Consider the following 72,089-nt stretch of genomic DNA (forward strand, 5'->3'; position numbering starts at 1 on the left):
CTCTTGACCCATTTCCGATTGTTCTCTGTAGAGTTCCTTCAGCCCAGTCAATCACTCTCACCACCCAGGCTCGAGTCGGGCAACACAACCTAGCAGCACCATGTTGTCGGGGGCTGGATGAGGAGAGTGCAGTCGGCAAACCACACGGATGGCAAACAAGGGAACAATCAATGAATGGAGAATGAAGCAGGGGAGTCTTTTGGAAGGAAGGAGGAGACACCCCGGCATGTACACTTTGATCAAAGTCATACCCAGGCAATTCGGGCACTACGTATGATGCGCATTGATGTGGGTCACACCAGACCATTCTGGTTACGCAACGAAAATGTGTAAATTCCGCACCTACCTGAAAAGAAGGCACAAAGTCCGGTGCGCCTTGATATGAGTCGCATCAAACAATTTTGGTGAGACACAATGAAAAGCTGCAAATTCTTTTCCTCTCTAAAAATGAGGCACAACGGGTGTGTGTTGAAATTGTTTGCACCAGACAACTCCGTTCATACACACAGGTGCACGTTTAGCAATGCCTCATGAGGTAGAATGAGGCACCACTACAGTTACACCCCACCTCCTGAGTTCGCAACTTGTGATTCGGACACTACACACAATGAGCATGCAGTCGGCGTGTCGCACAAGACAGATGCAGCATGATGAACAAAGCCGGCCATCCTGGGTCCCACAACTGATGAATCTTCTCACCACTAACAAGACGCTTGTGCCTGCCAAGGTTCCCACGTTGTGGAAGCCACACGCCTTAGATGAAGGCAAGACTTCTGAAGTTCCATAGGAGGCAATCCAGTCTCTAAGCACAATTCTTAGTTCTACATGCACACCACGCTAGTAGATGGAACCCAGCAGATGATATGGGCACTAAAGAGTGTACCGCTCTCCGGGTGTCACAAGTAGATGGTGTGGGTACCTCATAGGAGAACTTTGATGTCCCAGAGGCCTCCAAAAGAAGAGGGTGCAGGCCAACAAGCAAATGCAGAGCACACCTCAGGGTGCCTCACAGCAGCAGGTAGTCAGCCCATGCCATCCACTTTTCAGGAAGGGCACACGGTCCCTTTTAAAATGGCAGTAATCCTCCTTGTGTACAACAACTTCCTCTGGCAGTGTGCACCATGCAGGCCCAGGTTCTCTGACTCACGTAGCCAAAAGTGTATCTCTGCTCTGCTGAAGCATAGCACCAGTAGTTATACTGTGGTGTGCCTTTGAAGTTGGGGGTGGAACTTTCCTCTAAGTTTCAGTCCTGTCTGCCATGGGGCCATGGAATGCAGATCTTATTCTTTAGTGGGGCCATGATCTGGCTCCAGAGATCAAGTGACAAAAACTCTTGTATCCAGCCATGCCCGCAAATGGCAGAGGTCTGTCGTTCTATTTGCATTGCCAATTCTTTTATAGCTGTCACTGGGGAATGGTCAGATGTGCTCCCCCAAACACCAATGTAGACTGGAGCCAAGCATAAAGGCACACAAAGAGTTTTAGAGCATAGAAAGGCCCACATTCTAGAAGTGGCATTTCCAGGCAAGTTATGTAAAACAACCTTTACCACTGGAAAGGGTTTGTCACTGCAAATCCAATTATAGGAAACATTATGTAGCTGTTCAACTCAAATCCACTATTGCACCTGGAAGTAACTTCAACCCTTTCCCCATGTTAGCCTATGGGAAGAGCAAACCTCATAGGTAATGACAACATACATGGGTTGGGTGCACATGTGTACCTACCGGGCCTTTCACCTATCACTCGCTTCACCTCTTGCGGCGTACCCTCAGGGTACTCTACTGGTAGTGAAGTGTCCTCTCAAGATGGCAAGGGATTTAGAAAGGCCAGCCTGAGTAGAAGTGCAATTATGCACACACAGACCTACAATGACAGGCTGGACTTATGTTTAGAAACACCATAGGTGCAAGTGCACACACCAACCTTCAGTGGCAGGAAGGACACATGTTTAGAAACACCATAGATGCAAATATGCACACTAGTCTGCAGTGGCAGGTTGGACACATGTTTAATCACATCACTGGTGCAAGTGCGCAGACTGGCCTGCAATTGCAGGCAGGTTTTAAACATCATAGGTGCTAGGGTGCACGCCGACCTTCAATGGCAGGCTAAACACCAGGTTACAACCACCATAGGTATGAGTGTGCAAACCCAGCCCTGCAATGGCAGCCCTGACCTATATTTAGAAACCTCAGGTAAGCAAAGCTTCCTAACGTGTGTAGGTAGGGTGCACACACTTTCACACTGCATGTATAGTAGCAAAATGCCCCAGGCCCTAAGGCCACAGCAAGAGAATCAGCCAATCCCAGGAGGTGTCCGATGGGAAGAGCCGACCCCTTAGTTAAGGAAACCCACATGGGGGTTCGTTCCTACCCGGGCAGCGAACATGCAGGTGTATATACCCAGCCACTCACCTACCCAAGCTCCACGTCTCAGGACTTACCCTTGGGCCGCTCTGGCGGTACTGAAAGGCCCCCTCAGGATTGACAAATGAGTAAGGGAGGCCAACTTTAGCATGATACATGTTTGACAAGCTATTCTGATGGGTGGCATAATCAGTGCTTTGTCCCACTACTAGTCAGTGCAGTACCCGCCCTGAGTATGTGGTTTACCTACTTCCAGGGCACACACTGGTATGACACCTAAACTGATCTAGTAAGCACCCTATCCTGGCATGTGTAGGAAGGGAGTGTGCACTTTCCCACTGCAGTACAGTGGGTAAATGACCAGAGTCCTAAGCTCAGGAAAAAAAAGAATTTGGAAAGAGGGGAAAAAGCAAAATTTTTAGGGAAATCCCTCTCAGAAGGGCCATGTCCAACACCTTCCACGCAGTGCCTTCTAGAGACCACGTGGCAAGAACCTACAAACCCATACCTGGGATTTCACAGTGAGCTAAGTCAAATAAATCATCGAGAAACAACCATTTGACCTTCCTTACACAGAGCATAAACGTCCTCCCAGCCAAGATCCAACATCAAGACTAACAACAAACTGTGCACGGAGTTCAATTTAAGCTTGTTTTTAATTGCGCTGATCATTGTAGCCTACATACCAGCCCACATCTAGTTATGATAAATTATCCTGCCCAGACCATCCTGTTATCACACTCACATTAGAAGGAACGAATAACCTGGAAAAACATTTAACAATATTCATCCAAATTTCTGTTTGTGCCTTAAGAAAACTTTCAATTTTGTTTTTCAACCTAGCCAGAAAGTACTGCACTAGATACCAGCCTTGCTTACAGTGTCTTTCAAAACCTGGTCACCTATAGCTTACTATGGAAAATAAAGGTTCCAAATACATTAATATGTTTTTTACCACAGCACTCTAACTGGAAATCTGCATATTTTCCATTATCTATATTATTACACCCTCTACTGATCTGAAGCATCCAAAAGACTGGTGGCCCTGGCATTTTTGGTGTGCTTTTCCCCCAACGTTTTGCCTTCCATCCTCCTGTTTTTTAGGACTACATTTTTGCTGCTTTTAGGACTCTGTGCACTGTACCACTGCTAACCAGTGCTAAAGTGCTTGTGCTCTCTCCTTTTCACATGGTGACATTGGCTTATGCCAAATTGTCTCATTTAATTTACTTGTAAGTCCCTAGTAAAGTGGTACTACATGTACCCAAGGCCTGTAAATTAAATGCTACTAATGTTCCTGCAGCACTGATTGTGCCACCCACTTAATTAGCCCTTTAAACATATCTCAGGCCTGCCAGTGCAATCTGTGTGTGCAATTATAAACTGCATTTTGGCCTGACAAAATAAACCCTTCCTAAGGCCAGGATGCACCCCACTGATTACAAAGATAAAAAGTTTAAAATGATTAAAAAAAAGATGTCAACTACGTAAGGACATTTTGTCAAAGAACACAGCATTATAGCAGTGGGAGCACGGCATATCAAGAATGATTAAAGGATTGGTGAAATTCACATTTACTCATTATGTACAATAGTTTATCAGTGGATTATTTTTTTGTCATTCAGATTTACTAACTGTAGGAAGCTTGCACTGTATATATTATACCAAAATGAGGTATAGTGTTCACAGAGCTCAGTGGAACCCCAAACGTAGGCAGAGGTAAAAGTAGATAGCCCCTTACTCTCTATTTGTGGTAGTGTGGGCGAGCAATAAGGCTTTATCAGCGGTTACGTTTAAGCATTTGTTGTACATACTAGGCAGCAGATGATATCACACACTTAAAGACTGAACTCAGACCAATTCGTTTGTATCAAAAATATTATTAGGTTATTTTATTTCTTAGAACTAATCAAGCCTGGCGCAGGTAGGTGAAATAAATGCTTTGCAAAATCGTATGCAAAGTTTTACTATTGAATGCAGGTTCAAATGCAGTCGATTGAATTACAGGTAAGTCAATGTTTTGAAATTACTTTTCAGTTACTTTTCAGATTACCAGCAAGTTACTTTTTTGCTTACTTTTCAGATTACTTTTGCTAATCAGTGTGATATGCCTAGGTATCACACTGAGGCATCTCCTAGACAAAAAGTAAGTCATGCACTTTCAGTAAATAGGCAGTTTTTTAATGTTCCCTACAAACCAACTCCACACTTAGAACAATTTTCAAGGAAAAACATGGAAAAAAATGAAGTTAACGGTTTGCAGGTAAGTACTGTTTTTTGGGAGTCGGTATTCTTGGGTAAGAACCAGGGTTCCCCCAGGGTCAAGGATGCACTCTTGAAACACCCTCAGTGGCGCTAGGGTGGCCAGGTGCAGAGTGCTGAGGCCCAATGTTATCCAATGGGGGCTAGGGGGGCCTCCAGTTGGTAGCTGCCCACAAGCAGGACAAAGGTTGTGGGAGCAAAGCTCCTGGTGTTTGGCTCAGGGCAAAGGGGGATCTAAGTTAGCACCCAAAGTACACCCACAGCAGAGCAGGGGCGGCTGGGTGCACGGTGCTGTTTCAGCGTTAGGTGCCCTGTTGATTTCAATGTGGATTCTCTGGTTGCAACAAAGAATGCATGCTTGGGGACGGAGATCTTCTGGAGGTGACCACCACTTGAAGAGGTAAGTTGGGATGCCTGGGGATGCTAGGACACTGTCGGTTGGGCCACCCAAGGCCGTGGGACGTCGGGTGCAGGGGAGGCTTTAAACATTGGGTTTTCTTACCAGCTCTAGTCACGGTCGGGGGTTTCCGCCAGAAAGAGGCTGCAGGGAACATCGCTGGAAAACCAGCGATGTTCCCTGCAAAACGGCGATTTCCCCGCTATCGCAGGAATTTTATCGCCTTGGAGATACGCGTTGCTAATAACACGATATCTCCGCGATAAAAACCTGCGATAGCTGGTGTTCAAAAAATTTGTGCTAAGCGCGCTTTGCGATAGTTATCGCAAAGCGTTGCTAATATGCCCCTTGGTTACCCATCTTTTCCTGAACAACTCTTACCTAGAGGAGAAACTTCAACCATTTCTCCTAGAAACAATAAAAAACAAGCATTTGCAATGCAATAGGTCTCGCATTTATGAGAGTTTAAGCTATTGGCATTGTAAATGACAATGTATTTTATTTTTCTGTTTTGATAATTAACACATAAATAAAAGGCATTGTCATTTACAATGCCAATAGCTCAAGCTCTTGTAAATGCAAGACCTATTTCATTTCAAAGAAGCGGCCGCCATTGTCCTAGGCTGCTTGGAAAGTGAAAGTGCGCATGGCACCCTGAATGTTGCAGTAAAGCATGTTGTGCCTGCAGAAGGAGAAACTCATTAAAGAAAATAGTGCTTACCGACAAAAGAATACATACTGAGTAACAACAGAAGTAAAAGGGCCAGTCCTCATGGGAGGTTACAAATGAGAACAAGGCAGTACTTAGCAGGGACCTACAAGCCCATTAACAAATCAGAAGCCAGCATTTACGAAGGACAATGACAAAAGTTAATGACAAGTATGGGCGGAGAGTGGGCGGGGCCTCAAGTTCATACTCAAATACAGCATGCTTCGCAGTGCCTCGCATGCGCTGCCCAGGCTCAAACTAAAAATAGTGGAATGGTATTTCATTAATCGAAAAAGTATGGGCACATCAAGCCCCTCCAATCCCACCCACTTCGTTCACTGAGTAAATACAAGCGTTTTTTAATGCAATGAGCGAAGTGACAGTTTGCTTTTCCCTCCATTAGCATTACGCCCATCAAGGCTTAGTTAGGACTACATTTCTCTAGGTCCTCCAGCCTAAGTTACGAAAAGACAATGTTTCAGCCAGAGTGGAAACAGAGACAGACAGCTATTATAAATATGCATGCATCTGAAAGTGTGCCCTCCAAAGTGCAGGGCCTCCACTTCATGGGGTGAGATAAGGCCTATATGCCAGCATGTCTTCAGATTGTATATTTCTGCTACATTAGAAAACAGACTCTTTTTTTGACAGAAAGCTCAAAACCAGAATGTGAAGGTACTCGAAAACAGTAGTGCTTCAAGACCATACTAATGGAATACAGCACTAAACAAATCTGTTAACATAGCTATAAAAACGAAAGAACCAAATGTAATTTTAGTAGCTGTACTTTGGAGAAGTGGTCTCTTAGTCATAAGATAGTGGCAAGAGGCTGAAGGGTAATAGTGCCATGTATAAATTATATGTAATAGTTGAGATGGGCGGGAATGGATAGAGCATGTGGTGGATGAGAAGAGCTGGAATGAAATGGCGAAATTAACAGAAAAGAAGACAGGAAGGATGAAGCGGAAAGGAAGATGGAGAGACAAAAAGCAGAGCAAGAGAGAGCACGTGGAATTGAAAAGGATGAAGGAATAGAGTGGAGGCTGCAATATAGATGGGAGAGTGTTTCTGGGCATAATATGGTTACATTAGTATTGCGGCATGATTGACTTGCCACATCACTAAAGCTCTTTATATTGTGCCACAATATTAAGCAATTTATTAGTGGAGCATCCTGGTGGGCTATGCTGGTATGCTTAGTAGAGGCTACTTAACTGACAGCCAGGTAAACGACCGCACTCAGCATAAGGACATTTATATGACCTCAGCAGTCTGAGTGCTGGTTGCCCCCCCGTCCCCACCCTAAAGGGGAGAAAATCTTAGTATTTCAGGAAGTGCATGTGGTGGGGATTATGTACTATTTGGACAAGAGCAAGATGACTAGACCCTTCACGATTAGTAACTCATTTTTAGACAGCTGTTCATACCACCACATTACTGTAAATAGAACATGTGGGTTACAATCACATAATTTAAAGGCACCTCAGATTTAGCGACCTTAGAAACGTGAAAGGATATGTCGACCTTGCGTAGGGAATCTAACTTTTATCTGCAGATTACACAATATAGCTGGTCGGTGAGGTGACGTCCCAGGAAACAAATACCAGACAGGTTGTGAGAGAGGGGTTGGAAACATAAGAGATGCCGGTGCGAGAAAGAAATGTGGGAAGGAGTGGCACGAGAAGTGAGGACAAGACAGGCCCTGCGGAGCGTGGCGCGCGCGCTTGGCGGGGGCGGGGGAGCGCATTCCAGGTGGGGGAGCGGACCCTTTGAAGTGCGATGCCAAACGGATTGCATGGCGGCACGATGCGCGTGATTGTGCGCGTGCTCGCCCTGCAATCCGCTTTTCGGAGCACTTTTAAATGCCCCTTACTACAGTCTCGCTTTGCGATCGCTTACGCGATAGCAAGGCGAGACCTAAAAAGGGCATGAAACTGTAAGCGATAGCAAGGCGAGACCTAAAAAGGGCATGAAACTATTAGGCTTACCAGTGACAGAACTTAACTCAACATGAGTCCGCAAAGGCGTGGGCAGAGCGTGCAGACTCTACAACTAATAACACAAATCATGGCTGCACCTCCTCTTCTGCTGTCCCAAGCTAGCCTTATTTAGGAGGAGACTGCTAGAGCCGATCTTTTTAGCTCAAGGGATTTGCACCGGCCAAGAGGCATCAGCACTCTCCTGTAGTGTAGTTCCTATTTCCCTAATAGGCTCTGCACATTGGAATAATATACCCTATAGATTTGGCATAGGACTGAGGTTAGTATGCCCCTATCGAGTACATTAAACTTAATTACTTTGTGCCAGTGAACTCAGAGGCCACTAGAAACTCCTTGTAAACAAGAAGGGAATAGTTTCTGGCAACCGCATAAATATGACAACTTTATTTCCCTTTAGAATCGGAACACTCTCAGAATCGTGGAAACAACAAATAACAGTTTCACTCAGCTAATCGTGCATGCTTAGTTTCTTCAGAGTTACACAGAAAGAAGAGATGGGTGTTTCAATAAAAGTATTTATTGAACAGTCTTGTTTCTTGTGTAAGAGTTATGAGCTGTTATAATCGTAAGACAGTATGCAAGATATATTAAGTACAGCGTTAGCAGTAGAAAGAAATAATACTGCGCTAGCATTATCTTTTAGTTATGACACATATATTCATATACATAAATAACATAAGCTAAAAATGCGAGTACCCATAAGATGCTTCTCTACCTAGTTCTACCCCAGTGTGCCTAACCTAAGTGTAGTACAAGGTGAGAAGTAGGTGATGTATTCTATAGTATGGTAGGCTTTAGTATGGTATGCTATAGTCTGGTATGCCAAGAGTTCCTCTAGGTTCTAGTCAACTCCATACCTTGAGAATGAGAGAGGTGGGAATTTCTTTCCGGGTCTCGAACTCTAACACCCCATGAAGGGAGTCAGATCACTGGAAGCTGGATTCTCTGCGAGCAGGGGTGACAGCGTCTCTTAACAGTGCGTCAGGCCGGGACACGGGCTCCTCTAAAGTAGAGGTCTCCTCCTACTTGCTTGGGCAAGGGAAGGTATATTTATACCTGGTAGGTGCCTTGGAATGTTAGCATTGACGTAAAGTCGGGCAGAGGAAGACGTCAGGAATGAACCCTTAAGGAATAGCGGTTCATGCATAATAAATGAGTTCTTGGAGAAATCAATAATCCTGTGCTAGGGGAACTCCCAAGAGCTTAAGAGTCTGGTTTCTAAGAACTCGTTGTGACGTTGGGGTGGACGGATGTAGGTGTCCATGCCTGTATTTGGATAGCATGGCTAATGCCTAAATAAGGACTGGGTTCTTATGCCTATATAAGGGCAATGCAAATTGTGCCTATATAAGGACATGTTTCAGGAAAACCTATATACGGACACCTAAAGCGGAATACAACACTGCTTTTATCAAGCTAGTCCATGTTATAGCTAGGTGTAAGAAGCTTGTATACAAACTTGGAGCCTTGCTGCTCCCACAAGTTACAAATACTCAAGATCCCAAGACAGTCCAAAAACTGATAACCAACTATTTTACCCATCAGGTCTGAACTGTCCCATTAGGACAGTCAAAGGGGAGTTAGCATGGAAAGGTCTATGGTTAGTTATGATTACAACCATTCACCGGTGTGGCTGACTGTGGGGATATGACAAGCAAGATACTCAGCTCTGCTATCCAACTATGTCAATAATGGCCATCAACGGCAACCCACAACCACCCTACATTTAATCCCTGCATGCATGCAAAAATGTATATTGGTAAACATATCCAAAGTGTCTGAAATGTTAGGTCAAGATTTATTTTAGTGATATTTGCACAAAGCACTTCACCCTACAGCGCATTACCGCCTCCTACATTTTCTCCTAATTAAATACTTAGTGTGGCCGTTGCGCCTCACAGACACACCCAGTTTCCAAAGTTAAAAGCTCCCCAACCTCCTGTTTTAGTTGTGTCTTCAACGACACCCAGGAGGTTGTGACTCAGTTGTAGCTGCAGAGTTATATTTTATGGTATTTTCCTGACCTGGTTTGGTGCTGGTTATTGCTCCTTTACACCAGCCCTATTCCTCCTGCTGCACAATGAGTCAGCTTGAGCCATGCTGCTCCATTCGGAAGAAGGTGGGGGTGACGCTCCTGGGCTACAGAGCACCTGAGAGGAGGTGCTGGAGTTTGTACAAAAGGACACTGAAGGGGTTTTAGGGTGCTTCTGAGTTCTTTCTTGGCCCTGAGGGATTTTCAATGCACAGGGCATCTTTAGAAGCAGCACAGCACATGCTGCTTGAATTTGGCCTTTTAAAAGTTTAAGCGAGCTTTATTGAATCTAAGAAGAACAAAGGTACAACTTACAAAAAAGTTAGAAATAAACAATGAAACATAATGCATAATGTAAGCAAACAAAAAAAATAGTATGCAATGATACAATAGTATTGTTAGGTAGCAAGTAAAAAGTAACAATTTTAAAAAAGTCCCCAATTAAACAGCATTTTTGTTTTATATACTGAAAGAAAAAGAAAGAAGGGAGAAAGGAAAGAACATAAGAAAGAAAGAAAGTTCAGCATTATAACAATAATAATCAATTTTGAATTACGATAGTATCACACTAAAAGTACAGACAACGCAATGATAACAATGAAATAAGCTAATATGTACAAATTAAGGGAAATAAAACTCATGGTGGTTGAAAAACAGAAGTACTGTCCTTAAACTGTATTGCATGGGAGGATAAATAATTGGTAAGTGGAGACCAAAAGACCTCTTTTCTGAGAAGTTTGTGAGATAAGGTGACAAATGCTCTGTCAAACCTATGATGATAACAGAGAAGGTTCCACCAACCCTAGTGGCATCTTTCCCGTTAGAGGTAATAACTTGAAAGGCAATGGCCAGTAACAAATCCACAAACAATCCCTATTTATGAGCACCAAACCAAACTGGAGAAACACTTCCTAAAAATATGGACTTGATTTCAAATAGAAAACCAATAGAACATATAGAGGAAATAGTTTTACAAATTTTGATCCAGAAAGAGGTCATATTTGGACATAGAAAAAGGGAATGTAGGTATGTGCCAAGAGCAGTTGAGCAGGTCCAACAAGCAAGCGGTGAACCATGCCTGTATTTAGAAACAGATGCTGGAGTTAAATACAACCTATTATGAAAGTAATATAGAATCTGAGTGGTACTGGCATTACAGGACGTATGATGTAATTGGGACCAAATACAGATTTCCAAGTGTATGGAGAAAGTTTGTTGCAAAACTGTCTCCCATAAAAGTTCAACATTACTCTTAGGGCGATTAGGGAGGGAATAGTGAATATATTTATAAATGTGGGAGGCCCAAAGAGAGGAAGAGCTAGGCAGCGGCTCTATTAAGGAATCCAATAGAGGAGAAGAAGAACTAAAAACAAGGGAAACCTGATGAGTGAGTGTTAGATTTGGGGGTATCTAGCTGGCAGAGGTAGGTACCTTTGACCAAATGGGGCCCTTGCTTCTAGCCAGGGTAAGGGGGTACACTCCTAAAATAACCCCTGCTCACCCCCTTGGTAGCTTGGCATGAGCAGACAGGCTTATCTCAGAGACAGATGGACACCACAGGAGGTGGAGCCAGCATTGTGGATGGCAGGCATAGCCCTATTCAGTCCCATTGCAATTCCTCCCTCCACTCTACATGCAGATTGGTCTATTCAGCCCTGCGCTGACTCACCCTGTCTCCTGAAATCCCCCAGCCCCTGTCACTCACAAACCAGACATGGAATACACAACCTAGCAGAGGCAAGCTTGGACAGTTAGGCAAGAATATACCTACTTTCTAAAAGTGGTATTTTCAAACACAGAATGTTAAACCCAACTTCACTAAAAGATGTATTTTATCATTCTTAGTTCAGGCATACTAAACTCGAATTTCTACCATGTTCCGGGGTCAATTTGGATTTTAGGATGTTATAATGAAACTGCCCATTCTAGCCTATGGGAAACAGGTAGCTTTGCAAAAGTGAAAAACGAAAATGGCTGAAATTCACTATTAGGACATGGCATACACACCAGGGCATGTCCTACCTTATACTTACAATGCACCCTGCCCTTGGGCCTACCTTAGGGGTGTCTGATATGAAGAAAAGGTTTAGGGACTGGCAAGCGGGTGCACCTGCCCAGTCAACATGGCAGTCACAGACTGCACATAGGCTCTGCAATGGCAGGCCTGAAACACACTTTACAAGCTGCTTCTGTTGGTGGCACAACCAGTGCTGAAAGCCCACCAGCAGAATTTGATTTACAAGCCCTGGGCACAAGCAGTGCACTGTACTATGGTCTGACAAGTAAACCAACTAAGCCAATCATGGAGTCACTAATCCATACATCAACTTACCATAGGGAGCACTTGCACTGTGGCACTGGATAGCAATGGCACAGTGCCCAAAGCATCTAAAACCAGCAAAAACATCAGAGACAACAGCAAAAAAAGGAAGGGAGACCCACGCCAATGGTGCCAGGTCTAACGGTGAGGATCAATTTCGAAGAGTCATATTTAAGGAGGGAAGCGAAGGACAATCCGTATTTAGTCTAGAGCTTACTAGAGGAGCGAGGGTGCATTCCATGAAATAAATGTTTCACTTGGACTCTCCTCTTGTTGACCCATTCTTTTAAAAAAATGGTATGATTAGAGAGTTTAATGGAGTTATTATGCCAAATAGAAGAATCAAGAAGCATCTTCAAAGGTGAGAGAGATTTGGTGAGGGCCGGATAAACCAATATAGATTGTGAAATCATGGGAGATTTAAAGGAACGAGAAGGGTGTGGGATATTACTTAGCCAATTCACAGGATGCATCGACAAATAAAAGTTGATAACAGAAAGCATCATCATCTTAATAGTGTCCAGCCTACCCCACCAAGATAAGTATGGAGTGACCATTTCTCTGACATATGAAGCACTTTTGATTGGACATCAACTAAATTGAGTTGAACTGTTTTAGCAATTGAGGAAGAGTATTTAACTCCCAGGCAGGTGATGTGACTGGAATTCCATTTAAAACGCTTGTCTGCAAACATTTCTTTTAAACAATATTTGTTTAGAGGAAGAACTTTTGACTTTGTGAAGTTTAACTTATAACCTGAAAGGGTAGAGTATGAGAGTAAGAGATCATTAAAAGAAGGTAGTGAAACTTGGGGATCAGAAACATATAACAAAATGACATCAGCATTAACCCTTTGGCATAGTTGGTGTACCGGGACTATGCGGAGTTCCACGGAGTTGGGAACCTCCACTCCCCTATTAACAATGAATTCTATATTAATCAAAAGTTAAATAAAAAACACTTACCTGTACTGCAGCGTCCCCAAACTGCCCTCCTCCTCTTCCTCGCCGTCTGGGTATTCCTTGCAAAAACTGCACATGCGCTTGCGCCCACGCATTTGTTGTGGCAAATGCACAGGTACGCGCGCATGCGCAGTTTTCTCAAGGATCATCCACAGACAGCGAGGAAGAGGAGGGGGCAGCCCGGGGACGCCGCAGTACAGGTAAGTGTTTTTTAATTTACTTTTAATTAATGTAGATTTAATTGTTGATAGGGGGGTGGAGGCGGGGTGTTGCCAACTCCGCTCCGCTGCAGAGTGTGCAGAGATTTTCCTACTCCGCGGTCTCCACGGAACGCGGAGTAGGTAAATCTCCACACATTCCATGGGCGGAATGGAGTTCTCCGCCCGCGATTAATCAGCATAAGCTGTGAACTTAATTTCAGAGGTTTTGTGAGGAAACCCCCAGAATAAGGGAGACTGTCATAGGGTATGAAGAAAAGGTTCAAGAGATAGAATAAACAATAAAGGAGAAAGAGATCAGCCATGGCTAGTGCCCCTTTGAAGGATAAGGGAAGATGATTGAGAAGTAGTTGGGGAGGGATAAAGCATATTTATAAAATACATAATGACAGGGCCGAAACCATGCCATTTAAGGGTTCGCATCATGAAAAACCAATTAAGGCGATCAAAGGCTTTTTCAGCATCAAGAGTGATAGCAGCAAGTGGAGGAGAGCTCTTAGAAGCAAGATGTAAAACGTTAAAAAAAGTTCTAGAAATGTCTGCCGGTGATCTACCCTTAACAAACCTGTATTGCTCAAAGCCTATCAGATCAGGAATCACTTGATTGAGGCGGAGAGCCAACACTTTAGCAAAAACCTTGCCGTTCAGGTTTATCAAAGATATAGGACGATGATTTGCACAAGAGATGGGGTCTTTATCCTTATTTGGAATCAGAAAAATCATTGCCTTCAAAAAAGTGCCACGAGCTTCCTTGTGAAGAATGAAATACTGGAAAAGAGAAAGGAGATGAGGAAGAAGAATTTGTGAGAAGCAAGAGTAAAATTCGGCTATAAAGCCATCATGGCCGGGAACTTTGTCTTTAGGTAATTGAGCTAAAGCAACCTTAATCTCAGAAATATATACATCTTCAAAGAATGAACAGTCAGGAAAGGGGGAAGAGCTGGGAGGAAGAGAGTCAAAAAACAAATCTAGAGCAGAGTCCAAAGGGGAAGATTCGGTGTATATAAATTTTTATAAAAGTCAGTAAAACAGTGTAATATTTCTTTGTCCTTAAGATGATTAATGCCCATGTCATCTATGGTCTTAGTTATTCTGGATTTTTGTGATTTAACTTTCAAATAGTTCACCTGCAATTTACCTGCTCTGTTGTGTCCACCATTGAATTTAGAATTAATCTTTAGTAATACCCCGTAAGCCTCCTCTGTCGTTTTCTTGTTCAAATTACATTTAGCATGAATGAGTTGTTTGAGGGTATCATTATTAGTAGTGTAATAAGCATGTTCAAGTTGTCTAATAGATGATAATAAAGAAGAAGACTCCTTAAGAAATGTTTTCCTTTTAACACCTCTGGCCTCTGGCCGTCGCCCTAAAGGCGTCCCAAACAACCTGAAGTAGCATGTCTAAAGTAGTATTGGTATGAAAGAACTCCAGTAAAAAGGTTTTAAAGCGTTCCACAAAGGTGGGGTCCGAGTAAAACATTATTAAAATGCCACCTATATGATTTAGAGGGTTTGGATGGGAGATCTAGATCAATAATGACCAGAGCATGATCAAACACAAGTATAGATCCAATTTCAGTGTGAATTAAGTTAATAAGTATTTGAGGAGTCACAAACATTTAATCAATTCTGGATCTGCAATTATGTGTAGGGGTGTAAAAGGTGAATTCCAAACTATCAGGATTACAGATCCTCCAAGTATCCACCAAACCCCTAGACCGGATAGTGTTTAAAAAAGTTGTTTTCATTTTGTTAGGGATATACCTAGAGAGAGATTTTCTATCTGTGGAAGGGTCCATGATCTGATTAAAGTCACCACCAACCAGGAGATTTGAGTTAGAACAGGAGTGTAGGACATGTGACATGGAATGCCAAAACTGAACATCTAGACCAGTAGGGCCGTAAATATTAAGAAGTGACATGGGGGAGCCATTAATAACAAGATGAAGGAGAAGCCATCTACCTTCAGCATCTTTCTCCTCCTTTTCAATCATTAGAGATAAAGATTTACTAAATAATATCACCACCCAGTTCTTTCTCTCTTAGGCAGGAGAGTAAAAAACTTGACCCACCCAGTGTTTTTTAAAAGAATTAATATCACTGACAGTAAGATGAGTTTCCTGTAACATTGCAATCTTACACTGTAATCAAGATAAATGTGTAAGCACTCTGTTTCTTAATAGGGTTACGTAGACCCTTCACGTTCCAGAACACAATACGAATATTAACAGTCATTAGGTAACAGAAAAAGCATTAGGAACAACCATGAGCAATCTGAAGTTGATAAAAATGTGAATTCCCTATGGAGGCAAAACTGAACCATCATAGAAAAAGTTTTGCAATAAAACTAGGTACAGGATATCCATCTAGGAGGAGGTGAGATTGAAAAATATATCTAGGGTAGGAGGAACAGAAAAAGGAAAGAAAAAAGACAGAAACTGCAGAACAGAAAAGTTAATATAAAAATCTCAAAGATAATATATAAAAAATGAAGAAGGAAAGAAACAATGGTGAGCTTAGTATAGGAAGAGAAGTTGACAAAGTCCATCTCTTCTCCTTTGTGACGAGCAATAAATTGCCTTAGATCATCTGGGCAGTCCTTTCTTTGTAAGTGACCTTGAAAAAACATGGATGCACAAGACCATATCTGGCGCTCATGGAATGTAGAGCAGAGCAAGAAGAAGGAAACTCTTTACGCCAGGCAGCAGTCGCACGAGCCACAATATGAGAGAAAAATACACTCAGACCACAACATTTGTTTTCGTTACTTAGCCACTGACAGAACCATTAAAAGGTCAGTATATTAAAACAAAGGACAATTATCCCTCTAGGATAACTGGTTGATGATGAGAACGATGGTCCCTCAGACTTAGGATCTAAGCGGTGTGCACGCTCTCGATTAAAATTAGTATTTTCCTTCAGGCGGACTATTTTAGGAATATGTGCTTTAAGAAAAGACTGCATGTTGGAACCTTCTGCCCCTTCAAGAATGCCATACATTCTGAGGTTATTTCGCCTGTTTCAGTTTTCCAAGTCCTCAGTCTGTTGTTTAAGGAGAATAATTTCTTTAGACATGGCGTCGATCTTGGAAGCTGCATCTTGGACATCACCGATCCTTTGTTCCACCGTCGACACTCTGGATTCCAAATTGGACCATTTCTTCTCCAGTCGTTATGGAGTGGCATTGGTATCAATAACAAATGGTTTCATGAGCTTTATTTCTTCCATAAGATCCTCTAGTGTTAGGGGTAATGGAAACTTTGTAGGAGAGATAGGCTCTTCTGTCGTTTTTTTGGCATTAGCGGATAGAAGACATGTTGGTGGTTATGTTCTTTTGACAAGGCACGAAGGCAAGCTCCATATACAAGTGTGTAAATCGTCAAAAGAACCAAATAAGCTTGTGAGCCAAAAGCTATTGAGTAGCAGAGTGTCAACAGTGGGGGAGGTGTAGTGAGGACCTCCAGATAAAATCACAGCTGATGACCACCAACACCTTGTTTATTGTAACCCCGGGTGTCGTTCTCCGCTCTGCCAGTGGATTTTTACCAACTCCACACTCCACTGGGAACTCGAAGTTGCCTCAAAACTCCATCTCCGTGGCAGAGTATGAGGACAACCCCCTTACAAACAATTTTTTAAAACCCACTTACCTTCTGTTCTGCCTGCCCTCCTCCTCGCCGCGGTGTCTCCCCTCTTCCATCGTCCTCCTCCTCGCATCCCTGTACGTACGCAGGCAGAACAGAAAGTAAGTGTTTTTTAATTTTTTTTCTAAAACTCTCTTAATTGCCCGGGGCAAAACAGAGCGCCGCGTAGTTCCACAGAGTTTATTTTTACTCTGTGGAACTGCACAGAGCACCACTACTCATACTCCGCCAAGGGTTAGTTTATTGTGAATGAAAAATGGACTTAGGCGCAATATGCTCTGAAATTTCACATACGTAGGACCAGAAGTAAAAACCATGAGGGAGGAAAACAAGCCAGGTGAGTCCAGTGAAAACAAGCAGTCCACAATATTATTAGGCAAAAAAAAAACAGTATTAGGACTAGCCAGGAAACAGGTGTTGCCTAAAAAAAGGATTTTGTTTACCTTAAAAAGTTCTCTCAATAGGACCGATGCATTCTGTAAGGCGTACGCCGGCTCACCGCTGCAAACAAAATGGCGGTCACGTCTCCGGTTCTTGAGGAGAACGCGAAGCGGGAGCAAAATGCATCAAAAAGCGGCTTGACGAAGATCAAAATAAAGGATACATGTGCCCCCGGAGTTCACACATTAAATAATCCACTTCATGATACAAAGAGAAGCAAACTGCTGCCTCAGAAGTGTTCCTGTCTCCGTTGGACTGCAGATCTTTCAGAGAGTTGCGGCCATCTCACGAGCAGCTAAGCTACGCCCCTCATTTGGCCTTTTTGACAGCTGGGAAGGAAGTGGCTGCGCATTTGGACTCACTGGTAGATTCTTGAGCCCAAGTTAAGAGCAGGAGTCTTCTAGCTGTGGTAGCGTTGGAGAAGCTTGCCAATGTAATGTATGCTATGAAGGCTCGCAGGAAGGCTTGTACTTTGTGATTTATGCCCTTTGCAACACCTGGGGCTCATTAAGCCTAATTATGGCGGGGAAGCAGTAGGGCCCTGTTAATGGCACATAGCTGGCTGTGCTGATTTTGGCTGTGTTGATGCTGCATTGTGTGAAATGTTAGTAAATATGCCTCCAAAAGCATCACCCTTTTGTAGTCAAATACCACAGACAGAAGTGGTACATTACAAGGTATTAGTTTTACCTCCCAGGCTGAGCTCATCCACATGCGTGGTGCATGGGCATTCCTGTGCACCCGCCCATGTATTTTGATGTAAACCCTTATCTAGAAAGACTTGTAAACATGGGTTTGTGCCAAAATGGTGCACCTACCTGAGGCTGACGTAACAAGAAGAAATATGTGTATTTCTCCACGTTACTTCTACTATACATGTGTCCTGAATTTTACAGCACACATGCAAAGCAAAAATAGCCTCAAAGGAAGGTTTCTTTGCAGGAAGGAGACCCTTCCTACAGAAAAACTATCCCAACCACAATGCAGGCATCCTTACGCCATGACACAAAAGTGCCTGCATTGGCGCTAGGCAGCCACAAGAGCGCCAGTGCTAGGAGTGAGCAGAGCTGCAGCATATCTCTGAAAATATGGCGCTATTCTCCTCTATTCCATTTAACACAACACAGAGCAGAAACTTCACCTGCAGCACTGCTCTGTGTTGTGTGAAATGTTAGTAAATATGCTCCCAAATGCTGAACCCTTTTGTAGTCAAATACCGCAGACAGAAGTGAAATATTGCAAAAATAAAACTTTTACCTATCTGGCTGAGCTCATCCACAGACTGATTCAAAATGTGTTTTGTGATTTATACTGTGAATTTCTCTTTATTGATCTGGCATTTTTTTATCATGCAGAAGCAGTTATTTTTACTGCTGGTGACAGTAATAATACGCAGATAATTTGAGAAGAAACTCTTTGATCATATAAATGGCCCAAGTCTGAGAATTGCGCTTGTCTAGGAGCTGCTGTTTCATAGTATAAGCCAGCAGAGGGAGTGCGAGGTCCATTTATCTGCACATATGTGTAAATACAACGCAGAAAAGACCAAGAGAACAGGGAAAAGTTGCGATTAAACCTTTCAAAGCCACGTTTCATTTTGTATTTTGAGAGTAAAGCTGCAAGTGCCACCTTTCCCCTGCTTCAGAGCATATGTGAAGGGTTTATTACGCTGTTTAACAGCCTTTTCCGAATTCAGTAAGGGAGCCAATTACTTTGAAACTTGTCGATTTTGCAGAGGCCCGCCGTTCCTCCCCGGAGGGGGGGAGAGGCTAAGGGGCCGGCGCCATAACCCGCGCCGCGCCGAGAGGGGGACAGGAAGAAACCGGTTTTGGGCGCCCGAGGCGACCAAAGACGGCGGGTGGTAGCACCTCCTGCCCACGCGCTGGCCTCGCGGCTAACACCCCCCCCGCAGCCAATAGGGGGGCAGGACACGAGGCAAACCCCCCAATGGGGGGGTAGGCCTGTTCGGCGGGAAGAAAGAGTCGGGGGGATATAAGGGGCCGCTCGCCCAAGGGGCTCCTAACTTCGGGAGCAGGGAGAGCGGCGCCCCAACGTTGTCGCTGCAAATACGGTTTGCGATCTACGAAGACGGACGAAGTGCTGCCTGGACGGGATACAGCGCAAAAGGAAGACCGGCGGAGGAAGGACGGCGGCGACCAGGGCAGCAAGCGGCTGAGGAACGAGACTGTCAAGGGCTGAACCCGCTCTCCCGGAGAGGAGAACGTCCGAGAACAACCCCTGCACCACCGCCGGGCGAAGAGCCTACCGGAACCCCAGGAGCGAGACCGGACAGCACAGCCCCGAAGTTGGACTAATTGTGGGCACCGCTCTCGAAAGAGCTTCCGAGTCACCTGGCTGGCGAGAGACACCTGGCTGGTTACCTGGCGACGCACCGGGGCTGCACAGCATTTTCATTGCAAGTCGGTCCCGTTGCGGGTATCGGCTCCGCCTCTGCAGCGCAGGCGCGTGGTGCGCCGGTGCGTCCAGCGGGACGCGAGAACGCAGCCAACCGGGACAAAGGCCCCCCAGAGCAACCCGGAAAAGAGGGGAGGAGCTCCACGGAGAGGAGGTGCTGATAGCGAACAGGTGCCTCGGAGGAGTTTATCAGCGGACGAGTCACGAAGAGGGAATTTTTGTGCATCTGCAGCAACTCGCCTGGCATAACTAACACGCCGGGTCTCGGGTGCATCCAACGGCAGAGCGAGCACGCCAGAAAGGGGTCATAGGCCACGGCAAGAGGCCTGTTTTGCATCGTGAGCACCAAGCGCCCTCACCCCCACGCCCCACTTCTTTCTGAGCGGGAACAGCACGGGAGGAGCGATACCCTCCTAAGTAGGCTGGGTGGAAGGGAGCCCGTGACATCACATCAATTTGGTGCATAAGTGAGCGGCTGCACCCCGCTAGCAGGAATGGCAGAAGGGCAGCCGGAGGAGCTTGCCGACCTCCTCAAGCGCATCAAGGAAGCGTCGGAGGTGCACGGCAGGGAGTGGCTGAAGCCTCATCTGGGCCAAGAAGGGGAGGAGTCTACGGAGTCGCAGGGGTCGGAGGACGTGGACCCACCATCGCCCAAAAAGCGGAGGACGGCAGCGCCGGCGTCTGCCACATCGGGGCTGGCCCAGAGGAAGGTGCCCAGAAGGAAACCACAAAAGAGGAATCCACCGGCAGGAGGCGCGCAAAAAGGGGACAGCGAAGGAGAGCCCAGCAAGACGACCAGTGGTGAGCATATTGCAACTATTGTGCAGGAATGCGTTAAATCAATGGCGCCTCTATTACTTAAGGGTCTTGGGCAGGGGGTCGGGGAGGCCCAGATACAGCGCGCAGAAGACACGACCGGCTTGCCATGGCACCTGATAGATCCCGGGTGGGCACGGCAGGCGAGACTGCAGGGACAAAATGGGCAGAACAGCCAGGGCGATGCAGGGTCACCCGTGGCAGCATGGGGGTACACTGGCGGCGTGGGTACCCCAGCGAGTGATCCGCAGGCCACCGAAGGTTACAGCAGGCCATCTCCTGGTCCTGCGTCCTTGACCACAAGGGCCACGGGCTTAGCAAGTCTTATCCCGGTAGCGGTGAAAGAAAGGATATGGCGGAAAGAATTCATAGACATTTTTTCCTTGCTGGAGGTTCAAATGGAGGGGTTGGATCTCACTGCCTGTGATAGGAAAGAGGAGGACAGGAGGGAGAGGCGCGGCGCCAGGAAAGAGCGCAACTTTGATAATTGGTTGGATGCATTCCGCATTATGGCATGCATCATTGTAGAGAAATTCCCGCGCTGCGCGGCGGATTTATGGCTATACGAGGCTAACATTCATTGGGCCCAAAGGCAATTCCCAGGTGATGCATGGTTAGAGTATGATAAAGGGTTTAGGTTGAAGATGCAGAGGCATCCAGAGATGGAATGGAACGAGGAGGATGTCTCTGGATTCATACATAAGATGCTAGTGGCCAAAGAGGTAAAAACCTGGGCAGGAAAGGGTGACCAGTCCTTTCGGACCTCCTATAGAGGGAAGGGGAAGTCGTTCCACAGGCCCAAGTTTGGCGGGGGAAAACCGAACCCACCGAATGGCCCGTCGGCAATTTGCTGGAGATTTGATGCCGGGGACTGCACGTGGGGTGCAGCATGTAAGTTCCTGCACGCATGTTCCAAATGCGGGGGGGGCCACCCGTCAGCTAGCTGCCGAGGCAAGCACGAGCAAAAGAGGGACAAAAAGGACAAGAAAAGTAAACAGTGATGGAGAGCAGCGGGGTCTGGAGGATTGCCAGTTAGCCAGGTCCCCAATTCACATTCAGCAACTGCGTAAACTGGCGAACAAGTACCACAATAGAGCAGACGCAGCAACATTAGTCAAGGGTTTTGAAGAGGGTTTTGTTATACCGTTCAGTGGCACACCTCCCCTGGGGGGGGCAGAGAACTTGAAATCCGCTAAACAGCACCCAGAGGTAGTCACCAAGAAATTGGCGAAGGAAAAGTCATTGGGCAGGATAGAGGGCCCCCTACCACTGCACCTCCAAAAGGGCCTGGTGATCTCCCCTTTGGGGGTCGTGCCCAAAAAGGAGCCAGGACAATTCCGGCTCATCCACCACCTTTCCTTCCCAGAGGGGTCTTCAGTGAACGATGGCCTAAGCCAGGAGGCATGCTCGGTGAACTATGCATCCGTAGACGACGCCATTGATATGGTAAAAATGGCAGGGCGGGGGGCATTGATGGCCAAAGCAGACATAGAGTCCGCCTTTCGACTGTTACCTGTCCACCGCTCCAGTTTTTATCTGTTGGGTTTCCAGTGGGAAGGGGACCTGTATATTGACAAAGCCATGCCCATGGGCTGCGCCATATCATGCGCATACTTTGAGATGTTTGCCACATTTGTAGAATGGGCACTGCACGATAGACACCCAAAAGGGGGGAAGCTCCATTACCTGGACGACTTCATGTTCACGGGTCCCGCCCAGTCACCGATCTGTGGGAGCACGTTGGCAGCATTTGTGGAGCTTACGGAGGCGCTAGGGGTTCCCCTGGCCCCAAACAAAACAGTGGGGCCTTCCACGCAACTCACATTCCTGGGCATAGAGCTGGATTCCGAGGCCGGAACGGCTAGGCTCCCCCGAGACAAGGTGGAGAATTTTAGGGCGGAAGTAAGAGGCTTGTGCGGTAAGAACAAAGCAACTCTCATGGAATTGCAAAGGCTGATTGGGAAGCTTAATTTCGCCGCCAGGGTTATACCTGCGGGTAGGGTGTTTGCGCGGCGACTCATGCAGTTAACGGCAGGCCTCACACATCAACACCATCACGTAAGGCTGGGAGCTGGGGTCAAACAAGACCTATGTATGTGGGATAAATTCCTCGCAGACTTCAATGGCATCCTCATATGGAGGGAGGGCTGGGTGACAGCCAAGCAGATAGCCCTGTTTACCGATGCAGCGGGCAGTGCAGGATTTGGGGCAATTCTTGGACGGAAGTGGTGTGCTAGGCAGTGGCCAGAGAGATGGCACAGAATAGGGCTCACGAGCAACATAACATTTTTGGAGCTGTTCCCCATTGTGGTGGCCATGACAATATGGAAAAAGGAGCTAAAGAACATGAAACTAACACTCTGGTCTGACAACAAGGGGGTGGTGCAGGCCATTAACAGGGGGGCTGCCAGGTGCCCCGCTATCTTAAGGCTAATGCGTCAGTTGGTTCAATTGCAGCTGGAAGGAAATTTGGAGGTGAAGGCCCGCCATGTCCCAGGGGTGGACAACGCGGTGGCGGACGCCCTGTCCAGGGCACAGATGGACCGTTTCAGGGAGCTGGCGCCAGGGGCAGACGAGCATATGACACCTTTCCCAGCACAACTGTGGGACCTGGGGGGGTAGACCTCTCAATCCTGGTTAACCAGTCCCTTACCCCCGACGCGGCTAGGCGCTACAGGAAGTACGCTGCAACAGTCATGGAAATAGGTGGGGTCCAGTCCCTGTCCGACAGGGAGGGAACAAGAGCGGCGGCGGAGCGTTTTATACAGTGGGCATTCGCCAGCAAAAAGTCAAGGTCCTGGGCACAGGCACATCTGGCAGCCATGGCTCATTTCGCAAAAATTCATACGGGGGAAGACCCGACAGCATCCTTGTACCTCAAAGCAGCCATGAAAGGGTGGAGGCGGGTCGAAGGAAAAAAGGTGGACGGCAGGAGGCCTATAGATTTTGGAAAATTGGGCAGTTTGTTGGAGGCCTTAGTGGGGTGCACGAAGAATGACTTTGAGCTCCTCCTTTTCCAAGCAGCATTCTCGGTGGCGTTCTTTGGTGCCTTTCGCATTGGCGAGCTAGTGGCCCCCAGGAGACAGGGGCCGGCTGGGCGATGCATTCAAGCAGAGGACGTCACGCCCGGACTAGCCTCGGTGCAAATAAAGCTGCGAAGGTCCAAAACCGACCAAGAGGGCAAGGGCGCGGTGGTGCAGCTGCGGTGCATCCAGAACAACAGATTATGCGCAGTGTGCTGCCTCCAGAAATACATGGTGGCGCGCCCCGCTGGTGGGGGGGCATTGTTCAAGCATCAGGACGGGAGTAACCTGAGCAGGTTTCAATTTACTGCATTGATGCGCCAAGCCCTGGATAAAGCAGGGCTGCCCTCGCGAGCGTTCGCGCCCCACTCATTCAGGATCGGCGCGGCAACGGCAGCATCACAACATGGCATGCCGGAGGCAAGAATCCAAGAAATGGGCCGATGGCGGTCCAGGGCCTACAAAACATATATCAGGCCGCAGCTGCTTTGAGCTGCGGATGGGGGTCGCGCCACTCACCTTGGGATGCCGCACGGCAGGGTCAGTGGCGCGCAGCATGCCACCTTGGGATGCCGCACGGCAGGGTGGCACGCGGCAGGAAGGCCAAGGGAAAAGACAAAAAAAAAAAAAAAAAAATTTGGATGAGAAACAGGGTCCGTATGATGATCTGATATGCACCCCATTGTTCAACAGGAAAACGAAAACGCCCCCGGCTAGTCTGGGTTGTGGGCCATTCGTTCATCGCCAGGATGGGTACTTAGTGGCGGCAGACGGGCCACAGGCTTGCAGAAAGGCCCAGAGACACGTGCATACGGTGGCTGGGGCAACCAGGGATGAGCTGGAGCAAGCTGACAACGACGCTCGAGCATCTCCTGGCGGACGCAGCATGGCACCCGGATATACTGATCATCCATCTCGGGGGGAATGACCTGACAGGCATGGGCAGGAGAGTTCTAAGCCACACGATGCAGGGCGACCTCGTAAAGACAGCGGCGGCATTCGGGGGAACGACCATCATCTGGTCTGAAATAGTAAGCAGGGGCCACTGGAGGGGCGCAGAGTCCCATAAGGCAGTAGAGAACAGCAGGAAGAAACTGAACATTGCGATGCACAAATTTTGCAGCCACAAGAGCGCCAGTGCTAGGAGTGAGCAGAGCTGCAGCATATCTCTGAAAATATGGCGCTATTCTCCTCTATTCCATTTAACACAACACAGAGCAGAAACTTCACCTGCAGCACTGCTCTGTGTTGTGTGAAATGTTAGTAAATATGCTCCCAAATGCTGAACCCTTTTGTAGTCAAATACCGCAGACAGAAGTGAAATATTGCAAAAATAAAACTTTTACCTATCTGGCTGAGCTCATCCACAGACTGATTCAAAATGTGTTTTGTGATTTATACTGTGAATTTCTCTTTATTGATCTGGCATTTTTTTATCATGCAGAAGCAGTTATTTTTACTGCTGGTGACAGTAATAATACGCAGATAATTTGAGAAGAAACTCTTTGATCATATAAATGGCCCAAGTCTGAGAATTGCGCTTGTCTAGGAGCTGCTGTTTCATAGTATAAGCCAGCAGAGGGAGTGCGAGGTCCATTTATCTGCACACATGTGTAAATACAACGCAGAAAAGACCAAGAGAACAGGGAAAAGTTGCGATTAAACCTTTCAAAGCCACGTTTCATTTTGTATTTTGAGAGTAAAGCTGCAAGTGCCACCTTTCCCCTGCTTCAGAGCATATGTGAAGGGTTTATTACGCTGTTTAACAGCCTTTTCCGAATTCAGTAAGGGAGCCAATTACTTTGAAACTTGTCGATTTTGACTTCTACTCTGAAGTAGAGCCAAAAAAGGATTTGTCAGACTACATGATTAACAGGCTCTGCCATTGTTTTAAAACAAATCAATACAGCGCTCACCAGAGTTTGAAACGGAAATGGAAAAGTGCAGGTGCTCAATCTCTGTGAGTGCGTCTCATTGAAACCACTGGCTTTCACTATAATCTGCCGTCGTGTTAAAATCATTCTTTCTAGGTAGCGCTGCGTAGGATTTTCAGGGCACTGATTCGAATCCTAGGAGTGTCGCATAAGCCTTTCATCCTTCCAATGTCCATACATAAAATGTAAACAATTTAGTGCTATGCTAAGAAATTTCAAATAATGGTAACAGATGGATCGCCTAAGCTTTTTGTATTTCAGAAGTCCATAAAACAAATATAAAAGATTTATGCTAGGAAATTGAAAGATAATGATAACAAACGTAACATGTGAAAAAAAAAAAAAATTACAGAACGCAGTAGAAACGGGCAACACCACGTGTGGCCATTGCAAATTTTGCATTTCTTCACAATAATGATTGGGCGTGTATTTCCCTTACATTTTCTAGGACACGAGTATAAATGCAAGTGTTTTTTTTTCTCAGGTATTTTGACCATGATCTTTTTAGCTCTGGACAGAAAGCGACGTCACAAAGAACTGGGTAAACATAATTAACTCCATTTATTAATACAGTGACCTCAAAATAATTGTGAAATTGATACAATTCCTAAATATTCTAAATCACTTAAATACCTCAGTTATTGCAGTAACGTTTATGTAATCGGTCTCTCAAGCAGAGTGCCACCTTCCTTTTTTCTACAACGAATATAGGGGCATATCAACAAGGGCTTTATCTCTGCTTTTTTGGCTTTAAAAGCCAAAAAAGGAGAGATAAAACTAGCGCCCTATCAACAACAGGGTGCTAACACGCAAATTTGCATGTTAGCACCCTTTTACTCTACGCTTCCCCTTGCATCTCTAATGAGATGCAAAGGGGGCGTTCCAGAGTAAAATAATAGGAGAAATGTCGCTAAGCGACATTTCTCCTATTATCAAGAATGTCGCTAACCCTGTTAGAGACAAAAAAAGCAGCGCTAACCGCGGTTAACGCTGCTTTTTTACGTCTGCTAATTTTCAGACTTAGCCATGATATCCTATGGAAGGAGGATATCATGGCTAAGTTTGCCTGTCCCTATCAACAAGGTAACGTGTGATTATCGCTGGGTTTCCAGCGATAATCTCACGTTAGCCTGTTAGCGTGAGGATTTTTATCGCTATTGAGATAAGCGTTGCTAATAGCACGCTATCTCAGCGATAAAAATTCACACTAGCCGGCGATAATTATCCTAGCGCTAAGTGCGCTTAGAAATAATTATCGCCGGTTGTTGTTGATATGCCCCATAGGGACATATGTACATAACATTTTGGAGGTCGCAAGCGCTGCGATTCAGAAATTCTGGCACTTGTGACTACTTAAACAGTGTTGCTCTTTGGAATAAACCCATCTTAGCTGTCAGTAAAGTTTTATCGACTACAAAATGGGTCTTAGAAACGGTTTACGAGCCGCTACTTGCTAGGGGCATGTTCTGGCCATCCATACCAAATAGTGAGTCAGTCCCCTGTGTATCAATGGTTTGTGCTGGACCGGGTCCTTTTTGCTGGGTCACCCCAAACATTTTACCTACCTCGGCCTTCTTGGTGTGAACTCCGATTTTGAGAGTTTTGTGACTGTACACTTGCTCTCTGATAGCCAGTGGTAAAGTGCTTGTGCTCTCCCTTTTCAAATGTGGTAAAAGTGTACTACACCTGATTGCCAAATTTAATTTTGTTGTAAATACCTTTAATGCGGTACTCATGTACACAGGGCCTGTAAAATAAATGTGACTATTGGGCTGCAGCACTTGTTGTGCTCCCACTAATGTAGCCTTTTTAGGTCTCGCCTGAGCCAGCGCTTTAGCGCTGCTCTGGCGAGAGCTATAGAAATCGGGGATCTGGAAGTGCAAACAGTGCTTTTCAGGCCCCCAACTACAGTGCATGTGCGCCGGGCGCGTGCACCATTTGGCAGCCTGCCTGTCCATTTCGCGGGCGCTTTGATGTTCTCAGTGAGCCGCGCGGCCACTGCGAACATCAAAGCGCCGCGAAATGATTACTTTCACTTTAACGTTCGCACCTACTTGGCAAAAAACAAGCATTGGCATAGCCAATAGGTCTCGCTTTTGGGACCTTATAAGTATTTAGTTATGCAACTGTTGCATAGTTAAACACTTATAAGGTCCCAAAAGCGAGACCTATTGGTTATGCCAATGCTTGTTGAAACATGTTTCAGGACTGCCACTGCACCCTGTAGTGCAGTTTTAAACGGCCTCTTTGACCTGGAAAATGAAACCTTTTGCAAGGCCTATCCCTACATTTTTAATACCTATAAGTCACTAACAGTTCCCAGGGCATGGTGCTTAGTATTTAAATAGATGGACATATATGTGGGTTTACGTTTTACATGTCCATACAGAAAGTGGTTTTCCCCAGTGCAAGGCCTATCATCTTCCATAGTCTAACACTGGATTGCCTTATTACACTAAATAAGTGCTAAAGTCAGATTAGCCGTAGATAGAGATATGCTGGTTACACTCAAATGAGTTGTACTTTAAAATCCTTTTTAATGGTAAAGTCCAATATTAAGTCACAATTCTGAAAATGCCACATTTTGAAAGCTGACTTTTCTGTGCACAAACCCCTGCCTTTCTGTCACTAAATAGGGTCACATGGCTGTCTCTTCTGCAGTGGGCAGTTGCTTTTTTCCAGACAAGGGGACAAAGGGGGCTTAGGTGTGGACATGATGGGCTGACCTGCATGGACGGCTGGGAGGGGCTGTACCCAGTTTCAGTTACACATCACAGAGCTTTGCGTACACCACAATCAAAAGCACCTGTGACTAGGCCTGCCCATGCTTTTGTCACCCTAAACAGTGGTCAGCCAAACCCAGAAAGTACAGGGTAATTGGTCAGAACTAATTTAGGAGTGGGCTAAGGGTTGCCACCCAACATGAAGGCTTACAGTGGGGATAAAAGGTGGCACTCAAAGACCCCACATCAGAACACTCCTGAATCTGTGAAAGGCACAGAATGCATGCCCTGCTGATTGAAGGACTGCCTTGCTGCCTGAAGAAGGAAGATGGGACCTGCTTGCCTTAACCCGTTCTGTGCCCATGACGAGCTGGACTCGTCATGGAGCACAGTCGCGCTGTGCCCATGACGAGTCTAGCTCGTGAGTGGTCAATCTTTTTTTTTTTTACTGGGAAGGCAGGGGAAGACCTTCCCCTGCCTCCCCCTGCCCCCCACCCCGCGTCATCAATGACGTTAGCGCGCAAGCCGCGCTGACGTCATTGGAGGTTTCCCCTTTGTTCTCCGTGGCGTAGGAAGCCATTTTCTTCCTGCGCCACGGAAAAGAAAGAGGTGAGTTTTGGGGCTGGGGAGGGGGTATTTGAGTTTTAACAGCCCGTTGGCTTGGAATGCAATAGCTGTGAATGTATTTTTGGTTGCATATTTATATAGCGCAAACTCGACCCGAAGGTATTGGAGCGCTTTACATAGCACCGTATTTACATTACACATTCGTGTGCACTCTTTGACTGTGCACCTTATATAAATGCCAAAGTGCAGCAGGATGGAGAGAAATAGAAGGTAAATAAATACATAACTAAATAAAGCAAGACAGAGGGGTTGAAAAGTGGCCAGATTGTTTTTTATTTACATCCAAATACATCAGCATCACGTTACAGAGGTTGCCAGTGAAGCGCTACTTTCGTTTCTCGTCTTTCTTTGAACAGCATTGTTGTTCCCAGGTGGTTGATTGGAAAACACAATGTGTACCATGGCTCTGTGTTTATGGATGTGGTCTTTTTATACCATACTGCTTAGTTTTTTGTAAGGATATAAGCAATGGACATTGAAACAGTGCCCTTCAGGGCCCTCTAGTCATGTCCATAACTTTTCAGGTAAAAACACTCGCTGATTTCTGAATAGTGAGTGAGAGATCGTTAAGGTAACCATGCTGTTTCTGCTTACATTTCACATGCTTTACTTAATCTTCCATTTCCTATGAGTGTTTTTTTATTTTAGGCAGCATATTACTCTTATCAAGTGCATAATTTGAATTGAGCCACATCCAAGTGTTTATAGCAGGCACAATTAGGTTATAGCTGAAGGCAGTGCAAGTTTTTCTCAGTGGGGAAGTATGGTGTTCATTGGGGGAGAGGATGTGGCACTATGGCCAGAGCTGTCGAATTTGGAACTGGGGAACCGGGTTCAGCCTTCATGACCAGTCCACCAGACCACTGTACTGAGGGAGCACATTCCCATGCTAGACCTTCGAAGGCCCCACTAGACCTTAGAAGGCTTGATGTCTTAGCACAAGCAGGTGTACCCTAGTGGTGTCAATTGTGGGTTAACCTTGAAGGCCTGTCCACCACAATCCATACTGAAGTTCATCTCCCGTCTTGCGGGCAGGCCTACGAAGCAGCACACCCTAGAGCAACAGTGATCCAGTCGCTGTGACTCTGTCACTGTGGTCACATGAACTTTGAGCAGGTTAGGGCGATGCGAACGGTGTGACCTCACTGGGTACCTATTTCGGACGGGTGCGTAGTGTTTGCAAGTATATTATGATTTGAAAAAAACTTGCTGCCTCCTTGCTGGCCTCCAGCAATTTTCATAAACAATGAAAATGTCATGATAACTTTGGTGATTAATGTTCTTCCGAGAGAGAGATGGAGTTTTGTCTAGTGGAAGGGTTGACTCCTGGAAAGGTAGCACAGAGGGTTAATGTGCCTGCTGCAAAGAACATGTACCATGCAGATCACAAAGTGCACTGCTTTAATGTTATGTTATGTTATGTTATTTATTCTTTTGTATAGCGCAACGGTTACTCAAAAAGAGTGTCCCGGCGCTTTTTAGGTAAGGGAAACAGATTTCAGAATAACACAACACAACTAAAAACAGGTTAAAAGATAAACAAAAAGAAAACAAACAACTGGGAGACCTATTGAGAAAACAGCCAGGTTTTGAGACCTCTTCTAAAATCAAGGAGAGTAAACGCCCCCCTCAAAGGGAGCGGTAGTGCGTTCCACATCTGTGGGGCCAACAGACTGAAAGAGCGGCCCCCCAGGCGAGCCCTCTTCACACGCGGAACAGCCGCCAAAAGTAGAGATTCTGACCGCAACGAGCGAGTCGGATGGTAGAAGGTCAGTCTCTTTTGAAGATGTTTAGCTCCCACCGCATGGAGCGCCTTGTAGGCCAGGGTCAAAGCCTTAAAGGCGATCCGTTTGCGGATGGGTAGCCAGTGCAACGCCACCAACAACCCAGAGGCGCTGACCCGTCTACTTAGGCCAAAAATGGCCCTGGCCGCCGCGTTCTGTACAACTTGAAGCCTTTGTAGCAGATACTCTGGCAGGCCCAGGTAAAGAATGTTGGCATAATCCAACCTGGAGCCTATCAGAGCCTGCACCATCAGCCTCCTGTGCTCCTCGGATAAGAGAGGCAGGAACCTCCGCAGCATTTTTAACAGGCCAAAGCAAGTGCCGGTTACCCCCAAGATCTGGGCTTTCATCGTCAGCCCCTTGTCCATCTTAACCCCCAAGTTTTTAGCCATGGGAGAAGAGCCGGACGGAGGGAACATGTCGATGGGCCACCAGGCCTGCCAGCTAGGCTCCGTCTCGCACCCAAAGAAGAGTACCTCCGATTTGTCGGAATTGCACTTGAGGCTGTTCCGTTGGAACCATGCGAACACAGCCCCAAGGCAATTCTGGATACTCTCCCCGTCAAAGTCGGCCCCTCTCTCGCAAGAGAAGAGGAGCTGGGTGTCGTCGGCATACGACACGATCCGGGCACCAAATGACTCCGCCACCGCCGCCAAAGGGGTCATAAAGATGTTAAAAAGGGTCGGGCTCAATATAGAGCCCTGAGGGACCCCGACTCCCAGAGGCGGCATTACGGCGGTGTCAGATGATGTCCAGATCGTTTGCCGGCGGCCGGCCAAAAAGGAAGAAAACCATTTGAGCACCGTCCCCCGCAGACCAATCTCAAAGAGTCTTGCGAGCAGGCCCTCATGGGGGACGGTGTCAAAAGCCGCCGACAAGTCCAACAACACCAGCATGACTTTGCCCCCGGAATCCAACACCCCTTTAATGGTTTCAGAAACCTCAAGGAGCGCGGTCTCGGTGCTGCGATGAGAACGGAAGCCCGACTGGGAGTCATGTAGTAACTCATGAGACTCCAGAAAATTGGAGAGCACCGACTGAACGTGCTTCTCCAAAATTTTTACAAGGGCCGGCAGCAACGAGATTGGCCTATAATTGGCTGGGGCTTTCGGGTCAAGTCCCGGCTTTTTAAGCAGCGGGATGACCATTGCCTGCTTCCATACTGGCGGCACCTCTCCCAGACTCAACGACAGGTTGAGAAGTGGGTGCGCCAGCGGGTTAACCACCTCCGCCAGTTTACCCAGGAGCTTAGCAGGGCAGGGGTCAAGCGGAGACCCAGATTTTAAGTTGCCCATAAGCGCTAAAGAAGCTGAGGCTGGCAGAGAAGGAAACTCAGCCAATAAGGCACCCTGCGCAACTGAAGGAGGCAAGCCCGCCTCGGGTAGCGGCAATATAACCAGTTCACTCGATAGAAAGGAGTCCTGGATAAGTTTGATCTTTCCAGAAAAAAAACATGCAAGATCCGCCGCCCAAGATTCTGCGGGCCCCTCTTCCGAAGCAGTAGTCCGAGGGGAGATGAATTCTCGAACGATCGTAAAGATCTCCTTACTGGAGTTCGAAGCTGCTTCGATTCTCCCCGCAAGATAGGCTTTCTTTTCGAGGCGGATGTCTCGGTGGTAAGCTTTTACCACCGCCATGTAGGCAGCCCTGTCCTTGCTGTCATAATGTGCCCGCCAGGCCCTTTCGGCTACCTTGCACTGCTGCCACGTAGCCTTCAGAGCAGGGGTGAACCAAGGGGCCGAGACCCGCTTAGATGTCGAGCGGGGGGGCGGGACTGGGGCCAGGTCATTCAGCCTCTCCGTCAGCCATTCTTGCAGGGACTCCAAATCTCTCTCTAACTCGCCAGACAGAGAACAATGGTGCTTCACAGCAGCCTGAGCCAGCATCTCAGGGGTCACCCTGCTAAATGCTCTAAAGGCTCGTCCCCGCTGCTGTGCGACAGGGTAAGGCGCCCTGGCGTTGCCGCTGATTACAAATTTGGCCAGCCAGTGATCCGACCACAAGACCGGGAGAATCTCTTTCACCACTAGAGGCGAGGTCGAGAAGACCTGGTCTAGAGTGTGCCCCTTGTCATGGGTCGGGCCCTGCAAATGCGGGGTAAGACCCAGCGGAGTCATAGCCTCCAAAAGCTTAATAGCGGCGGGGTCCGACGGATCATCCATCCGGATATTAAAGTCCCCCGCCACTAAACAGTGTTCTGCTCTCAGTGCTAGGCCCACCAGCACTGAATCAAGATCAGCAAAAAACGTCCCAAACGGACCAGGGGGGCGGTAGACTAACAGTCCCTTTACTGATTGATGCGGCGCTAGCACAATTGAAAAAGCCAGCGATTCCGAGCCGCGGATGTCCTCAGTGGGCAGGATAGTGCAGGGCGTGCCCTTCTTAACCATCAGTGCAACCCCGCCACCCCTGCCCTTTGCTCTATCCTTCCTGAAGACATCAAAATCCGGCGGAATGGCCATAGCCACATCAGGATTGGAGGCTTCACCCCACCAGGTCTCCGTCAGCATTAGGCAAAGTGTCTTCTCTGTCTCGAGGAGCTCAAAGATGTGTTGCGCATGGCTGCGTGCAGATCTGGTGTTTAACAGCATGCAGGCATACTCTGCACCAGCACTGACAGTAGGCGGGGCTGATGACAGAAGCCGTGTCGGATGCCAGCCACAACCCGGACATCGCGACTTACCTCTGTAGCGGCCCGGGAAGACAGTACAACAGCAGCTCTCCCTATGGTTCAAGGAGCGCAGCTCCCTAGAAGAGTACCGCACCAAATAAGGGCCCGGATTACTCATCCTCGTTGAGCAGAGCCCCGCCCGCCACCGAAACGCCTCCGGGACGCTGACGGGCGCAGACGGGCAGGACTCTGGCAAGACTCCGGCAAGCGACGGCGTCCTAGCTGTGCGTCCCGCTGCGCGGGTGAGAGCGACTTTAAATAGGCACCGAAGTGGAGGGAGGAGCGCCTGGACGCTCCAAGGTGGCGCCCGCCACAAAAAGCCTGGACCCAATCCAAGATGGCGCTGGTCGCCGATGAAAGACGATCCCCGAACCACCCACAGAACCCGGGCCCACCAAAACGGTGGTGAGTATTCCACAATTTAAATGCAGGTGTGAGGGGGGGGGAGAGCCCAGCCAGTGCGCAATAAATAAAACAAGGACAAGTGCAAAACGCGCAAAAACGCGCTAAACGCGCTAGAAACTGCCCCAAGTAAAATATTAAAATCTGCAGCCCTTACAAACCGCAGCGCGGTAGAACGGGACCTTTCAGGCCGATCACCAATAAGAAGTGCCTTAAATAGGCACCGAAGTGGAGGGAGGAGCGCCTGGACGCTCCAAGATGGCGCCCGCCACAAAAAGCCTGGACCCAATCCAAGATGGCGCTGGTCGCCGATGAAAGACGATCCCCGAACCACCCACAGAACCCGGGCCCACCAAAACGGTGGTGAGTATTCCACAATTTAAATGCAGGTGTGAGGGGGGGGGGGAGAGCCCAGCCAGTGCGCAATAAATAAAACAAGGACAAGTGCAAAACGCGCAAAAACGCGCTAAACGCGCTAGAAACTGCCCCAAGTAAAATATTAAAATCTGCAGCCCTTACAAACCGCAGCGCGGTAGAACGGGACCTTTCAGGCCGATCACCAATAAGAAGTGCCTTAAATAGGCACCGAAGTGGAGGGAGGAGCGCCTGGACGCTCCAAGATGGCTTTAGACTAGGCAGTGGTATTTTCAATAGAGACTAGGCGCTTGTAGTGAGTACACCTAATATTAGTGACGTCCTGAATCAGTGGCGGTGCTCAAGGGTAAGGGAGAACCACTAACCTCCCAAAAGGATTGTGATCAGAGCCACAAAAGTCAACAACAAAGGTACCTAAGCACACGCAGAATTAGCGTTTACAAATATTAATGCGTTAATTAAAACATGTAACACAACAAGTGAATCTCCGTTTCTTTCTTCAATTTAATATTCAAGTTTTCATAGTGAGTTTGTAGTCTTCACAGTGGTTCCCAAGCCAACACGTGTTTCGTCGCCTCTAGTATTATTGTACATGCGACTTGTTCACGGCTGAACACTGTATTTTAACAATCATTTATGTATGACGATAATTCCAGGTCATACAGTCAATCGACGGGGGGGGCCCAGTCCTTTATAGGAAGGCGTATTTCATCCGTAGCGGTCCTCAGTATTTGTGTGAGGTTCCCATCTCCGAGTAGAGGAGAATGTGTCCGTTGTCTGCGAATGCCCCCAACCGCGTCTGGCTCCAATTCGAGTTGGGGGGGGACCATGATGAATGGTCATTTAATATTTAATGTCAGCTGTAGATGATGGATCCCTGAACAGTGTCATGCATGTGCATGTTTGCATTGTGCGGAGGGGATTACCAGGTAATTATTCACGCAGCTCTCTGATGGATGTCACATGCGGTTTTTCTGAGTCCCCAGATAGATCATGCAGTCTGTATGTTCTCTTTTGTACTGCCAGTCACCGGTGTATTCAACTGTGCAGCCTTGGACCGTGTCATGTATGTACATGTAACTTGCATGATCGAGGTAACTATTAGCGGTGATACTACGTGTCTCTCGTACCTCTTTCAAGTGGTCGCCGTCCTTTCTCCCGAGCAACACCCCCCCTCCCCAGGGGTGGCAATCTGAGAGATAGCCCCGGGTGCCACAAGCTCTAGCTACGCCTCTGCCCCCGATGTCTCTTTTATGCATTCCTGCTGCACGATCGTGCAGCAGGAATGGCCACTAGCGCCAGTTTTTTTTTTCTTTTTTTAGGTTTGGGCTTGTTTGTGGGAGCGGCCCCTTATGCAAGGGTCGCTCCCCTTATGGCCACATTATTTTTTTAATATTTTAAAGTGCAAACAAAATCAAAGAGGTAGCAGACGATACGTTACAAGAGGAAAAAGTGATGTGTGCATGTTACAAAAGAGTACAAAATACAAGTAGAGGTAAAATACTGCAATAAATGGCCGACACTCAGAAAACAAGAGCAAATGTTGCGTTACATGAGGCAATGGTGGTAATTGTGCATGTATTAAAAGCAAACAAAATACAAGAGGTAGTAAACAATACGTTACAAGAGGAAAAGTGACATGTGTGCAAGTTACAAAAGAGTACAAAGTACAAGTAGAGGTATAAAATTGCAATAAATGGCAGACACTCAAAACACAGGAACACACTGGGAAGGTACTTCTATAGGCATGGAGAACAGAATTTCCTATAATGTAAAGACTTCCTTCAGACAATAGAGAGGGCGTGAATTAAGTTTGGAAGTGTCTTTGCAGGAGAACTTTGAGGTCAGTTTTGAAGGACTGGGAAGGGGGGGTGGTCCGGAGCTGAGGCTGAGTTCCAGATTCTCGCCGCGTTGCCTGTAAAGGATTGGGCCATCGATCTTTCCTTCTTGAAAGTGGGAGGTTCAAGCAATACATTTTGCGCAGTACGTGATGGTCTAGAGCATTATATGCATATGTGACATTAATGTTTTTTTCTCCTTTTTATTCTAGTCTAAAGCTTTTGATTCCTGTTTCCGGTTTCGACAGTGGTTGTTCTGCAGTTTTGTGTAGTTGCATTTTTTTGGTAAGAATTCTTTTTTTGTTGTATGTACTCCAAATGAGTAATATTGTAATGTTTGAATGAATTTTTTTGTAAGTGATGTCATAATGGCAGCATATTTAGTTAGTGGTTTGAGCATGAAATTCTTTGCGATGTGTTTGGCAAAGTCTTATGTGTAATTTCTTTTCTCTTTCTTTTTTAGTGGGATATTGTTGATCCATACTGTGTCTGTGCAGAGTAGGTGGTGGTGAGTAGTTTAGCTGCCTCTGGCAAGTGAGTGGTATTGTTTTGGAATATATATGTGTTTTTGATAAAGGTGCTTTTTGTTTATTACTTATTTTACAAAGTGTTTGTTGTTGTTGACTTGTTTGACAAGTTACCTTTATTAATAAGCATTATGGCTAGCCGTAGAATGACTGTTCAACAGGTGGTTGGTATGCTTCTTGAATCTTCCTCTGAGCATGATTATGAGACTGACAGTGCGTCTGAGGGAGAGGAGGGAGGGGAAGATTCTGGTAGTGAGTTTTCTCTCCACATGGAATCATCGGATGATGAAGGTACTCTCAGTGCAGCTGAAGGTACTCTTGGTGTGGATGAAGCAACTCTCAGTGAGGATGAAGTGCCTGTCTTAGAGGAGGAAACTGCTGTGCCGATGGTGCAAGAGGCATCTGGATTGCAGTCTGAGGCTGCTAGGCTTCCTACTGGAAGTGCTGGACTTTGGGTTGATCCAAACATGGTGCAGCCGGTGTTGCCTGCCTTTAGCGGTGATGCAGGGTGTAGAGTGGATTGTGAACACTTTTTGCCTATACAGTTTTTTCAGTTGTTTATGGATGATGTATTTTTGGGTGAGATTGTTGAGCAGCCGAATTTGTATGCTGAACAGTTTTTGAGGGACAACAGTGACAAACTTAGGCCCCAGTCTAGAGCTCCCAGATATCTGGAAGAGATTAAGAAGTTTTTGGGTTTGACTTTATTGATGAGTGTGGTAAGGAAGCCAACCTTGGCTTCATAGTGGTCTACTAGCCACCTGTTGGCAACTGCCATATTTCCTGCAGTTATGACTCGTAATCGGTATTTACTTTTGCTGCGTATGCTGCATTTTGTTGATAATTCTATGGCGTTGCCACGAGATCACCCTGACTGTGACCGTCTTTTTAAGATTCGGCCCGTTCTTGATCACTTTGTAGATCGATGTTCTGAGATCTATACTCCAGGGAAAGAAATATCTATTGATGTGTCTTTGGTCTTGTTCAAGGGCCGTTTGGTTTTTAGGCAGTACATCCCTAGCAAGAGGGCATGCTATGGAATTAAGCTGTATATGTTGTCTGAGAGTTGGACAGGATATGTTTTGAATTTTCGTGTGTACAGTGGTAGAGATTCTACTATTGACCCCCCAGGTTGTCCGTCCACTTTTGGAATTTTAGAGAAAATTGTGTGGGATCTTGCTAGAATACTGTTTAACAGAGGCCACCATTTGTACCTCGATAACTTCTATACTGCTGTGCAATTATTTAAGGAATTGTATAAAGTGGACACTTTTGCATGTGGCACAATCCGCTCTAACCATAAAGGTTATCCAAAAGAGCTTGTTTGCAAAAAACTTCAGAGGGGGCAGTGCAGTTCCTTGTGTAGTGATGAACTACTAGCTGTAAAATTTGTGGACAGGAGGGATGTGTACATGCTGACTACCATCCATGATGAGAGTACTTCACCTGTGGCTGTTTGGGGTCAGGTTGCTGAAGTGCGCAAACCTGTGTGCATTCTAGACTACAATAAGCACATGGGTGGTGTTGACAGAGTAGATCAGAGGTTGGAACCTTACTCTGCTATTTGGAAGGCTTATGTTTGGTATAAGAAGTTGGCCATCCATTTCTTCGAATTAGCAAATTTCAATGCTTTTATTGTGTTCAAGGAGTGTTCTCCTGGAGCAAAGTTGACATTTCTTCAGTTTCAGCACTCTGTGATAGCTAGCCTTGTTGTTGTGGAACAGGCAGTGTTCCTAGATTTGGAGTGGCGGAGGATGTGGCTCGATTGAAGGATCGCCACTCCCACACCTTCAAAAGATTTTCCCACTAGGAGATGTAGAGTCTGTTGGCGAAGAGATAAGCGGAAGGAGTCTCGTTATTTCTGTCCCGGGTGTCCTTCTAACTCTGGAATGTGTATGCCTGCTTGTTTTAGAGCGTACCACACGCAAAATAAATTTTGGGAGCTTCCATGAGTGGTAAAGTGACCTGCTTGGTCTGTATTGTTTAAAAAAAGTATTCTGTTTCAAGGTTGGCATTAGTGCAATGTATTTAGTTTCAGATTTTGTGTTAGAAGATTTGTATCTATTTGCAATTTGTTTGTGTTTTTTTGTATATAAAATCCTAAATGTGATGGTGGTGTGTGTAGGTTGGCGCTTGGCTGGAGGTGTGCGTGGACTGGCGCTTGGCTGGTGGTGTGTGTGTTCTTGCGCTTGGCTGGTGGTGTGTGTGGAGTGGCGCTTGGCTGGCGGTGTGCGTGGAGTGGCGCTTAGCTGGAGGTGTGCGTGGACTGGTGCTTGGCTGGAGGTGTGTGTGGACTGGCGCTTGGCTGGTGGTGTGCGTGGACTGGTGCTTGGCTGGAGGTGTGCGTGGACTGGTGCTTGGCTGGCAGTGTGCGTGGAGGGGCGCTTGGCTGGCAGTGTGCATGGAGTGGCACTTGGCTGGAGGTGTGCATGGACTGGCGCTTGGTTGGCGGTGTGCGTGCACTGGCGCTTGGCTGGCAGTGTGTGTGGACTGGTGCTCGGCTGCCGGTGTGTGAGTAGTGACTTGCTGCTGGTCACTACACACACTGCTAGCTGAGCGCCACTCCATGCAATCCATCAGTTTGTGTAGTTGCTGTGTCAGGAATGTGGGCGTGTGGAAGTGATGGGCCCTTGAATGGCGCTGTCTACTGGTGTGAGTGTTGTAATGGGATGGGCCCGCGGCTGGCGGCGTGAATGTTTTGTGTGTCACACGTATGAAAGGTGTATGAATGGCCTGTAAAGAGGTTGGTGCCTTGTCGTGGCTTTACAGCTCACGAGCTGTGAGTCAATGGTTCAGTTTCTCGTCCTTTCAATTATTAATAGTGCATTTCATTTTTGTGAAATCACTTGCTAATACAATTGTATATACTGAACCATTACTCACCCTCGTGCCAAATCCAACCAGTATGTTTGTGTGCTTTAGGATTAGATGGCTGTGCAGTAATATTTGTCTTTTTTGTCTTCCTGAAGCAGGGTGTACCTTTTCCCTTTTTGTGAATGTTGTGATGTGTTGGTTTTGTGCCTGATGGTGTGAATGGTCTTGTGTGTATCATGTATGAAAGGTGTGTGAATGGCCTGTAAAGCGGTTGGTGCCTTGCCGTGGCTTTACAGCTCACGAGCTGCGAGTCATTGGTTCAGTTTTTTGTCCATTTATTTATTGACTGTGCATTTCATTTTTGTGAAATCTCTTGTTAATAAAATGTAATATACTGAACCATCACTCGCCCTCGTGCCAAATCCAACCAGTATGTGTGTGTGTTTGAGGAATAGATGGCTGTTCAGGAATCTTTGTCTTTTTAGTTTCTCTGCCAAGGTGTATGTTCCATGTAAGAATAACCCACCAACTGTAGATATTGTGGTAAACCCATGGGAGTTCATGGTGATGTCTCTCTTGTGAATTCAAAAAAGTTATTTTATCCACAACGTCCTGCAAACCTCAAAATGCCTGTCACATTTTCCTTGCAATATTGTGCCGAAATTCTCACGCTGTAGAAACAAACAACTAATTATGTCAAAACAATCTGGTTTTGCAAGGGCGTCAACAGTCTTTTTGGCCCGTGCTCGGCGGCAATCTAGGGAAACCTACCAAACCTATACATTTCTGAAAACTAGACACTCGGGGGCTTCCAGGGAGGTATGGCTTGCGTGGATCCCCCAACGTTTCCTTACCCAGAATCCCCTGCAAACCTCAATTTTAGCTGAAAAAATCACTTTTTTCACACATTGTTGTGTGGGAAAGTTGTGGCATCCAGTGACAGCCTTTGTAGGGCGTTTTACTGGGGCGGTGAAGTGGCGCAGAGGAGGGGCAGGGTGGGGGGTTGCAAAAAGCGGCAAACGGCCGATTTCAGGTAAGTTACGAAAAAAATGAATAAAACAAATTTCGTTGCGCGTGCTGCATAGCCAAATGCGATGCTGCGCGCGCAATGAAATTCTTTTTATTAATTTTTTTCGTAACTTACCTGAAATCTGCCGTATGCCGCTTTTTGCAACCCCCCACCCTGCCCCTCCTCTGCGCCACATCACCGCCCCGGTAAAACACCCTACACAGGCCGTCACTGGTGGCATCACTGGGCTCACTCAAATTTACCACCACCCAGCGTTCCCCCAGGTCTCCCGGTAAAAATGGTGCCTCAGTTGTGTGGGAGGCCCAAGTACCCGCGACAGGCAAGGGCCGAAAACGTAGTGAGGCGACATCAAAATTGCCTATCTCAAAACCAACCGGTTTTGAAAGGGGGGTCACTTGGGTTTTTGGTCCAGTGCTCGGCGGCCATCTAGGGGAACCTACCAAACCCATACATTTATGAAAACTAGACACCATGGGCCTTCCAGGGAGGTATGGCTTGCATGGATCCCCAAACGTTTCCTTACCCAGAATCCCCAGCAAACCTCAATTTTAGCTGAAAAAATCACTTTTATCACACATTTTTGTGTGGGAAAGTTGAGGCATCACCAGGCTCACTCAAATTTCCCACTACCCAGCGTTCCCCCGGGTCTCCCAGTAAAAATGGTGCCTCACTTGTGTGGGAGGCCCAAGTACCCGCGACAGGCAAGGGCCCAAAACGTAGTGAGGCGACATCAAAATTGCCCATCTCAAAACCACCTGGTTTTGCAAGGGGGGTCACCTGGGTTTTTGGCCCGGTGCTCGGCGGCCATCTAGGGAAACCTACCAAACCCATACATTTCTGAAAACTAGACAACCGGGGGCTTCCAGGGAGGTATGGCTTGCGTGGATCCCCCAACGTTTCCTTACCCAGAATCCCCTGCAAACCTCAATTTTAGCTGAAAAAAATCACTTTTTTCACTCATTTTTGTGTGGGAAAGTTGTGGCATCACCGGGCTCACTCAAATTTCCCACCACCCAGCATTCCCCCGGGCCTCCTGGTAAATATGGTGCCTCACTTGTGTTGGAGGCCCAAGTACCCGCGACAGGCAAGGGCCCAAAACGTAGTGAGCTGCGAAATTGAGGTGTGACCACGTTGCGTTTTGCACCGTTTCCTGTCGCGGGCACTAGGCCGACCCACACAAGTGAGGTACCTTTATTCTCGTAAGACTTTGGGGAACGCGGGGTGGGTGGAAATTTGTGGATCCACGCAGATTCCGTAACTTTCCACCACAGAAATGTCTGTAAAATGTGTTTTTTTTTACAATTTTTTAGGTTTGCAAGGGATTCTGGGTTACAGACCCTGGTGGGGGCAGGCAGCCAAGTCACCCCATCCTGGATTCCCCTGGGTGTCTAGTTTTCAAAAATGTATAGGTTTACTAGGTTTTCCAAGGTGCCCGCAGAGCTAGGGTTAAAAAACTACAGCTAGACATTTTGCCAAAAAAGGGTCATTTTTCACTACGAAATTGCGGTGTGACCACGTTGCATTTTGCGCCATTTCCTGCCGCGGGCACTAGGCCGACCCACACAAGTGAGGTACCGTTTTTCTCGTAAGGCTCTGGGGGACGTGGTGTGGGTGGAAATTTGTGGATCCACGCAGATTCCGGAAGTTTCCACCACAGAAATGTGGAGAAAATGTGTTTTTTTAATAAAGTTTTTAGGTTTGCAAGGGATTCTGGGTAACAGACCCTGGTGGGAGGCAGTCAAGTCACCCCATCCTGGATTCCCCTGGGTGTCTAGTTTTCAAAAATGTATAGGTTCGCTAGGTTTCCCAAGGTGCCCGCAGAGCTAGGGTTCAAAAACTAGAGCTAGACATTTTGCCAAAAAAGGGTCATTTTTCACTGAGAAATTGAGGTGTGACCATGTTGCGTTTTGCGCCGTTTCCTGTCATGGGCACTAGGCCGACCCACACAAATGAGGTATTGTTTTTCTCGTAAGACTTTTGGGAATGCGGGGTGGGTGGAAATTTGTGGATCCACGCAGATTCCGGAACTTTCCACCACAGAAATGTGGGAAAATGAGTTTTTTTGACAATTTTTTAGGTTTTAGGCTTGCAAAGGATTCTGGGTAACACACCCTGGTGGGAGGCAGTAAAGTCACCCCATCCTGGATTCCCCTGGGTGTCTAGTTTTCAAAAATGTATAGGTTTGCTAGGTTTCCCAAGGTGCCCGCAGAGCTAGGGTTAAAAAACTAGAGCTGGACATTTTGCCAAAAAAGGGTAATTTTTCACTGCGAAATTGAGGTGTGACCACGTTGCGTTGTGCGCCGTTTCCTGTCGCGGGCACTAGGCCGACCCACACAAGTGAGGTACTGTTTTTCTCGTAAGACTTTGGGGAACGCGGGGTGGGTAGGTAATTTGTGGATCCACACAGATTCCAGAACTTTCCACCACAGAAATGTGGGAAAAATGTGTTTTTTTGACAATTTTTTAGGCTTGCAAGGGATTCTGGGTAACAGACCCTGGTGGGAGGCAGTCAAGTCACCCCATTCTGGATACCCCTGGGTGTCTAGTTTTCAGAAATGTATAAGTTTGCTAGGCTTCCCAAGGTGCCCGCAGAGCTATGGTTCAAAAACTACAGCTAGACATTTTGCCAAAACAGGGTTATATTTCACTGCGAAATTGAGGTGTGACCACGTTGCATTTTGCGCCGTTTCCTGCTACGGGCACTAGGCCGACCCCCACAAGTGAGGTACAGTTTTTCTCGTAAGACTTTGGGGGACGCGGGGTGGGTGGAAATTTGTGGATCCACGCAGATTCCGGAACTTTCCACCACAGAAATGTGGAGAAAATAGGGTTTTTTTGACAATTGTTTAGGTTTGCAAGGGATTCTGGGTAACAGACCCTGGTGGGAGGCAGTCAAGTCACCCAATCCTGGATTCCCTTGGGTGTCTAGTTTTCAAAAATGTATAGGTTTGCTAGGTTTCCCAAGCTGCCTGCAGAGCTAGGGTTCAAAAACTAGAGCTAGGCACTTTGCCAAAAAAGGGTCATTTTTCACTGCGAAATTGAGGTGTGACCACGTTGCGTTTTGCGCCGTTTCCTGCCACGGGCACTAGGCCGACCCCCACAAGTGAGGTACCATTTTTCTTGTAATACTTTGGGGAACGAGGGGTGGGTGGAAATTTGTGGATCCCCGCAGATTCCGGAACTTTCCACCACAGAAATGTGGAGAAAATGTGTTTTTTTTGACAATTGTTTAGGTTTGCAAGGGATTCTGGGTAACAGACCCTGGTGGGAGGAAGTCAAGTCACCCCATCCCGGATTCCCCTGGGTGTATAGTTTTCAAAAATGTATAGGTTTGCTAGGTTTCCCAAGCTGCCCGCAGAGCTAGGGTTCAAAAACTAGAGCTAGGCACTTTGCCAAAAAAGGGTAATTTTTCACTACGAAATTGAAGTGTGACCACGTTGCGTTTTGCGCCGTTTCCTGTCGCGGCCACTAGGCCGACCCCCACAAGTGAGGTACTGTTTTTCTCTTAAGACTTTGGGGAACGTGGAGTGGGTGGAAATTTGGAGATCAACGCAGATTCCAGAACTTTCCACCACAGAAATATGGGGAAAATGTGTTTTTTTGGACAATTTTTTAGGTTTGCAAGGGATTTTGGGTAACAGAACCAGGTGGGAGGCAGTCAAGTCACCCCATACTGGATTCCCCTGCGTGTCTAGTTTTCAAAAATGTATAGGTTTGCAACATTTCACTAGGTGCCGGCAGAGCTAGTGTTAAAAAACTACAGCTAGACACTTCGCAAAAAAAGGGTTCATTTTCATTGTGAAAATGTGGTGTGTTCACGTTGGGTTTTGAGCCATTTTCTGTTGTGGGCACTATGCCTACCAACACAAGTGGGGTACCATTTTTATCGGGAGACTTAGGGTAATTCAGATTTGTAAAGGAACTGTTATTACCTATTGACTTTCAATGCATTTCTGCCTTCCAAATGAAAGACATTGTGTAAAAAAGAAGTCATTCTAAAAAATGACTGATAATTTTCATGCTAGTATGAGTATTCCCAATTTTGGAAATGTGCAAATATCTACTGTTTCTAAACTCTATATTTTGATCCCATTTCAGAAATACATAGGTGTCTTTCATACCGATTTTTCCATGTACACATTTTTACAGAATAATTACTATATACCCGGTACATAACAAAAAACCATTGCAAGTTGCTGCTCAGTTTTTGGCTCTGGGTTTGTCGGGTTCTTGGTGAACCTACAAGTCCTATATATCCCCACAACCAGTAATGTCCAGCGGATGTAACGGTATATTGCTTTCAAAGAGCTGTCATAATTAGAAGAAGTTACAGGTGAAAACGTTGACAGAAAAGGCTGTTTTTTTCAACTAATTTTCAATTTATCCTATATTTAACTGTTAGTTTCTGTAAAGAAACCTTGATGGATATACACAAATGACCCCTTGCTGAATTCAGAGTTCTGTCTACTTCTCTAAAATGTATAGCTTTCCAGGATCCATTATTGCTTTTGTACCCATTTCTACCATTAACTGGAAGGAGGTTGAAAGCACAAAAAATAGCAAAAATAGGCTATGTCCCAGAAAAATGCCAAAACTGTGTAAAACATTTTGGGTTTCTGACAAAAGTCTGGTATCCCCTAAAAGCTGGGAAAATGGTGATTTCAACCCCATAAACCCTTTTTTGATAAAATTTGCAGGGAAAACCCCAGATGCTTTCATTTGCAGCCCGTTTTTCCCATTTTTCGGTAAAAAAAAACAAAATTTTGCTGTATTTTGGCTCATTTCTTTGACCCCTCCAACGAAATCCACAAACCCTGAGTACCTTTAGAATCCCCATGATGTTGGAAGAAAAGGACGCAAATTTGGCGTGTATCTTATGTGGTCAAAAAGTTACAGGGGCCTCATCACGCACTACCCCAAATAGCCAAAAAAAGGCTTGGCACAGGAGGGGGAAAGGCCTGGCAGCGAAGGGGTTAATCCCAGGCTACCCAGAGTGACTCTAGAGGTCAATTGGCTGAGCTCCTGTGTGGACTACAGGGATAAAACAAGCTTCCAGTGACCTCCCGGAAACTGCCCATCTGACAAGCACCAACTGGACCTGTCTGGACCTGTCTGAACCCTGCTGCTGGCCTTTGCTGGAGTGAGCCTTGATCTCCAAGAGATGCCCTCAGGTCCTGGACCCTCTGCTGGCATCAGTGAGTACTCCTCCTAAAGAAAATGGTAAAATACCTGAAGTTTGGGCTGTTCACAAACAAGACTTTGCTGCCTGCGACGACCCCCAGCCCGACGCTCCGGTGTGACCTGCTGATTGTGCCTACTGTGACCGCCTGCAACGACTGGCAACATGCAACCTGTACTTCGTGCTACTGCAACAAGAGCAGCAACAGCCACAGCCGCATGACAGGCGTTAGGTTTACTAACCTGCTAAACCCCTATATATACTACCCTGTGAGATGTAAACAAGGTTTTGGCTTTATTTGAGTCTTGGATGAATAATGCCAATTTGTCACTCAAACGTTTGTCTGGTAAGTTAGTTACACTTTTGTGTCTTGTGTCTTTCAGGACAGTATTGGATGTTAGAGCTTTAGATATCCAGGAAATGTTGTTTATATTGGAAGGTGTTGACTTTAATATAATTCAGGCGCGCATCGCCCATAGTGCTGAAAGGGCTTCAGCCCCCCCGCCCCATCGTGTGTGTCAGGCCGGGCTGAGACAGCTTCCCGGGCACACACAAAGCCACTCCCGAGTACTTCACAGGTCTTGAAAATACCAATTACTTGCTAACAAGGCTTTGTTGTCCCCCCCTCTTCTTAGAGCCCCTGCATCTCCACTCTGACTATCGCTGGAAGAATTAGCCCCCCCGAACTTTTTAGTAGCCCCCCCGAAATGTGGCTCCAGTTGCGCCTCTGATATAGTTAGATGCACTAAGTGCGCCTTGAAACACATTCATTTTCCCACTTTTTCCTTGAACCCAAAGCTTTGTGTAGTGAGATGCCTTACTGCATATGTAGACTTTACTAAAGACCTTAGAACTGGGAATCCTCAGCATTTAATTTCTTTATATAAACTCTAGTCTCCTGTTTCCTCAACTACTCTGAGTAGATGGGTTAAGTATGTTATGGCTCCAGTTGGTCTTGACATAGATAAGTATAGTGCACATTCTGGTAGGGGGTTAAGGCTTTCTGGGCTAGTGCTAGGATGGAAGATATTTGCAGGGAGGCTGATTGGTCTAGTGTATCTACATTTCTTACTTTTTATTGCAAAGCAATTGAGCGTGCATCTACAAAGTTGCCGATTTGCTTTGAACGTGGATAATATAAAGGCTCTTGTCCTGTGATAAAATTGCAGATTCACCTAGCCAGTTTTGAATGAGCATCCTGATTTTATTAAGCACAAGAGATGAATATTATTCCTCCCTCTCTTTCCACCCTATTTTTTTTTTATCTTTATGTGCCAGCTCACGCAGCCACTTGACCCGAAAACTCAACTTCAGACAGGAATCAGACGTTATTATGAGGACTTTTCTGGGATTTCTCCCATGGATCAGCCAGCACCATTCATTTTCTTTTTTGTTTTATGTTGTCTCTTAGTGGACTTTAATACTTCTCCTCTTGTATCAAGAAAAAAGGAAGAGGCTGGGATCTTTATATAACCTTATTTTGATTTTCTGTTGTTTGGATTTCCTGTCTCACTGAACTGTATTATGGGAAATGTAGTTTTGTTTTAAAAACAGTCAAATACAGCAGTGAGGTTTAAGTTCTGCATAATATTTGTCTGTTGTCCTTAATAAAATCAAGGCTCTTCTTCACCACTGGCTAGGACAATCTGTGATTTCATGAGTATTGTGGTTCACCCTGACAAGGATTGTGGTTGTTGCCTAAGTGGGGCATCCAGCCCTCTCACCCAATAACCACATTTCCTACAGTTTGTGACTGAAATAACCCTTGCAACCATTGATGAGTTAAAGACATGCAAGTTGGGATGGGAACTTATTTGCAAAAGGGAATGGGTGAGCTTTGAACCTCTTTCCCTTTGCAAACTGGTGTCCAGATTTTATGGGATATAGGCAGTGGTCAAGAGGACCACTGCCAACTCTCGCAGAAACTTTTCACAACAGAACCTTTTTTTAAGTGTACTGTTTCCTTTAAGGAAATCAGCCAGCTAATATAATATTTCCTTACTTGAATATGATTCACAGAGATGGTGGTCTGCTAACACTTGCAGGCCACCATATCTGTGAATGTGCCAATCACACTGAGTCGCAAATTGTGACCTGCATAATGAATATTCATTAGGTAGGGAAGTATGCATCTCACACAATTCCTTGCTTTGCAAACCAAACTAATAAGTACAAAGACCAGTTCACTGAGCTTGTTTCCAGATGTGAAAGCTGGAGTTGCTAATTACGACTGCTTTTTGTGACCAGAAACGTAGTACTTCAGGTCCAGAGCTCTTCTACATTTATTACATAAAAATAGAGGTAGTTCATAACGCCATGTAATGGACTCATCACCTAGATATTGTGATCCTTTATGAATATTTTTCCAGAATAAATGTTGTGCCAGTGACATTTGCGGTCGTTACAAAGTGCCAAGATCAATATTGATGCAGAATGTGGCACCAAGACACACATGCATGAAATTAGGAAGTTAGTTCCAAGGTGCAAGTGTACATTTTAAGGAACAGGTGTACAGCTCTGTGAACATTCAATGAGGAATCTAGTGAGCTGGCCAAGCATCTTGGCCAGCTCACCAGGAATGCAGATCTGTGGCATCATCCTTGTGTCACCACAATAGTCAATCACCATAAAAGACCAAAATGAACACAAGGAAACAGCCCAATGATCAGATTATTGGCTTAACATTGAGCCCCCGCCATGCACAGTGTTGTCATCAATGATATCATTTTAGATGCTGCAGTGATGACATAGAACCTGTAATGAGTGATGTCATGAGTGATAAACTATGGGAGGTAATTATCAGTGCATGGGGAGGGACCGAGTTATAGTTACTTGCAATAACTTTAAGTGGTAAATTTCAGTGGTAGTGTTAGTTTAAAATGTAATGTTTTAAATGACATTTACACCTAGCTATAACATACCTTTTAATCTTTTACCTTTGTATTTTTCAGTGAAATTGTAGGTTTTTTTTAAATGTCAATTAGGATATAATTGCAATTCCTAATTATAACATCACTTTAACTGTTCCAATAAATCCAGGAAATTTCAGGGAAAGATGCAAAGTTTATTTCAGTACGGCTACAGGCATCCGCTTAAGTTGAAGGACAGATACAACTGCCTCAACCAAGTGGAACGATACATTAAGAGAATTCCAAGGGAACTTGGAACACTTATAAAAAGTACACAAGTCGCATGCACTTAAAGGGACAAAGAAGATATAAACAAGCTACGCATCTACATATAACTGAATGGAATGTAACACATCCCCCATATTAAAAGAAAAACAAAATACATGAAATTAAACAAAATCATCAAACCAATTAGGAGCTTTTCTGATGTGGGTGTCAGACTTAACTCTTGATGCAACAGATTCATAAGTTTGACCCTTACATTGGTTACCATTTTGGTGGACAACATCTTTATGTGCAACATCAAATGAGGGTGATTGGAAAGGACATTTGCCAACCTTCCTAGCATTCCAAACTTTACCATCTTGAGTAATTATGCTGTTTTTAAAGATTTTTTTGATTTGTATTGGTTTTCCATATTTATTTGGACCCTTAATTAGACAACCTGGTCTTAATATTCTTACCCAATCACCAACCTTGAATCCATGTTCTTTTGTTCCCCATCTATTGTAATACCATACTTTTGTTTTATTTTGTTTATATTCCACTCTCCTAGCAGTATCATGCACACATTCATTGTCCTCAAACAAACTTTTACATTTCCCTCTAAACCACCAGGGACAAACCACAGATGCTGGATTTCTACCCTTAAGTAATTTAAAAGGACTGATCTCTGTCTTAGAAATTGGAGTAGTACGATAGACCCACAAATGTTCTCTAACAACACTTAACCAAGTTCCTTTTTGTTTTATGGCATCCATGACAATACCCTTGAGTACACGGTGAAAGCGTTCAACTTGACCATTTTCGTGTGGTTCATATAGTGAAGTAAACTTATGGGTAATGTTACAAGATTTGAGAAAATTCTCTTTGAAATGAGTTGCACACCATTATCTGAAATCAAAGTAGAGGGACATCCTTCTTGTGCAAAAACTTCCTTAAGGAAGTTTATAACTGCATTAGTGGTTGCTTGTGGTACAAACTTTACTTCAGGCCATTTAGAATGGTAATCAATGATGACCAGGGCAAAACTAGAACTTTAAGGTAACATATTAAAAGGGCCTGAAATATCAAAGGCCAACTTCTGCCATTGTTCTTCTGGCCATTCCACTGTTTTGAGAGGTGGAATATGTGTTTTTAACATTTTGTCACTGGAACAACATTCCTGGCACTCCCTAACAGTCCGGTCAATAAATCTGTCCATGCCAGGCCACCAAAAATAAGACCTGATCAACCTCTTCATAGCAGAAATACCAGGGTGTGTCTTGTGTGCTAACTTGAGAATCAAATCTTGAATTCCTATCGGAGGAATGCACTTACCCGCTTTGAATATCATATCTCCTTCACAGAATAATTCATCTGCCACATTTTAAAAGGACAACAAATCTGACCTCATATTGCACTTTTTTGGCAAACCCTCATTTGCAAATTTCTTGAGATCCCACCACCTATCATCATTGACCCGACATTCCTTCCATTTCTGCTCTTTGATATCTTGATATTGTGAAGGCATAACATCATTAATGCCCAGGACTCAATCTAATTCCTTAACCACGTTTACCCTACTATCATCATCACCACACGGCAAGCGTGACAAACAATCAGCAGTTACATTTTTCTTGCCAGGAACATACTCAACTGTAAAATTATATTCTTGAAGTCTTGAGGCCAAACGGGCAATTCTGGCTGTGGAGTTCCATCCTCCTCTAGTTGACAGTATATGAGCAAGTGGTTTGTGGTCTGTCCTGAGTAAAGATTTGCTGCCACACACATAAATCCTATAATGTTCAACTGCCCAAACACACGCAAGCAATTCCCGCTCAATGACTGCATATTTGCGTTCAGTTTCATTCAGAGTTCTTGAAGAAAACGCAACATTCCATTCACATTTACCATCCTTTTAAGATAACACAGTGCCCAAACCATATAAGCTGGCATCAACCGTTATAATATATTCTTTTTTTGTACGGAAAGGTTTTAATGTGGGAGCATTAATGATATCATTTTTGATAGCTGTAAAGGCTTTTTGTAGTTCTTCCTTCCATTCATAGGTAACTTTCTGTCTCAATAACATTCTTAAGGGCTCCAATTTGGTGGCGAAATTTTCTACAAATTTACTGTAGTACTCACACATACCTGAGAATGATAATAACTGGTCTTAGTTTATGGGAGCTGAGACGTTTAGAATGGCTTCCACATTGGATCTCTTAGGTATCAGACCTTCACCTGATAAAGTATGCCCTAAATATTCAACAGATGATTTGAATGACTTACATTTATGCGCCTTAAGGGTAAGGCCACTATTCTCAAGCCTCTTGCATACTTTATTGAGATGTGATTCATGCTCTACTACATTTTTAGAGAAGATTAAAATGTCATCTTGGAAGCATTTAACGTAGGTGTCAATATCTCTGAACATTTGAAACATTATCCTTTGGAAAACAGAGGCTGCTGATGCCAGCCGAAAAAGGCATTCTGTTGTATTGGAAAAGACCTATTGGCGTGATAAAAGCAGTGAATTTTTTTTATTCGTCTGTAAGCTCAATTTGGTGATAGGCAGACCTTAGGTCCAACGTAGAGAATATTTGCGCACCATCAAATAATGAAACCAGTTCATTGATGTTAGGGAGAGGATGGCAATCTATCACAATATTAGAGTTTAACGCCCTTAAATCAACACACACACGCAACTTTTGGTCAGGTTTGCGTACCAAAACAATGGGAGAAACCCACTCAGAGGATTTGATGGGCTCAATGATATTCTCATCTAGTAAATCTTTAAGCATTTCTTTGAGTTCATCTCTAATGTTAATAGGAACACCCATCAATTTCTGTTTAATAGGATTAGCGTTGTCCTTCAATACAATTTTATGTGAGAAATTCTTTAATTTTCCAAGTTTATCACAGAAACTTTGTCATATTTCTTTACTAACCTGGTTTCTCTGTCTAAGTTTTCCACCTCTGTGTTAAGTGTGGCAACTTTGTACATTTCTAAATGATCACACAGAGAAACAGGGTCTTCAGCTCATGGATTGAGGGTTATACCTAACTTCCACTGGTCTCGCCATCCTAGAACATTTACACCTTTTACAGCGATGTACAATTTAATATGAGAAAGCCTTCCCTTAAAGTGCAGTGAAACATGGAAAAAACCTTCCATATCAATTTTCGAACCATCGAAACTTTCAGCATAAATGTCAGATTATTGTAAATCATTATAATTACATACATTTTGTAACTTTTCTTGGAAGTACTGTAAAGTGATGATAGTCCATGGTGATCCAGAGTCCACCATGAGATCTAAATCCACACCACAAATTTGAAAAGTACATTTAGGAGAACTCATGAGATTTTCCTTTTCTGGTCAGTTATGTAAAATTGACACAACATGACCTTTATTATGTTCCTGAACATCACCTATACTGGTAACTTTGTTTGTATCCAAACTACTAGAGGCAACAGTGTGTGCATGGTTATTGTAGCGTCTATCCTTGCACACATTACTGAAATGTGCCATTCTGCCGCATATTTTGCCGTCTCTATTTATTGCAGGACATCCTTGGAAAGAAGCAACATGGGATCTGCTTCCACATCTGTAACATGCGATAAAATTAGTGGATGAGTCATATTTTTTATTGGTGCCATATTTAGACTGAAATTTTCCTTGATGAGCACCAGACTTAAGTTCATTTTTTGGTTTAACCACACAAATTTCCTCTTCTGTAGTAGGTTTATTTGAATTAGAATTTACAACAACCATCCATTTCTACGACAGTTCAGTGGATTTTGCTATAGGGATCGCTTCATCAAGTTTAGGATCACCCATGACCCATAACTTTTCTTGAATCTTTTTATTCTTGACATGGACAATGATTTGGTCACGTATCATTTCATCTGTGATATTCCCAAAATTACAATGTAAACTCAAAGACCTCAAGGATGTCAAAAAATCATCAAAAGATTCATCATCTTTTTGTGACCTCATATAAAATTTAAATCGGTTTACCGCAAAATTTGTTGTGGGTTTGAATCTTTTTTCCAATCTTGTTAATGCTTCTACATATGCATTCATGTTGTCAGATTCACCAGATTGTGGTGTAATTTGGGGTAATGCTCTAAAAATTACTTGTTCTTCAGAATCCAAACAGTGAAGTAAGATATTTTTTTTTCTTTCTGCACCCATGCGCTCACCGTCTATGGCTTTCATATATGTAATAAATTCCTCTTTCCATCTAGGCCAAGGAATGGGTGGGCCACCTTTATTTTGAAGAAACTTAGCAGGTGCTTCAAATTGCATGTTGTAGTATACTCAGAGTCAATATAGTAAATGAATAGGTGCAAGAGCAGCGAGGAAAAGAACAGTAAATAAATGTAACACTCACGTGTAAATGGACCTTCTTCCAGTATTCAATTCAACAAGGGATTGCATGTATAATTGAATCGTATTCAGCTAACATAATATCAATTCAAAAGTAAGTGTGACGCTTTTGAAACTTAAAATTAATAAACACGCATAGAAATGTGTCCGTGTGAAAAACAATGACACTGCTAAATGTACGTTGCTGGTTGCTATGATGCTTCCAAATGCGCGGTGATGGTTGCTAAGTTAAAAAAAATGTCCGCTGCACGTTGCACGCAAGCGTCAGCGCAACGACGTCAGACGCTGATTGCCTGCGTGTTCTTCAGATCCTTCACTCTGAACGTTCCAGGAAGAAGAATGCCGTGGAAGAGCTAACGCACATAGATTCTATGATGAGGTGAGGGAATAAATGTGCGGTAACATTTGAATGATGCCAATGAAAATGATGATTCACTCACTGCCACCGCTTCCGTTAATATCACATTTACCTCCAAGAATTGAGATCGTCAGCACAATAAGGTCCAGCAACGATATTTCATGATAAATTCATAGAAGTAGGCGTTCACGGTCCAACGAGGTTTTCCTTTTTTTTTTTTTAAAAGAAAAATATATATATACTTCTTGAATCTAATAAATTCCCGTGGGTTACACTCCGCTCTCGTGCTGGGTAAATGCAGGAGTAATCGTTGCCAATGTTATGTTCCAATAAATCCAGGAAATTTCAGGAAAAGATGTGAAATTTATTTCAGCACGGCTACAGGCATTCACTTAAGTTGAAGGACAGATACAACTGCCTCAACCAAGTGGAACGATACATTAAGAGAATTCCAAGGGAACTTGGAACACTTATAAAAAGTGCACAAGTCGCATGCACTTAAAGGGACAAAGAAGATATAAACAAGCTACGCATCTACATATAACTGAATGGAATGTAACATTAACCTTCGTATTTGTCATTGGATTTCTTGAGTTTTTTTTAATGTAAAGTCATATTTTATTCCCATACGTAAATCCAGCTCCATGCCCTGTTTTAGCAGTGCATGATGTGGGATTGACCACCGGGGATTGCCTGCGGCCAGGCCCTGCTGCCAACCCCGCGAGCAGCTAGCCCCATGCCAAACAGGGCCTTCAGCCATCCGTGGCATGGATTGGGCATGCAGCCTGCTCACCCGACCTTTACAGGTCATGGGTAACCATCTCCCAGGACAAACATTCATTAAAAGGAGAGGGGACGTGTAGCCCCTGACCATTCTACAGGCCCCAGGGACCCTATCCTCCGGGCCATATTCGTTTTTAAGGAGTGAGGGATTGAATGCCCCCTGCATTACAGAGGCTCCAATAACCCCTTCGCCAGGGGTCTAACGTGAGTACCCCGTTGCCTCATGACGTGTCACAGAACACATCATGAGTGTTGGAATAGGTGAAGTCATAAGCAGTGCAACTATTAAGTTTCTTTTATTGTAAAGTAAGATATAATTACAATCCCTAAGCATCACTTTAACCTTTATTTTCAGTGAATTTCTAGGGTCATTTTAATGTATAGTAATATTTTAGGGAAACAGCGACTACAATGCTGCTGTTACCACGCATAGCCTTTACTACTCGATGGTTCTAAAGTGACTACCGTTACCACGCATAGCCTGTACCATGCGTGATTTCACAACAAATATACCTTTACCACTTATGCCCTTACAACGAACTACGTTGTAACTGCATGTATGGTAAAGGCATATGCATGGTACAGGTGGTAACAGCCACGGTGTAATGGCTGTTTCCCCGTGCATTATCGTTGTTACAGCCAGTCAGCGTCATTACCTCAGAAGACCGGTGTAGGGATAGATATCAGTCTTCTGCTTCCACTTTAACAAAAAAAGGAAAAAGAAACTGCACATCAGTCTCGACCAACTGGAAATGGTACGGCCTCGCCTCCTCATAGGGAAGGAGGATTGCACACAATGGTGTGGGGTGGGGGGTTTGCAGGGCTGCTGCCGCAGAAGGTCTGGCTTTAGGGCTCAGGGCTGGGGTGGGTTTATTGTAGGAAAGGGGCAAGGGGGATAGCGCCAGGGGCTGGGTTTATGACTCAGGGCTGGGTCATGGTGTTTTTAATTTTGAGGAAAAACCTTTACCATGCTTATGCCTTTAGCGTACATGCCTTTACAACAAAAAGGCATTTGTGGTAAATGCATAATCATTGTGACATCATACATGGTAAAGGTGACAAGTGGTAATGGTGACAACATTGTAAACACTGCGTGGTAAAGGTATGGGCGGTTCCATGATGCATCGAATATTTTATTAACTTATGTCATACCATGCGTCACTGAAAGCCACAGCAGATATTCAGGTCCAGCGCCCTTTTCTAAAAATATTTTAGAATTTTTATTTCTCAAAAACTATATATATATATATATCCCAGACTCCGCAGCTGAGCAGCAGCAATTTCTCCTCGCCACCTCCACAGCAAGTACGGACACGGACGACCAGGTAAGTGCAAAATTCTTTATTTGTTGCTGTATGTCGCCATAACGTTTCGGCTCGTCCGAGCCTTGTTCACATGACAATGTGATATTGGCAGACCTCGACTTTTAAAGTGACAGTGAATAGTTCAAACCTAACCATGTGACATTATTCGCAATGGAAATGGTAGAAATACTACGGCAGTACACAATGAATCAAGATGTTAAACAAGGGAAGAAATCTCTTCTCAAAAAGTTATTAAATATTTAATTGTTTGACTTTCTACAGTGCAAATTATGCTAATAATGAGCAAAACAGCATTTGTGCAAAGTACACTGTTCACATTTCAATTATTAATAAACAAACATTGGAAGCTGAATTTGCCCCTATCGAGAGCCTGCAATTAACTCAGACATACAATGCTTGATATTATGATAGTCGTGGGTTGAATCCCAAATTAAATGTGAAAACAAAGTTTATAGGATGCATGTCAATCCTACTTGTGCAAAACACGCTGTTTAAAACCACAATTCGTTTTCATAGTGCAAATTGTGCATCACTGTATCGAAGAATAGTAAACATTCGAGTTCCATAAATGTATTGTGCAAATTAGCTAATGATGTGCAAAGAGGCATTAGTGCAAAATTAATTGTTATCCGTACACTGGCCGGCATTGATATAAACTTCAATACTTGAATCGGCCCTTACCACGAGCCAACATTTGATTCGACAGTATGATGTGCCATATCAGAAAGGATCATGGGTTAAATCCCAAAATGTGCAAACATTGCTTATAGGGTATATGTACATCCCCTTGTGCAAAATCCGCTTTTGTTGATGCCTGGTACACTTCTTTGTTTGGAGCATATTCCCATATTATGGAACAAGTGGGAAACTCTTAAATAACGGGATAAATCCCCGATTCATTTGATTTTATCCAATGTTATGTCGTCCTTAGACTACCATTTACTTATCCCAACTAACTATGTGCAAATAGTGCAATAAAACCATGTTTGGTGTCGATTAAAAACAGTTAAACATCCGTTTTGCTTTTCATGGTATTGGTGGACCCCCTTATTTAGTACCGCCCATGCTTAATAAAAATATCTTTATCTTTTTTTCTTTTTCTTAAATTCAACTTCACATACTCTTTCTTAACCTTTTTTTATTGCATGTTCTAAGTATTGGCTCACCAAGAAACACTGGTGTTTCATTTAAAGGAGATAAGACATACCAAAGTGTAAATGTACAATCTAAAGGATACTCAGAGACTCCATAACATGTTTACACTGAAGGTATACACTGATGTGACATGAATAATCAAATCCAACAGTACGTGTAGCTAGTGACCTTCCTGCCCTCAAAGAGATCCGATTGGCTAAAATACAATAAGGGTAAAAAGATGTAGAAATCCATATAGCTGTATAGGAAAGGGTTAAAAATATATAAATAATTACTAAAAAGGTTGAAAAAGCTCTCTGATTTCCACCTTCTAATGTAAATATCTCTCAACCAGAATTCAGGACAGACACGTATGTAAATCCTCAGTGATATTGAGTCCGCCGGGATTCTTGGAGTCCAGCTGAAGAATATATCTAGTTTCTAGCTTACGACGCTTGGACTCTAATCACCCCCTCTCCTACTTGCAGCGACTGCATCAATTACAAAATACTTTAATCCCTGATTGTCACCATGATGTATCTCCTTAAAATGCCTAGCCACAGGATAGGTATTGTCCTGATTGGCTATTGCCCGAAGATGCTGCAATATACGTTTGTGCACCGCATGTTTGGTACTTCCCACATATTTAAGTCCACACGGGCACATAAGTACATATACTGCAAATTCGGTTTTGCAGGTAAGTACTTTGCTAATTTGATGTTCTCTATTACTAAAAGCATGTTTATACGTTTTCATATTGATGCCATGTGTGCAAGATTTACACGTTCTGCATTTGTAAAAGCCGCTGTTTGTTTGGAGCCATGTTGTTTTCTCAATGATTTCAGGGCTAGCATTAACCAGGCCGTCTTTCATAGAAGGCACCTTGCTGAAAGTAATGGAGACCTTTCGGGGTAGAGTTGGGCCTATGACTGGGTCACTTAAGACCGTGGGCCAATTACGATTGATGATTTTATATAGATCAGAATGCTGTCTACTATAGCTCGTGATGATTCAAAATGGGCTAGGTTGGGTAATTGCCTGGTCTGCATCTGCTGGGCCTGTTTGTATCTCTGTAAACTCAGCCGATCTGTACGTGTTAAGGAGCTTCTGTCTGCTAAATCTCATGGATTTGACTGTTGCACTCTCAATAGTGTGTTCTGTGTAACCTCTTTCAAGGAACCTGAGTTTACTGGCCTGTTGTGCCAGTTTCAAATCTTGCTCATTGCTGCACACCCTCCTAAGGCGGAGCATCTCCCCATACGAAATACTTGTTATTAAATGTGCTGGGTGAGCGCTACCTGCGTGTAGGATTGTATTACCCGAGGTGCTTTTTCTGAAAAGCCTGGTCTCCATCTTGTTATTACTAATATACACCTCCGTGTCCAAGAATGAAACAGCAGACTGACTCATGGTTACTGTGAATCGGAGATTTAGCTCATTGAAATTTATATCGGTAACAAACGCCTCAGCCTGTTCCCTAGTGCCCCTCCACACTACAAACAGGTCATCGATGTAACGCAACCAAACAATTATATGCTCATCGAAGATTGATTTAAACTGGACATTCCTCCCAGCTACCCATATGCAAACAGGCGTAGCTTGGGGAAAAACTGGCCCCCATTGCCACGCCCTGCAGTTGTCGGTAAAGCAGATTGTTATACATAAAGATGTTGTTGTTCAAGTAGTGCTCCAACATTTGTAATACCATTTCACTGTTATCTTTGAACTGCTCGGGTCTCTGTGATAAATAGTGACGCACTGCACGTAGCCCATCATCATGTTTGTTGCTCATGTAGAGCGATGTAACATCTAAGGCCATCATCCAGTAGCCCTCCTCCCAAGTCACCTGCTGTATCTTATATAAAAAAATCCTCTGTATCTTGTAAATACGATTTTAAGGATCTCACATACATTTGTAAAAAGTATTCAATATATACAGAAGTTCTTTCCAACATCCCTCCCCTGGCAGAAATAATGGGCCTGCCAGGTGGTTTGTCTATCTGTTTGTGAACTTTGGGGATGAAATAAATCAAGGGGGTTACTGGGTTGTCAATCTTAAGGTATTTGTATTCATTCTCTGAAATCATTTGTTTATTCCTCCACCTGGCCAGTTTCAGATAGTACTCTTTGTGTGCCATTATCATTAAAGCTGGGTTAATACGTTCATATTATCTACTGGCGGACCGAGTTCCCATAGGACATCTGAAAATTCTATTTTGAATAACTTTGGCGCCGGTTGACTTATGTTCGTGAATTTTTCAAAACTAATGGGGCGCTCCGCTCAGCTCCTACCCTGAAAGTCTCGGGGTGATTTGTCAAGCGGGGGCTGAGAAAAAATGGGGGTCCCAAAACGCGTTTTCCCCATGCATTTTCCCATAGGACCTTTAGTCGAAGGTACAGCCCGAACGGCTGAACAGAATTACTTGAAATTTGGCAAAGAGGTAGTCCTCAGGTCAGGCATGTGCCTTTTGCATATATGGTGTCAATCTGTTCAGTAGTTCCTGAGAAAATTGCAGTTAAATGTACATAAATATCTATATGCGCGCACCGTGCGCGCACCGTGCTCACACGACGCGCGCACCAAATGTCCGCGAGCGTAATTCTGATTGGTGGTGAGATGTCAGTCAACATTCCAATCGGTTGAAATCAGGAAGTGTCGGACGCCATTCTGTGTGTGACAGTGAAAAAGAAAGGTGGAGAACGTGAAAAGGGGGCAGGGTAGAGAGTTCCTGACCCCCTAGCCTTTGTCAGGGGGTCCCTGAAGGACTCCGAAGGGTGAAAAAAACATTTAATTTTTTTTCAAAACATCGCGGGGTGCGCGCACTGTGCGCGCACTCCCCAGCCGCCATTTTGAGTTTTAGAGGCAGAAGAGAGCTAAAAACACAAGTGGAGAACGTGAAAAGGGGGCAGGGTAGAGAGTCCCTGACCCCCTAGGCCTTCTCAGGGGGACCATGAAAGACCCCTAAGGTCCCCCAAAAAAAAAAAAAAATTTATAAATATTACGGTGCGTGCACGGCGGCAAAAAAATCATAATAAAAATAGAATTAAAAATCAAGTTTAAGTGTTTAGATGTTGGTTGGCTCTAAAAAGAGCCGTTGTGTTCATTGAGTGTTTTTTTGTACCTACAAGTAAGTACCGATGCAGAGTCTAAAGTTCAAGAGGAAGACTCTGTTCCCTTCATCTGTGAAATGTACACCGTCTCCTCTATAAATGCCTTGCATGTTGTAACGCAAGTTGTTGTGGTAAATAGAACCCATACCATAGTCTCTGAGGAAAGCAGAAACAGACTTATTGACGTGCTTTTTTGCTTTCTCAATCTGCGGACAATATTGGTTGGACCAGTTCCACTTTTGCCTTTGGCATATATTAGAATATACAAAGGTAGTTTGTGGAAAAAGTGACATCAATTGCAAAAAGGTGTCCTTAACAAGCATTTCCAGACCTTCCCCAGTTAAAGTGCCTAGGTCATTTCCACCACAGTGCACAATTATAAGGTCAGGCTGTGAGAGATGTAGAAAGGATTTCACCAAAGGCATTAATTGGTGCCACTTTAACCCTCTCTGACCAATCCATTTAATGTCTACATTTGGCAAAGCAAGGTCTTTCACAATACCTCTTTTTTCCGCATACTTTTCACTCCAGTAGACATAGCTATGACCTACAATCCACACTGTGAACATCTTTCAAGGAGATCTGGATGCACTCAGAAGGTGTCTTTCAGTAGAATGGCAATATGAAAAGAAAGATAGTTGTAAAATGGAGGCTTACATACTTTTTTTTTTAATAAAAAGAACTCATTGGCTGTTTCAGACCATTCAACACTAAAAACTAGGCTCTATCTTTAAATTTTTAAAAGCATGTTTTGTATTGGTTCAGAAAAATGTGTTCCCACAGAAGATTACTTTGGATATGCTGTTAGGTTTGAAAAGTCAAGCACTCTTGCTCTTTGGATTAGAAACATTGTGTGCTGAACTTCTGACCTCTCTGCTCACACCAGTGTTCCATGATCTGTTGCTATGGTAGCAAGCAGAAGTCATGTTGGGGGTAGGAATCATTTGGAAAGGGTTGAAATTTGCAACCAATAGAAATGTGTGTTTCCATTTAAACAAATGTGGAAAGCAATGTGATTTGAAGTTAACATGTATATGTGTGAAAAAAGAGAGGGAAATGTTGCCATTTAGTGGTTCTGGTGAGAGGAGTACAGCTCAGAGATTCTGGCTCTGATAATCTGCTGTGTGAGTGGCACATTTCTTCCTCAACTAACTACTTTTAAAGGTGAGTTATGAATTTGAGAGGGGATGTATGTGGTGTATTTTGATATAAATAATAGAAATGTGTTTCTTCTTTTAAAGTTGTGTTTTACATTTTATGTTTTGGAAGATATTTAACTGCCTTGAACTTGTAAGATATTATGGAGTATGTCTTCACCATAAGTTAAGGTGTACTGGTATCACCCAGGAATACTGTTTTGTGCCTAGAATCATATCATGAGTCTGTGTGCACACAGGAATTGTTGTCTGAGATTTAAGTTGTGTTGCTCTTGTTCTGTAAGACTTGCACTCGTAGGAAAGGGGCAGCTTGTTTTCTTGAACTGTGATGGTTAGCATTCAGCAGAAATCACTATCTCACAGATGAGAGGCAAATGCTAACACATTTGAAAACAACAGGGTAGATTTTCCTTCCACTCCTGCAATGGGTGAGGTAGTTCCTACATGTTCAAAACTCCAATTAACCCTTACCACAGGTGATCTTACATACATCTCTGCAGTCTTCAAGTAGTTGTGCAAGCGTCAATGCAGATCTCTCTTGCACCTGACAATACACAGTCTCCAGAAACACACTCTTAGCACACAGCCAGCTGCTTCTCCTGCACTCCCATGCTTACTATTCAGCACTGTGTGGTATTTCAGATAGCAGTGTGTAACGCTAACACATTCAACATCACCAAGGCTCTTTTCCTTTGCTCTAGTCTAATCACTCACCCAGGCTCCACATGCTCATGGTCTCAAGTAGCTGTTAGGACATGTGCTCTTTTCTGCCTCTCTAAACTATAAGGAAAATGTGTCAGGCTGTTACAGTAATTATCACTTGCTCTACCACAGTAGTAAATGTGCTTTGAAATTGCCAATCAAATATCATTTTCTGCCTAGAATCACACCATGAGTCTGTGTGCACACAGGTATTGTTGTCAGAGATTTAATTTGTGTTGCTCTTGTTCTGTAAGACTTGCACTCGTAGGAAAGGAGCAGCTTGTTTTCTTGAACTGTGATGGTTAGCATACAGCACACATCACCATCTCACAGATGAGAGGCAAATGCTAACACATTTGAAAACAACAGGGTAGATTTTCCTTGCAGTACTGTAATGAGTGAGGTAGTTCCTACATGTTCATAAGCCCAATTAACCCTTACCACATGTGCTCTTACATACATCTCTGCAGTCTTCATGCAGTTGTGCAAGCGTCCATGCAGATCTCTCTTGCACCTGACAATACACAGTCTCCAGAAACACACTCTTAGCACACAGGCAGCTGCTTCTCCTGCATTCCCATGCTTACTATTCAGCACTGTGTGGTATTTCAGATAGCAGTGTGTAACGTTAACAGTCTAATCACTCACCCAGGTTCCACATGCTCATGGTCTCAAGTTGCTGTTAGGACATGTGCTCTTTTCTTCCTCTCTAAACTATAAGGAAAATGTGTCAGGCTGTTACAGTAATTATCACTTGCTCTACCACAGTAGTAAATGTGCTTTGAAATTGCCAATCAAATATCGTTTTCTGCCTATAATCACACCATGAGTCTGTCTGCACACAGGAATTGTTGTCAGAGATTTAATTTGTGTTGCTCTTGTTCTGTAAGACTTGCACTCGTAGGAAAGGGGCAGCTCATATGATAGGATTTGAAAAGCTCAAAAAAAATATAGTAATATATTTAAATTACATAAAGGTATTTTTTTTTTAGTTTCCTTTAGGTATTGCTGAACAACACTGAAATAAATTAAACATGCCTATAAAATCAAGAAAGATAAGAACAGCAAAAACATCTATATTTGAAGACAACTAGCCAACAAAAATTAGTTGAAGAACCTCATGTTGGAAAAAAGAAAAAGTCTTCTGGTAAGCAGACTAAGGATTTTTTTTAAAATATCCTCAAACATAGAAAAAATGTACAAAGTATATCCACTGCAAATATTGTTTCAAGAAGAAAACAACAAGACAATAGAAAGAAAATTCTAAATGCTAATGTACAATCAGAAGCAAGAAAGAATGACTTAAAAAGAAAAACAGATTTTCAAAACATTCGTAAAAAAATGTTTCAGAGAAGAGTGGTGTTCAATTTGCTAAAGGATGTGAAAAAAATATAGGAAGAAAGCAATATTTTATAACAAAAAGAAACATATTGAATCAATTGTTGCAAAGTATTTGGAATTAAAAAGAAAACTATTCATTTTAATTTTGAACAGGATCCGTACATTAGATAAAATAGTCAATGTAATGAAGTCAAAAAGCAAAAGGAAAAGAGTAGTGAAAAAAATAACTTTTGTAATGTGTTCTTAGGAGAATGGAAGCATAGTTCAAGTACTGAACCATTTTTTAATGAAGAGAGTTATCTTCAAAGTAATAGTTTGCTGCATGCAGTTGACACCAGTGGTCAAACTTATGAAGTTAAAGATGGAAAAGGAGAAAATGGTTCCAAGAAAAGAGGAAGAAGTTTTAGCTGATGAGGTTATGGGGAAACGTCCTAAAGCCCCAGTGTACACTTGGAATTGTAGTAGTATTTGTACTGTACGACAAGAATCTATTGATAAATTACGTGACTTTTTAAGAGAATATAGTAAAAAAAAGTGTTAAACAGAAGATTAAGGTGCTTCAAAGACTAGATCCATGCAGAGTGAGAGAGAATACTGGTTTGCAAGGACATTCTCTGGCTTGTCTTTCTAGGAAAGTTTGTCAAAGTGTTTTTCACCATTTTAGGATGCCGGCAGTACATCATACTGAAATGAGAAAGTTTGTGAGAAGATTGTATTTTGCTAAAAGTCCAGCACTAAAGTTAAATGAGTTGAATAGTGCTCTGTTGCGTGGATCTGTATCAGATGTAGAGAAGGTTACTGATGATATTCAGTTTTGGTACTTTGGTCCAGAACAAGAAAGTGCAGAAAATGACATAGTTATTGAAGAAAATGTGGAAGAGAATGTAGAACCCACTGTTAGTAAAAATTTTGAAGATCAAATGACAAAATTTACTATCATCTCTAATGAAAGACCAAATATTACTTGTATTTGTTGCCGGAGAAGCCATTTTAAAACTCAAACAAGGAATGTTGATCTCGATAAAAAAAGTGAAAAAGAAAATAATTATGAGTGGAAGGATTTTGTTTCTGGAAAATTGTTTTGATTTGGGTGAAGATCAGCGTATTTGTAAATACTGTTATAACAAGTTAGAAGAAAATAAAATGCCAGCTAGAGCTGTACATAATAATTTAGAATTGGTTGATATTCCTGCAGAACTTAGTGATTTAAATACGGATGAGTCTATACTCATTCAATGTGTCCATCCGTTTCAGACTATAGTTCGTATGGAGCCCAAAACAGGTAAATTACCTCCTTCAGATTTACAAAGAAGTTTAAAAGGAAAAGTTGTCTATTTGCCATTAGATTTGAAAAAAAATATTGAAACAATTGATGCAGATAGTTTGGAAGCTGAACCATTAGTTATTCTGGTTAATGGTGTACCTACAAAGAATAAGAAAATTTGGCAGGAGCTAGTAGATGTACGAAAAGTACAAAGAGCAAATTTATATTTGAAAAGATATAATAAGTACTATGAATCAATTTATATGGATGAAGATGAAGAAGTTTTACTAGCAGACACAGGAATACCAACTGGGCAAATTGAAAAAGTGGATAAGTCAAAAGAAGAAGAAATTTATGAACATTTCAGCATACATCCTCTTTATTCTAAAGAAGTTATGGGAAACACTATTGATCTGTTTCAGATGAAAAAAGCAAAAGGAACTCCCGTGAGTGTATGGGAGGAGAGCTTGGAAGCTTGTTGTTTTCCTCAGCTGTTTCCTACAGGAAAAGGTGGACGATATGATGAACGTCCAGTACAGATTCCTGCTTCTGCGTATCGGACTACAAGATTATATGCAGAAGATCCAAGATTTCGTCAAAGTATTCCTTATTTGTTCCATCTTTTATTTGAAAGTGACTTGTCTGCACTATCTTAGGCAGTAAATCACATTTTAAAAACTGGAGTACATCTACATAATGTGTCTGCAAAGGATTTTATGAACAAAGTGCAACAGCGAGATGATCATTTGGAATCTCAATTGATTAATTTGATGGCTTGTCAGCATGAAACTAATGAATATTGGTACCAATGCCATGGAGAATTGAAATGTATGTTACGGAATTTAGGAACTCCTACATGGTTCCTTACCCTAAGCCGTGCTGAGTACGCTTGGGATGATTTGCTGGATTTTCTTCGAGAGGCAAATTCAAATATTGAAAACATCCAATACAAGACAGCAGGAGAATTGTGCTCATTGGATCCGGTTAATGTTTGCAGATATTTGAATCATAGATTTGAGGGTATGATGTCATTCATCTGCAATAAAAAAAATCCACCTCTTGGAGAAGTTGTGGATTTCTTTTGGAGAAAAGAGTACCAAGCAAGAGGTGCTCCTCATATTCATATGCTGTTGTGGATCAAGGATGCCCCAAAATTTGGAACAGATTCTGATGATGCAGTTTTATCTTTCATTCAAGAATATGCAACATGTGCTATACCTAAAAGCACAGAAGAAAAAAACTTAAAAGAGCAAGTTTTACGTTTCCAAAGTCATCGGTGTGGGAAATACTGTCGACGAAAGTACAAGAGTAAAGATAAATTCTACACAAAATGTCGATTTGGATTTCCACGACCTGTTCTTTCAAAAGGAAGAGTAAACAGTTTTATGTCAGCTGTGCGACATACCATTACAAGAAAATCTCCGAAAAATACCTACAACCTAAGAAGAAAAGAAGAGTCAAAATATATAAATGACTACAACCCAGTGATTTTATCCATGTGGAATGCTAACATGGATATTCAGTATGTAGCTGACAATTCTATTGCTGTTGCTCGGTTTGTCACATCTTACATCACTAAATCTGAGAAAACAGAATTGAAAGAAATGTGGGAAGAGATTTCTCACAGTAAAAAGCTATTCAGTTTCAGTTTAAAGATGTTATCGCATCGAGAAATTGGGTCATATGAATGCTCAGATAGGTTATCATCTGCAAGTCTGTACTCCAAATCCAGAAGAATAATTTGGGTAAGTTTAGGCCTTGCAGGAATGCGAAATGGGGTACTGAAATCTATTCGAGAAATTGAATATTTAGCAGAGAACGAACCAGAAAGTACAGACATTTTTAAAACAAATATGTTGGACACATATTAGCCAAACAGAAGTCATCATCTTGAGAACATGTGTCTCTATGAAGTGCTGCAGAACTACATTTTTACACGGAATGCCACAGAAGACATCAACAATGGAAAATATAAAGTCATTGGTGAGGAAGGATGTTTCGTGAAACAAACAAAAGGAAGTTTGATTAATCACAGGAAGCTGAGTTGCGACACTACTGACAAAAAGGAATTTTACTACTTAGCACTTTTACAGCTGTTTAAACCATGGCGTTCAGAGGATGAATTACTTGGAGATTTTCAGAGCTATGAAGATTCCTTTATGCATGTAAAGATAGCATATAATGCGGTACTTTCACAAATTATGTACAAATGTTAAATGAAGAAACTGAACAAGAAGCTACAATTGCAGCTGAAGTAGCTAGAGATAGTTCTCAAGACAGTCAAAGTTCTGGTACGCTCAGTCAAGATCCCCTAGGACAACCAATCGTAGAAAATGAAGCTGCAATGGCCATGACTAGCTATGAATCAAGCTCAGGAAGATTTAATAGACTTACCAAATTTGGAACAACAACTGAATGATGAACAACAACAAATTTATGAAGAAGCCACAAAACAAATTGATCATGGATTCCTACATGAAAATAAAGAGTGCTCATGCACATCATTTGAACCAATCAGAATGGATGTGAGTGGACAAGCTGGAACTGGAAAAAGTTTCTTAATTAAAGTAATTAGAAGCTACCTACAGAAAAAAACTGATTCAACTTTGTCTTGTGTTGTTACTGCTCCAACTGGGTTAGCAGCATATAACATAAAAGGAATTACCTTACATTGTTTGCTAATGTTACCAGTAGAGCATGAGAACAAAATAGAATACCACAGGCTAACAGGAGAAGCATGTTTAAGTTTCAAGAGTGTTGAAGAAAATGAAAGTTCTCATTATTGATGAGGTAAGCATGGTATCAAACTTAATGCTTGCCTTTGTGCATTTAAGAATGCAGCAAATTCTAAAGACAGACTATGACATGTTATTTGGAGGAAACATGTTATAGTTTTTGGGGATCCACTGCAGCTCACTCCAGTTAAAGGACAACCAGTATTTAATACTCTTGCACATGAAGACACGAAAAAGTCAGTATAGGTAATGTGACTATTTGGTCATACTTTGAGTACAAAGAACTCATTACCAATATGCGGCAAGCAAATGATGATGATTATGCAAGTATTCTCAAAGATATCAGAATTGGACTACTCACAGAACATGGCAGAAAAGCTTTACAGAGTCGATTGCTATGTAATTTGTTTCCAACAGAACAAATAGTTCCAGAGAAAATATACAAGAAAATTGCAGAACAAAATACTGTAATCTGCTTAATGCCAACACTACATGAATGCTCTATATTCAATGAAGAACTTTTGAATTGGAAAATGAAGAGATTATGAAAATGGAAGCCGTGGATAAAATACAGCATGAAGGAATAACTATTATATTGACAGGGAAATTGAAAACTAAAATGGATTCTCTAGAGAAAAACATATCGAAAACAGCTGGTTTAGAAAAGAATCTTAATGTATGTATGAACTGTCGAGTAATTTTAAGACGTAATTTGAATGTAGAAAAAGGTTTAGTGAATGGAGCTATGGGTAAAGTTGTGGGTTTTGTTAATTACCAGAAAAAAGATGGAATTGAATTTTTAAAAATAAAATTTGATCAGATTGAAGAGGTTAAAGACATTAGTCGTTGTTCAGTTCGTTTTTTGCTTGTGAAAGACTTATATGTACGTAGGAAGCAGTTTCCGTTTTCTCTAGCATATGCTGTAACTATTCACAAATCTCAAGGATTAACTGTAGATAGTGCTTTTGTAAACATTGGATCTAGTGTGTTTAAAGAAGGTATGGCATATGTTGCTTTGTCACGAGTGAAAAAATTATCTGGTTTATTCATGATAGACTTTGATGACTCAAAAGTTAGTGCTGATGCAAATTGTGTAAAGGAGTATAATAGATTAAGAAGAAGCTATGCTCCTCATTTAGGTCAGTATCCTGTGTTTGAAAAACGTGTTGTTTGTCGGAAAAGGAGAATTGAGAATATCTGTAATGAGGATGTACAGAAGAGAAAACAAAAAGAGAGTGATGTGATTGCAAGCAAAAAGAAAAAGGACAATGTCGAAGAGGTTGTTGGTTGTCATTTTGAAAATAGCTCTGGTGTCAACTGCTACGCTAATGTAGTGCTGAATGTTGGATTTTATCTTAAAAGTTTGCAAGAGCAGATAATACTAAATCATGAAAAAAGATTTTGTTCTCTGCTGAGTTTCCTTTATGAGAAGTTGAATAATGATAAAACTAAAATAGAAAGTGCTTCTGATGTTAGAAATCTTTTAGATGTATGTTCTGGATGTACACAGTTTACACAAAATGTCCAGCAAGAGGCACAAGAATTCTTAATGTATATGCTTATGGTACTGGAAGATGAAGGAGTAGAAATAGAAAATATGTTTGGTCTCTCTTATAAATGGGAACATTGTTGTGAAAACTGTATGAACACATGCAGCACTAATGTTGATTTTGAAAGGTTCATACATTTAACATTACTAGAGAGTAAATCAGTGACTTTTAGTAAATTAGTTAAAGATGCAAATCACAACATGGAATGTTCTCAATGTAAATCAGAAATGTTATCAACGTTATTTTTAAAGAAATATGGACAGTATATAATTTTAATGATGCAACGTTGTAGAGCTGATGGAACAAAATTGGACACTTTAATAAAGAAGTTTGTGGGAAATCAATTATCAATATCAGGAAAGACTTTTGTTGCAGTTGCAATAATTTTCCATGATGGACCTTCTATAACTTCTGGTCATTACACAGTTTATCTAAAATGTGAAAAAGCCTGGACACTGTGTAATGATTCTCAATTGATTTTCAAGCAACGCTTGCCTGTAGAATTACCAAATTCCTACTTAATTTTTCTAAAACCAAAATTTTAGATACAAATTGCAGCATCTAAAGAAACCATTATTTCGATTTTATAGGATTACCATTGGATATTTCACCTAAAAAGGATTTAAAAACTCCCATTTGGCCTCATGGAAAGGTAAATGTTTCTATTGTGGACTTCTTTGACAGATATTATTTTGGTGTATGTGCTTAAGCAACAAGATTTACAGACGTTATTTATTGCAATTAGTTATTGTTCTTAGAAGATATTTTTAATATATATGTTACATTTCTATCAAGGTATGTTTTACTGAGGATAGATTCAGGGCTTTTTTAAACAATCTTTCAGATTGTTTATTTTTTTGCCCGCTGTTAAGTGATGAATACAATTGATATCACTATTTTCAGTGAAATTCAATATATTCTGAAAACAGCAAAAAAGGGCAAAAAATTACTTTGTTAAATATGAAAATATGTGTACTGTATTCTAAAATGTATTGTTAAATATGACTACTTTTTTTCTTTTTTTTCAGATCTTGAAACAAAATTTAGGAAATTGAATCCATTTTTCTTGTAATTAAAAAACCCCATTTATTTCTAATTAAGTTATTTTTTTGGTCAGGTAAGTTTAAAATATCTGTATTTCTCACCCCTTCACTTTCATGCTCCCTTTTCTTCACTTCTCCTCACTCTGCTTTTCTCATTCCCCTTCCCTATTTCTTCTTCCTTTACTGCTCTTTCGTAACTCCCTCACTCCTTCTCTTCTACTCCCCTAGGTTTACTGCCTCCATCACTATTTTTTCAACCATGTTTCTCTCCCTGTCTCCATATGTCTCAGTCATTCTAACTACCTTACTCCTTCTCAGTTCCTTGCTCTCTGTCTCTGTTTCTGTCTCTCTCCCTTTGTCTGTCTTACCCTTAATTTCCTTAACATCTCTGTTTCTACCACTCCTCCTGTCTCCATCACTCATTTTCCATCTATGTTAATTTTTTAACCTTCTCCGTCATTCTCCTTCCCTCACCTTCCCTAACTGTCACTATCCTTTACTCATAGTCACTCCTATTCTCCTACTTCACTTCCTCCTGTCTGTATCTCACACCCCTTCCCCTTTTCGCATTCTTTCCTTCACTCTCCCTCACTCTCCTTTGCTCATTGAAATCCTGACTCCCTTTCTCTCACTCCAGTTTCCTAAATCCCTCCATCCCCTCACTCCCCATCTTTCACTTTCCCTTACCCCCTTTTCTAATCCTCATACCCCTTATCTCACCATCACTCCACTTCTCTTACTTTCAATCCCTTTACCCTGCTGTACTTCATCCGCTTCATCTGTTACTCCCTTTTTCTATCTCCGTCCCTTACTCCCCTTTTCTCACTCCCCCTCCATCACTCTCCATTACTCACTGCCATTCCCTTACTCATTCACTCTTCTTACCTGTATCCTCTACCCTTAGTCCTTTTGTTGCAGTCAGTCTTTCACTTCCCTTTCATGACTGATCATACTTTCCTTTTCTCACTAATTCTGTCTGTCCTTTCCTCCTCTTCACTCAGTCATTTCAATCATTCATGTATACACTACACATTCATTCAATACAATTACAACACAGTATATTAGGAATATAGCTCTTCTTGGAGAAGTGAAGTGAGTTCTGAAAAGAACTGTTTTTTTTGTCTTTTTTGTTTTGTATTTATTTTTATTTTTTTAACAATTTTGTATTTTTTTAAATTTTTTTAGAGCACCAAAAAAAAACTGGTAATGAAATACTGTTCAACAGGAACAAAAACAATAAATGAAAAAATGTATGGGCTGGAGCATGTGTGCTGCTGTATTTTGTTTTCGATCAAGTTAATACTGCTCTCAGCGTAGCAAAGAACAGTATTGCACACATTACAATGTATGTGCACCTTCTGGAACAGTGGGCAGATGTCCAGTGACCTGGTACACAGAGAATCTGCGGCCGCAGATGATGTGCTCGGCTGAGCAGGTGGAGGGTTGTCTCTTAGGGCTCTAGTTGACTCTCGAGCATAAGGTACAGGATGCACTGTCTTGAAGTGTCTCAACATTGAATAAATACTAAACGAGTATTTCTTGGTGGGATCTACTCTGGATAACACACTTCCACAAATAGTGCATGTCACCTTCGGGGCATTGACCTTCTTTTGGCCCTCCGGAAAGGTGAAGAATTTCCAGATAAAAGAGTCCACAAAGGTCTCCTCCTCACTCCCTGAAGTAGACTGCTGTTGTACTAGAATAGCTGTTCAGCTCCTTGTCCCAGGAAATAAGAAGAAATAGTGAGGGGAGTGGGTGTGGTGTTTGAAGATTCTGGAACAGAAACTACTATGAACCAATGATAAGTGTTGTTTCGTAATAACATGACTTGCCGTGCGCGCACGGTGCTCGCACGTATGCGCGCACGGTGCAAGCACGCATCAGAAATGAATTACTTTTAACCCGATTTCTAAAACATGAAAAGGAGTCAGGGAGAAACTCCCTGACCCCCTAGACCTTCTCAGGGGGTTCCTAAAGGACCTCGTAAATAAAAAAAAACATTTTGTTTAATAAAAAAAATTGCCGGTGCGCGCAAGGTGCGCGCACCGTGAAAAACCATTAAAAAAAACCAAACATTTTAAACTGTTTAAACTGTTTAGAAGTTTATAGAGGATATTAACTATGCTGTGCAACTTTATCCAAATAAAAAAAAAAGAGCTGAGCCATTCCATATTACAGGATACAGTCAATCTATAACTATATACATAGGTAGTTTATTGTAAAATAAATATATAAAAAATATAATAATACATACATAAATTAGCATTTAAAAAACCTTACAAATTCGCTAAAAAAAAACATAGGTTTCACACACGTTATAGTTAGAAATTAGCATTTAAAAAACCTTGCAAATTCACTTAAAAAACCATAGGTTTCACACACGTTATAGTTAGGAATTAGCATTTAAAAAACCTTGCAAATTCACTGTAAAAACCATAGGTTTCACACACGTTATAGTTAGGAATTAGCATTTAAAAAACCTTGCAAATTCACTGAAAAAAACATAGGTTTCACACATATAGTTAGGAATTAGCATTTAAAAAACCTTGCAAATTCACTGAAAAATCCA

The sequence above is a fragment of the Triturus cristatus genome, chromosome 3_2 (genome assembly GCF_964204655.1).
Source record: "Triturus cristatus chromosome 3_2, aTriCri1.1, whole genome shotgun sequence".
Classification (NCBI taxonomy): domain Eukaryota; kingdom Metazoa; phylum Chordata; class Amphibia; order Caudata; family Salamandridae; genus Triturus; species Triturus cristatus.